This window comes from Myripristis murdjan, chromosome 11 (assembly GCF_902150065.1).
Source record: "Myripristis murdjan chromosome 11, fMyrMur1.1, whole genome shotgun sequence".
NCBI classification, from domain to species: Eukaryota; Metazoa; Chordata; class Actinopteri; order Holocentriformes; family Holocentridae; genus Myripristis; species Myripristis murdjan.
Genome location: NC_043990.1, coordinates 19,429,177 through 19,497,198, shown reverse-complemented (window position 1 = coordinate 19,497,198; position 68,022 = coordinate 19,429,177). Strand labels below are relative to the sequence as shown.

Sequence of the window (68,022 nt, the reverse complement as noted above, 5' to 3'; positions counted from 1 at the left end):
ACAGCAGTTTCCCCACCTGGCTTTGCTTTGACCATACCCACTGTGCAACTGGTAGAAGTCAGATTTTGGCTCTCCATTTGCTACAAACCTGAATTCCACAAGCTGTTCCCGCAACTAAACCCCATCTTGGATCTAAATCACGCAAGTGTGTTCCAGTTGCACTCTAAGTTAAATGATAAATTACCTCCTAAAAGCTATCTAATTGTTGACTGGCCTTCTGCAACCATACACTGTAACTAGACTGCAGTGTATGGGCAACTAGCAAGCTCCTATGCAACCCGCATATCCTGCCTCTCACATGTTTCCTCTGCAACCTCCTAAGGAACTCTGTGAAGATACAAAGCCTCCATTTGGGCTCAGTTTCTTGCCTTGCTCTTGGGCCCATAAAGTTCAAATGGCTATTTAGGTTTCTCCCCTTGTCCTTAATTTTTTTTCCAAGGTGTGTGCATGTTAGTGTTGCTTCTGGGAAAGTTACATTCTGGCATGTGTGTGTGTGTGTGTGTGTGTGTGTGTGTGTGTATGTCTGTAAATATGTGTATGTTGATCTGTGCTCTCATTTACATCTGAGCGTTTGTCTGTGTATAAGCTTGTGTGCGCACACATGGCTTTGTGTGGATATCCATTAATTAAACTAGCATATTGGGTTACTGATGTGAATATTGTATCAAAATCCTATCTTATTAATATGTCTAAGCAGTGGCAAATCTTGTTGATGGAGGCACACGTGAATGGAAACTGAACGAACAACGGCACGGTGCTCCAATGAATGTTTAAAGTCAAATGAAGAGTTACTTTTTCCTATGCAACAATAAATGTCAAAGACTTTTTGTGTGCTTTTATAGCAAATTGCATTACTTTTAAATCCTGGATAAAAGTGTCTATATCTTCAGTGGCAATGTCACGCTGAAGCAGTAGGTGTGAACAAACACCTTTTTTTTGACCTGTGAAAACATCACATTTTTGAACAGTGATGCCACAAACTGCCTTTCTTTCCCTAACTGATCATTTATACTTATAAAGACACTTCTCTGTGTTGAGCCCCACCCCCAACAACCTGTTTGATCAGGGAATTCATCAAATTAAGGAGGCAAGAGGCTCTCCGAGTGCTATTATGTTGTGAGTTTAAGCTTGGATGTGTCTGTGAGTGTCAGTGGTGTGGAAAGGGGAAAGCTAGCGGTGACCCACAATAGTTTGTGTAGTGTGACTGATCGATGGTGCCCTACTTCCGGCTTGCTGTCCCTCTGACCTTCAGATGTCTGTGACAAGCTGATCAATGAATGGCTGGCACATTTAAAAAGTGACAAGCACATGCGAATGCACACAGACAACACGTCAGCTGCATGGTCATACACTGGCAGCAGTGGCTCCCTCACAGATACCGTTAGACACGTGCGCAGACGCACATGCACTGTGATGCAGTCGCTGAATATATGGAGTCTGCTATCAGGATAATACATTAAATGCCTAGAGTTCATTACCCTTAACCGTTCTAAATCATCTGCCTGTTCATGTTTGTCAGGATTAAATGAAGTGAACAGGGTCTGACTTGCTTATTTAATATAAGCTACTCCTACTGGCACAGTGCTGGCATTTCACAGGGTCAGTAAAGTCACTCAGCAGTGGTTATGGATGAGTTTCTGTGCCCAGGATGCGGTAAATGTCAGTGTTAGAGGCTAAAAAGCCCCGGCTGGTGCCTGGTGTGCTGTTCAGAGTTTGAATGTCAGAGGTCCCATTGGTCACTTCCAAAGAATGCTGAGGTTTGATTGGCTGATTATATAAAGGTCTGAGAGAACAGTTTGAATATCAGATGATGACAAATCAGTTTGGGAAAACATTTAGCCTGCATGGACACATGGACAAATGCAATGACACATTCATATGTACATACACACACATATATGCACACACACACATTCACATACACAAACATATGCATGCACATTTAGGTCAATATAGTGGATGTGCAGATCTGTGTGCGTGTGTGTTTTTTATATTATAAAGTATGCCTAATGCCCCCTGCAGGATGAGCCTCAGAAGCAGGAGGACCCAGTGAAGTCCTCGCCTCCTAAGGAGGAGGAGTCTATGAACATTCGCAACTCTCATTCGCCCAAACAGGAGAACAACCGCCCAACCTCTGTTGACCTTGACCATGGCCTCACCCCCAACAACACAGAGGAAAACACCGAGGTAAACTCGCTCCAGAACAACTTGGTGTAATACCACAATCTATCACCATGTGGTGCTAGAGAGTCAGACCAAAATATGTACAATAGAAATATTTAGATAACGTCCTTTTGCACCATGCCAAGTGCATACTAATTTACAAAGTCTAATAAGGCCTAATGTCCAACTAGTGCACTACATGTTAGGGCGTAACTTGAGAAGCACAAGAGTCCATTTTTACACCAGGCTGCCATACTACCACTGACCACACTGTGGCGCCGCTGCTTCCTCTTTTTCTTCTACCCGCCTCTTTATCTTACGCTGGACTAAAATCACCAGCTTGGACCAACTAATGACTGACTTTCCTCGCTACCAATGCCCTGCCTTGGTCTTTGGCCAATGAACTCTTGCCCCCCCCCCCATGTAGTCTTTGCCCCCCAAACCCCTCCCCTAACCTCTGTCTGCCCCGCCTTACTCGCTCTCTCTGCCCGCATGCATTGGTGTTATCAACGAAAACTGTCTGAAAACATAATATTTACAAAAGAAATAAGTGAAGATTAAGTGATGTATTTCTGAAATATTGATGTTTGACATTGCTAATAAGTGGATACCGTATGTCTAGATTTCATGGGGTCAAAGTATTGCTTGGAACTGATATTTGAATATAATATATATATAAATATATATATAACACGCTGTGTCTTGGTTTTCAATGTGATTTATAATATTTTGATGTACTTGAGGTTTTTTTGTACTTTTTTGAGTATACATGCGGGATTATAGTTCAGAGTTGTTGGAATAAACCTTTTTAATTTTATCCAGCTTGTCCCTGTGTGTTGCTATGAGCTGTACTTTCCCCCTCTGCTCTCTCTCGCTCTCTCTCTCTCTCTCTCTCTCTCTCTCTCTCCCTCTCTCTCTCTTCCTCTCTCTCTCTCTCTCTTTCTCTTTCTCTCTCTCTATGCATGTCTGCTTTGAAACTAACGACTGCCCAATTGCTCTGATGCTAATAATAACTGATTGCACGGCCGACACTACTTTTGTGCCACAGAGCATGCTCACAATACACACACACACACACACACACTGACATCAGCATTTGCCCATTCAGCACAATGGACAGCTCTCTTAACAAGAGCAGAACCCACCACAAGTGTTACACATTGTACTATGATGCATATATTATCACTAAAATGTTGAAAGGCAACAGTCCTGTCAACATATTCTGGAGTTTCCTCACCCTGACCATGACTGGACATTATGTTGATGTTGCTGTCATGAACTTTGTTTTCAACCATCTTCATCCCTTTTAAACTCCAGCAACATTTATCACTTTTTTAAAATCTGTCACCCATCACCATTTTCTATTCTTACTTAATTATAACATTATAAATGATAGTATTTTTATCATTGTAAAGTATTTTCTTTCAACATTATGTATTCATTCCTGCATGTCTTGAGCCATTCATTTGTATCTTAATCATTTTTTTTTTTATTCCCATGTATACCTATCCATGATTTTTACCTCTGTGACTGTCTCTATATTATTGCATCCTTCTCTACTTGCCATATTTCTACATCAGGATGGAGTCACTATTGGCCTGGAGCTGCTTCTACCCAAAGAGGCCAAGCTCCATTCAGAGACCAGCCCACCCCTTCAATATGACGTCTTCCTCTACAAGCTCGCCAACAATGGAGACTCCACCTCCCACAGCCAAGCCCCTCACACTCACACCTCCAACTCGTACTCTTCTTCCCATCCCATACCCAAATCACCCAAATCACCCAAGTCACCCAAGTTGCCTAAGTCACCTAAATCGCCTAAGACATCCAAGGTGCCCAAGTCACCTAAATCGCCCAAGATATCCAAAGTGCCCAAATCACCCAAACACGTCCGGGAACACCAACCCAGTAGCCGTAAACCTTTGTCTGGGAGACACTCCTCGCCTTGCCGTGACCCCTCGCCCGTTCATCACCCGCAACCCAGTCGTCATTCTGCGCCTGGTTCCTACTCTTCCTCCAACTGCCACCCTGCTTCCCACCAGTCCGCCTCCCAGTACCAATATCAGCCCACCTTTTCGACCACCACACCACCTCAGCTGCGCAGGCCCAGGGGTCGGTCTCAGGCTCCGGGGGTGGGGAGGGAGTCCCAGGGCGGACATATCCATCCCTCCCCCTCCTCCCCTCACCTCACCCAGCCGCCTCCATCGCCCTCCAGCGTGAAGTGCAGCCCAGTCAGCACCCGATCCCTGCCACCACTCTCCTAATGCAGCACCCAGGCTGCCATCTAGCCCAGTGTCCATACATGCAAACACACATACATCTGTCCAACTATGTATCCATTATGGCTGTAATGCTTTTGTCAGTCATTTATAGATTATCCAGCCAGCCATAAACCTACATCTGTCAGGGTAATTTCCCATCCATCAATTATTTATTACTCATTGATCTGTCATTCACTTATACATTGATTTGTCCACCTATCCATCATCCAACTATACAGCCATCCATTCGTCTATCATTTGTTCCAAACTGCATCCCTACGTCTCTGCCGGAGGATATGCACAACATCTGGTCTTTGCCCACGGAACCACAAAACTGCAACTGTATGGGACAACCACCAAGGACAATCTGCACCACAATCATAATTACACAAACCTGGATGCCGCAAAAATACATGCACAAAATCCCTGTCTAGTCATTAATGCAGCACATGCATTCCTTTGTGTCATTAGTAACTGCTCAAAGCTCAGGTGACTGCTTGCATAAGCACAAAATCAAACACATGGAAACACACTCGCCTAGCTCAGTGCCATTGTCAGTAACTGCTGAGGATGTTATTCATAAAGGTATCATAGACGTTTCATACTATAGGCTTAGATTTATCAATGGTTTATAAGTCTTTTGCTATTCAATATGTGTACTATACAATTAATTCATATTTTCACAGCCTTACTGGTATGTTTTTCATGTTTCTAATCCTCAATAAATAGATAATACAACAAGAAATGTGCAGTATTCTGTTCTCGAGACTGTGAAAAGATAGAGAGAGCTAGAAAGAAACAATGGAAAGAAAGCCTTAAAGACAAAGGCAGGCTAAGAGAGTATAGAGTAAGTATAGAGAGAAACAGATAGATGAGAGAGAGAGAGAGAGACAGAGAGAGAGAGTGAGCATTTGCCACTAATTTTACCAACTGCACCGTGATAAAATGTGAGGGACTCTGCTGCCATCTTGTGGTCAATACAAGTATTGCAGCATGAAAAACAATTACGTAGCAGTTTAAAATTCTTAGCTGAATAATACTCCACTACCAGAGACAAGTGATTTGAGTGGGACTCAATATGACACTAACAGATTATGTAAGCTGCTCATTATTGCTTTTTTTGTGATATTTTTGTATGGTCAAAATGTCTTGGAGAATGGAGGCCTGCTTTTCATAAAACAGTCACCCATTATAGCGTGAAGGCATTCAGGCAATAGAATGTGTAAGTATTTTGTATACCCTCCTGCTTCACTTATACTATTGGAAGCCTATGTCTATATATATCTAGATAATTTTTATTTGAACCAATCAAGTAATATTCCAAATTTAAAACCGCCTCTTTAATGTGTAGGTCTGTGTTAGGTAGACAGCATCTGTGTCTTTGTACATCAGATGCAAATGTTTTCAAAATGCTAATGTAAAAAAAAGTATTCTCTTCAAATTCACAGGAACTGGTGTCAAATCGCACATTGGGTCTGAGAAATTGTACTATAAATTCTGTCATCTCTACCAGCCACTCTGCCACTAACTTGCTTGAATGCATATATATGTGTGTGTGTACGTGTGTGTTTGTTTGTATGTTAGTGTGTGTATGTGAAAGTCATACATTTAGAGAGTGAACGTCTGTGTCTACGTGTGCCCTCCCAGTTTGAATGAAACATTATGTGACATTACAAACCATATGTAGATAAACCCTGCCAGCTACAACACATTCACTAACCTGATATGGAGGGCTGAATTTGTTCAGCTGAGAGGAAATTTAATTTCAGCTCATCTGTGTTCTTCAGCAGTGGACTGCTCCGAGCAGCTTGTTCATAAGACACTGGACTTCCTTCATCTTTTGGTTTACTGACATCTGAAAACCAAATGAGGACATGCAATGACTCATCTCAGCAAACCCAGTATGTGGCCAAGTCTTCCTCAACTGTGGGGGAGGCCAGAACTGGTGTGGTCAAAACAACTGTAGAGTCCATTTGTGGGGCATCGGTGCTGGGTTTACATCCATTTTTAATTTTGAAATACTAAAATTCACATACATCATTAGTTGAGACTTTCTCCTGTACTTTCTCTCATAATACTGCTGTATTATTTATCGTACGTGCCTCTTTGGTGTTCAGCAACTGAATCTCCTGAGCTCTGGCAGCAGGCACATCTGCCTCTCTGAGGGACTCGGCCATCTCACAGATTTGTCCCACCGTGACCTGCTCTGTGGTGGTCAACAGCTGTGACCCGAAGTGGCTCAGCTCATCCATCAGCAGCTCGGAGATGAGCCCGTCTCTCGATGCAAAGCACTTTCTCATCCCAGATGCAGCATGAAAAGCAGGTCTGTACCTCTCAGTGTCACTCACCGCTAACATATGGTGGAAAGCACAACTTTGACACTGTAGAATAAATTTAGCAGCACCCACAAATAAGTTGCTTCTTGTGGTGCATTCAATACCAATATGGTGCATTTGAGTCAAGTGAAATCACAACTCAGATGTTGATGATAACAAGACCAGGCAAGGTGGACCTCCACTACTGCTTTAGTCACTGAAACTGAACAATTTCTACTCTGCTATTTAATGTCCCTAATGTGCATCTTTGTGTGTGGGTACATCAGCACAAAATTTCACTAGATCGAGCATGGTAGATGAAATTGCAACATAGGCCTACGTCTTGTGTGTCCAGTTAGCTAGCATCAGCTAAATTCAGTTGCGACAAGCTGCAGGCCTACTTGGATTTTCGCACATGCACTTTTCAACAGTGGGTGTCACTCATGGACAGATGGACTCAGTTTTGGACTTTTTGTATTTTTGGCTGGCACACTTCGGCAACAAAAGGTGATTGTGTTTGATGTGGCTTATTAGTCATTGGAACAGAATGGCAACAGTTTGGGCGGGCATGAGCTGCCTCAGCGTTTTTGCTTATATCACAGCACTGTATTTAACTGTGTTCAGTGTAATTTTTTGCAGTTAACTACTCAAATCGATTTTTGAGCTTTTAGTTTGACCTTGTACGTCTTTGTTGTGAGCATGACTGTCTACACCCCCTAGCTGCCAAGTATGCTGCCGAACTGAGATTCTTATTGATTGTGTAACTTTCAAGCAACGTTTTATGTGACAACTTCTTATAACTCACATATAAACTCATGGATACATTGCCATATTGACTTCCTTCTTGCAGGTCATGTTTCCCAGTAAATTGCCCCACTGCATCCATAGCTTTTCAGGCAACAACACACCAACCTATAGAAAATGAAAGCATCCTAAAAATTGAGCTTGTGCCTCAAAAGCTTTGACCCAAAGGCTGATATTGCATATTTTCAATGGCAGTACAGTTAATTTAATCCATGAAGCAAAGATTTTTCTCTTCTTGGGCCATCCTGTAGCATTTCTTGGCTAAGTTAACCAGGCGGCAAAGACAACAGGTTTGTTGCAAAGTAAAACTGCAGAAGAAACTATATACCTGGCAGCTGGGAGACAAGACAAAGTCTAATGCCTCAGAGTTTCAAGTTCCTAGTATCTACAGGATTATTGTCTGCTCTGACACCCTCTCTAAATCACATCACGCAGTCAACATTCCCCTAGGCCATGCTGCAGTCTCTACTAATCCAGAAGGACAGTAAAGTATTGGGTTGTCTTTGAAATCCTTAGTCTTACCCTCTTTGAACAGTTTGTCTCCGGAGGCAGATGAAGACATGATTTCTCAATGCAAGAAATATGCCTGCAAGGTGGATGCGGTCGGCACAAAGAAAGATCAGAGCCAAACACACTATTTAGGTTTTACCCTTTTAACAGGTTATTTGTCACAGATCAGAGCCACATGAATGAGAGTTAGAGGAAGGAAAGAAAGAGAGTCTACCTGAACACAGAACACTTTAAAATAATCTCTCAGACCCAGCATGTTAGGATAAAACATTCAAAACATGGGCAGTGCCTGACAACACATATGGTGCAACAGTCCACAAAAATAGTGTAAAGGTAAAACATTTGCATGATGTCACCCCCCAAACAAATGAATACCTGAAGGTTACATAAAAAAGGAGTACAAATCTTTTTTTGTGACATATTAGGCTGAAAGCTTTCCTCACATCATTTCATCTCATTCCTTATTTTTTCACATGGCTGACATCAAACTGACTGATATCAAACATTATGTTTGCATCAACATAACCACCACCATACGAAGGTAAGCGTGTGCTGTGGTAAAACACCACTTGCAATTCCTCTGAGATGTTCCCTTGCACAACCTTTCCTCCAGTCTGCCCCACTTGTGTGTGTAGTTCCACTATTCACCACTGAGGGGCAGTGTTCACCCACAGTCTCGCAGGTGCTGTTACTGTAGATACAGTTTAGACCCGCTGGCACTTTGATACCATTGCTCTGCATCCTCATTAGTATTCCCACCAAATCCACTAAGGCAATGTGTGCTGATTCAATATGATGCTGTGATGAATGATATTAACACCGTGTTGATATTAGATGATCTTTGCAGATTTCACACATATTTAATGCTGTGCTGAGGGGATGAGAGGTGGTAGGGTGTTTAGGTGTGTGTGTGTGTGTGTGTGTGTGTGTGTGTGTGATGGGTGATGGGTCGTGCGATGCTCAGTAGCTGTGCAAAATAATATTTAATATCTTGCTGTGCAACTAAAATGTGTGTATGTGTGCATGTGTTGTGTGGGATTATGTGTTTTGTTTGTGGTGTCTCCTGAGTGTGCGTGTGCGTGTGTGTGTGTGTGTGTGTGTGTGTGTGTGTGCGCAAGAGTGTTGCCTGTTGGCAGCTTTGTTACTGCCTCTTTAAGCAAAGCTGTTAAAGTTTTTTTGCTGACCCATAGCAGATGTGATTCTCTCTCTCTCGCTCTCTCTCTCTCATACACACACACGCACACACACAGACACTCACACACATATCAGCTCTCCTGAGATTTTGTTGGGATGCCTTCATAGCAGATGGAGATTTTTATAATTAGTGGCATACTCACTGGAACTAACAAGACAATGCGCCGACTTGCATTTACACAAGAAATCCTATCAGATTTTTCACACCTACGTTCATCATCATCATATGTATATGTATGTATGTATGTATCATCGCTGTGCAAGGCCGGCCACTGATCACAAGAACCTGTTGTTCACCCTTGATAGATTGACTCTGCTGCTCTGTGTGTCAAGCCCAGATATTTGACTCAAGTGTGCAGTGCTGTGCTTTATATAATAATATACTCTCTGGTCACATTCACATTATTATGAGGACCCCTCTCTCTCCCTCTCTTCACCATCCAGCTGGACCTTGGCTAGAGCTCTTTGTGTTGATGCTTTTGTGTGGGTTCCTCTCTGTGAGTCAGGCTGAATGGCTTTCTATTCAGTAGTGAGAAATGTCATCACTTTGTGCATGTGCGAATGTGTGCAAGTGTGTGTGTGTGTGTGTGTGTGTGTGTGTGTCCGTGAGGAAGACTTGTGCGTTAACAGACAGAAACACAGGATATGTCACAGATTAACCTGCTTCTGTAGTGTCAAAGGTCTCTCTCTCTCTCTCTCTCTCTCTCTCTCTCTCACACACACACACACACACACACACACACACACACACAGTCGTGTTTCCATTACATTGACTTAGATTCATTTCCTGGAGACTTATCCTAACCTTAACCCTAACCATTGCCTGCCAACATTAACCTAATCCAGTAGCTTACCGTTTCACCCTAAAAGTAATGAACATTAGTAATACCTGGTACACACACACACACACATCTTCTCTCTTCTGCTCCCTTCTTGTCTTTCTCCTCCCTTTTCCTTTTTTTTGTTTCTCACCTGCAGTAACTTCTTACTCTCGACCCCCCCCTCTCCCGACTCCATATTGATTTCACTTGGTATCCTGCGGTCGCCTTCTTGTGGCGAGGGTTTCCGGCTGAAAACCACTGACATTTACTTTGCAGTCATGACGCATTGCAAACTGCACAAACTCTTGTACAGCTTCGCATGCTGATGTTTTGAAAGCATGTTACTTTTACACTGTGATCTGGGTGTGCGCCCAGCCGGGGTGTGCGCTCAGCCGTGCCCTAGCTCCAGTTTAATCACTGTTGTAAATAAAGGCCATAAAGTTTCAAGTCAGCAATAATGACATGAGCAAACTGAAACTCCGACAGTGTTCATGCCATATCAAAAATATCGTTTTGATGACCTGAGTGTTCACATCTTCTTTAAAATCACTGGGGGATTCTTAGAGCCAACAATGACACATTAACAGCAAACACTAAAGCTAATGCTAGTCGGTTGCATGAATGAACAGAGTTTGATTTCCGTTTTTGAGATCCGTTCTGTCTGTTTTATTGTTTGTACCCTGCAAACCTCCCATTTGAGGATTGGAAAAGTAAATCAGTCAATCAATCAATCAATCAATCAATCAATCTATGTGCGTATGATAAATTCTGGCAAATCCATGACGTCTGCAATGCTGTGTCCCAGCTTGAATAACATTAACATTGAATAGTATTGAATTACAGCCAGATCAGCTATTCATACAGCTGACCTGTATGACCAGTGAGGGCAGAAGTTTATTTTTTTTTTTTTTTAAATTTTCATTGAATATGGCTCCCTTTTTTAATTGTTGGCAAGTAGCCATGTTATAAGCAGGGTGATCCACTCCAAGGTGTGTAGTAAGGGGATTTAATGTACGACGAAGGCAAAGCACCAGCCCTGCACCATCACTTACTTACCAGATGATGACCTGCATCTCATATTAGACGCAGCCTCATGAACGATCGCCTCTTCGCTCCCAAAGTCTGTGTTTCACCTCTTCCCTATTCTCATACCAATTCGACTTTCCCATTCCTCTATTTTTCCTCATGACTTGATAACCATGGAGATGTTTCAATGGCCTTGGTTGGCTTCATCTAACTGAGGGGGCAGACTGAGTCAAATAAAGACAGGTGAGAGAGAGAGAGAGAGAGAGAGAGAGAGAGAGAGAGAGAAAGAGAGAGTACTTTAAGGTCAAGAATTAAGAGGTAACGTGTAGCTTGGCACAGCTTGGCACAGTACACACGGGAATTTGCACCAGTATGTGCGCGTGCACGCACACACACACACACACACACACACACACACACACACACACACACACCATATCCGGCGGCAGGATGGGAACACCTGTTGAGATCAGGGTGGGGACCAAAAGGCTGCTCCCTGCTCTCACCCAGTGGTGCTGGAAGGAAGGAACCCAAATTTACCAATGTGGGTGGGAGGCATCACACACACACCCCCACACCCACACACACACACACTCACATAAATACACACACACTGAGATGCAGCTGTGCACAGGTGGGATGGGCTCGCCCTGTGGCAGCAGGACCACCGGTAGTGAAGCTGAGAGGGATATGATACTCATATGTGTGTGTGTGTGTGTGTGTGTGTGTGTGTGTGCGCGTCCTAGTTTGTGTGCATTCAGACAAGTGTGTGGCAGTAAGAGAGAGATGTGGAATATTACTAGCTGGGTTGATGACGCAGATCCAACAGTGTGTGCAGCCACACTTACAAATCGCCCCGAGAATGATGCCACTTTGGACAAAATATTCTGCTCCTCTTCCACCATTCAGCCGTGAAAAGGCCTGCTTGTATATACATCGAGGAGTCAGTCATACTGTACAAATCGGGCTGTCAGGTCTTGCATAAATGTATTACATCATTTGAGGATCTGAATCATAGACGTAGCTATTTTATTCCACATGACAAATGTGCCATGACAGAGAATGTTGTGCAACACACCTACCAAAAGGGTTCAACTGGCTCTGTAATGGACTTCAGATGTCACTTCTGTACTCGCGGTTTGCAATTATAGTCGGGCTAATGAAAATAATTTAATGTCCTCTTCCATTGAAATTAATTGAGAGTGAATTATTTCATTTTACTTCTCAAATTAATTGCCTTGAAAGCTTATATAAATGCTTCATAATATCATCGCCGACTGATATAAATTAATATGAAATTCCATTAACATCAGCCAAGCAAGCAATCTCTCATTTCCCTCCTCGCTGCTGTTGAGCCGGTCGCTGCTATCTCTGCAGTCTTATGACTGGTTGACTGGCTGTCTAACTGAGGGAGTAAATGTGTTCAAAAGCCAGCCCTCCTTCAAATAACACACTCAATAATTCATACAGCACCGTGCACACCACACACACACACACCCATGCACACAAACACACATATATATATATATACACATACACGCATGCTCTCAGACAGTGACATGTGGCCTCAGATCTGGGAGTGTGTGTGCGTGTTTCCAGAAGCAGGTCAAATCCACAACTTTCATGTAAACTCAGGAGTAAAACTGCTGCATCGGCCACATACAGGAAGTACCCGTGTGAGCGCCGACCAATCAGGAGCAGCAAATCTTTGCCTGCTGACAAAGCATTGACACAATGTGCTTGTGTTTGTGTGTGAGAGAGAAAGAGAGAGAGAGAGAGAGAGAGAGAGAGAGAGAGAGAGAGGGAGAAACAGTAGGTGTGTGTTGGAGAGAGATAAGGAGTGCGTGAGTGCGCCCGCGTGCGCGTGTGTATGCCCTCTTCGCTAATGGAAATCAGATCTGCCTTGTGTTGAGCCAGCAGAAGAAGAGGAGGAGATCCATCATGTCAGGCTGGGGTCAAAATCGCTACCTGGCCCCTGCTCACACACACCGAGTCATTTCCCAAAAACGCTCAGATTCAGCCGAACCCGGGCCACTTCTTTAATTAACAAATGCAAATGCTGCACATGCATTTAAAATATAGGACTTAGACAGTGAGACTGAGCGGGGCGTCAGGGCGGTGGAGGCAGTGGGAAAAGGAGATGCACACATAGAAGCTGAAGTTTGATTAAAGCCACTAAGACTTTAAGACTGTACAGACTGTATCTTTAAGACACATTTGACATGAAGTGCTGCCTCCTATGCGTGAGCTCGGGCCGGCTGTCTTGTCTTCAGCGCCGTTACTTTCCCCCGCTGGTCTGGGAGTGACATTCATGAGGTCAAGCTGAGTGTATTTTGGTTGCATGATGTTGACACGGGTGTTCGAACGCATCAGAGTAGGGCGAATCAGCGCTTCATGACAGGCTATAAATATCAAAGGTCATGTATTGATCCCCTCTCAATTAGAGGTGTAATGCTTCATACATTGCATCGATTACACTGTCCGTTTATTTATCTGCTAAACAAAGATAGAAGAAATGGCTCTGACTTCAGACTGAATTGATGTGAAATGCTTTGAATTGATTCGCTCACTATTCTTAAAAAAAAAACATCTTGATCTAACAGAATACTATGACTTGAAGCTTTTTTTTTTTTTTTTAATAAATAAGGTTTAAGTAATCCTGTTGTCTGGTGGAAAAAAACGTCTTACATTATTGCACTTTTTTTAAATCAATGACATTGACTTTAATCATTGACTGGAATCATGGTTTATTAACATGAATTGAATTTAAGAATCATTTTTCTGATTTTGATTTTTAATTTTTCAAATTGCCAACGAGTCAGTCTTAAATGGAAGTGAATCTGATTTGCACCCCTACTCTCAGTGCATCATAAGACTATGGATGTTTCAACCCATAACATATGAAGACTTACATATCTCATGTCCAGTTGTATATCTCCGTTTGTATTAGCCCTGTTTTTCCATGCATCAATCACAAAATCATACCAATAAACTAAACATGGGTGAGATTGGCTTTTGCGACAAAATGTTGGATTTTGGACTCAATTTTTTTCAGGAGCGTTCTTCATCTGTTTTTACAAATGATCTCTTAATATTTTTTCTTGAATTAATTCATTACCTGTGGGAGGGATAAGACATTAGAGAAGGGCTCACATTCTTGTCTTCTGTCACAGACACTGCCACACACACACCAACACACTCCAGGGCAAGGTCCACCTGGACCTGCCTGGACCCAGATCAGTCACAGTTATTTGTGTGTGACTACGTCTGGTGGTCAGTGGTGCTATATGGCTCTGTCTGTGCTCCTTTACGCTGTATAAGAGACGGCAGGCAGACAGAAAAGACCACGGCTATGAAAACTGGGCTGGAGTTCATCCTCTTCTCTTTCTGCTCTGCTGCTTTAACAGCAGCGACCTCCTCCCCTTCCCTCTCTGTGCTCCTCTCCTCCTCCCCCACAAGAGGTTGATGATGTGCAGGCTCCACGGAGCAGGACTTTCAAATGATATCATTACCATTTCAAAGCGCCTGCCGCTGTCTTATAGACCTATGAGCTGTGGCATGTTGTCAGGAGTAGGGCATTGTTTGCCACAAACTGCACCATCACCCCTTACATCTGTATCCAAAAGACACACACACACACACACACACACACACACACACACACACACACAAATACTGTGTTGAGAATTTGTGTCTGCAGGTTGCACAGGTTGTAAAGCCGTCATGTTGTTTCAATTAGGGAGTATCATTGTTGCTGTGTGTGTGTGTGTCCATGGTTTGGGGTATCCTGTGAGGCATCATAGCTGCTTGTCTCTTGTCAACGTTTCAAACGAAAGCCTTGTTTTGCTGCCATCAATTACACGGCAGATATAGAGCAACACAGAAAGGGAGTAAATCAAATGCGAGCCTCTGAGGATACATTTACAGTGGATATCAAACAGAGTCAAACACTTTGGATTACACAATTTGCGTTCAATTATTTATTGCCAAAAGGGGAGGGGTGGGGTGTGTATGGCGGGGAGCTGGCACATTTCTCAACCCCCAGCTTGAGGTTTCTGCTTTAAACGCTGCCTAACACACACACACACACACACACACACACACACACGGACTTAATCGCCCAGCGGTTGCTGCTGCAACATTAATGTCCTCATTTATCCTCTTATGCACAAATGTCAACCTTTGTCAGCCTGCATGCCTGCCTTTCTCCCTCTCCCTCCAGCTGCCCTCCACACCTTCACCAGCTCATCTCTCTTCCCGCTGCTCCCGCTCCACTCCTTCACTCTGCGTTCAGTATCACTCTTTTCTTTTTCCAGCTCATTTCTTGCTCCATCACCTGCAGCCTGCATGGATATTACACAGTTCTCCTCTGTATCTTTCTCTCTTGCTTGTTTTGCTTCGCTCTCTTATCTCTGCTTGGGGATCCTCTGGTGACATCATCACTCCTGTGGTTACCATGGTTTCAGGGAAAAAAGGCACCACAATAACGTTTATGATCACAGAGATGCCTCGGTGCTGTTCCAGCGCACACACAAAATAATGAGCAAGACTCAAAACATTTCCGGGAATGACTGTTTATTAAATAAATCCAAGCATAATGTGTGGTTTGTGTGTATGTGTGATCTGCGCATGTGTAATGTGTGTGTGTGTTTGTGTGTGTCAGGCCAGTGTTAATGACGGCTCTGTGTGAACAAACATGTTTTCATCATACAGATCTTCATCCAGCTCAGTTTCCTCCTCATTGAAGTAGGTCGGGAATGGAGGGTTGAGAAGGGTGGAGCTTCTGTTTGGCAAAGTGCTGTCCCTCACCTGCAACACACATACACACACACACACACACACACACACACACACACACACACATACTTCAGTCTTATTCATTGATTTACCATCAACATGTAAGAAACTTTCAGCCTCACCTAACCATGACAGTAACAACACTTAAAAAAAAAACCAAACACCTTCTTCTAAGGTTCGATAAATGGTTCCCACTTAGGAGGGGACATCAGGACGCCACAGGACAGTAAAAACTTCAGGACTGACAGTCGATTTGTGGAGTCAAGCACACACCTCTCAGTCAGCTCAGTCATTTGAGACCTTCATGAATTAATGGAGTGACAAACAGCAATGCGTGGTTTCAGAAAAAGCACAGAGGAACAGACACACTGCCACCTAGAGTGTTCCTATGTTCATTCAGGAGCATCACTGCTGCTGAAAATACACCCCCCAGACCTGGATACTGCTGTTTTTCCTGTTTAAATACACAAGAAATCAAATTATTGTGAGTAACCTGGTTATCGCAGGAAATCAGGTGATGCATTTATATGTGTTACTTTGATTACTAAAAAAAAAAAAACCCTGTATACACAAGCTGTTCAAATAATCCAGTTTCTCCCTCAGCCACTACTTTCCCTTTTCCAGTGTCCTCCTGTCACTTTCCTTATCTAGTGTCTTTTCCTGCCAGGTGCACGTAAAAAGCTGCTCAGAGCTCAGAATAAGGGTTTACGTGGAACAATAATCATGTTTCTCGAGCAGAAATATATCTGCCTTATGCCGCCTTTTCTTAAGCCCCTGCAACCGATTATGGAAACCGGCGTTCTTGTTTACACGGCATTTTAGAAATACACGGTGAATAACCTGATTACTAAAGCGCAGGTAAACGCAGTGAATGAAAGGGACCATGAATTTAAAGCTACATTAAGCAATATTTCATGCATTTTTGACAGTAAGATGACTCCTTGCTATGTGAGTCATCACTGTGGGTCTTCTTTCCACCATATAATTTACAGCCAGCCTGTTGTTGTAGCCTCGTTTGAGCTTTCTAAATTCCTGTATTGGCCAAAATAAGCTCCTTCTCTTCACCCCCTCAGATCCATCACGAGAGTATCTCGATGCGATGACAGAAAATTCAAAACAGCTGTTTGCCTTGTAGCTGAAAGTCGGTTTACCATAAACCAGGAAGCGGGAGCAACTCTGTTTGTCAACACCCTCTACTGGTCAGAACTCACAGCTTTAAGCCTTAGCTGCTTAGTAAATTACTCATTTACATTTTCTAAGGGCTTAATTTAGCCAGACATACCCATGTGCTCAATAATTATTCAAGCCGCATGGTGATTCAAATTGGCCATCAATTATAATCTTTACGCATCTGACTGCATTTGATTAAGATTGTTTAGGACTGGTTTGATTATTGTTAACACACTGAAACGGGTACGAATGGACTTTCTAACTGCAGAAAAGTCAATGAAATGGAACCACAGGGAATACTTGAGTCAGCGAAATTTTAAGTTTGGTACAGCCCTAAAAAAAATAGATGTCACACACGAGCACACACACACACACACACACACACACACACACACACACACAGGCAATTTCCTATTCAACATTGGTGACTTGTGAAAGTGCCCCTTGGAGTAATATGTGAATTTAATTCAATTGTGTGTGTAAGAAAGTAACAGAGCTGAGCAGGGTGAAACATTATGCACATTTGTATTCATTATCGCTTGTCTGCAAAACAAATAACAGGCGTGCACGAACAGGTTCGCGCGCAGACACACACACACACACACACACAGCAAGCACAACATGCTGACTCTGTAGATGGATGCGTGGGATCTGACTAAAATCATTAAGGTGCACACTCACATTTGCTTACATACACGCGCGCATGCACACAAGAGGGGAAGTGTACCTGCTTGGCACAGGACACATGGGAATTTGCACCAGCATGCCCATGCACACGCGCACACGGATACACACACACACACACACACACACACACACACACACACACACACACACACACACACACACACACACACACACACACACACACACACACAGCTGATGCAGCAAAGTATCAATGAAGATAGATCACACTGTCTTGCAGGTGTTCTTGTGTTTTACAGGTGCAAGGTCACTCATCGCTGTGAGAAGCATTTCAAGTCTGAGGTTCACCTTCGATGTTACACTTCACTCTCTTTCTCGGTGTGTGTGTGTGTGTGTGTGTGTGTGTGTGTGTATATGCACTGCTTTTACCTTCACCAAGCAGCTTCTGTGGCCAGGGACAGAGCCATTAACATACAGCACATTATACTTGGTGTTCACTCTCCATATCTGAGGTGGAGAAATAAAAAGGAGGTAAATAAAAGAATATTGAAGTGAAATTGCAATGAAGGGCAAACAAGTTCAACACTTTGTGTGTGTGTGTGTGTGTGTGTTGTTGTTGCAAGCCTAAGTGTGCGTACCTTCAGGCCATACGCTGTGTCAAAGATGTTGCCCATCATGCCGGGCATCTTCTTTCCTTTGAAGACTTTGGCTGGGTCCTAGACACAGACAACACACACACGAACGTACGGGCACACACACACGCGTTTACATTAATGGATTATAAAAATCCGACTGTTCATGTCTGGCACAGGCGATCAAAGCAATCAAAAGGACCCAGTTGTTGCTGCTGCCATTTTTCTACTGGCAGTCCTGAGTGATTTCTGTGTCAAACGGTTTGAGAGAAAAACAAAATCCAAGATCAATGTCCTCTTTCTGTAGTCAGGAAACCGTTTGCCTGATTTTAGCCACCAAGAAAAATCCATATTCCCAAATCTCAAGCTGCCAAGTGTAAACAATGTTGTAATGGCTATTTGTGGTAATTGCTGTATCGCTGCAAAGTCACATCTGAAACAATGAAGTTTGCGTTCAACTATTGCCACTATTTATATCTCAGTCTGTTTTTGACGAGTTGCAAAAAGTTGTGATTGATTTCTACTGATGCCTTTTTCAAAGTACTGAAAATGCTTGACTTAATCACAAATGAAAGCCCATGAAAAACAAAAAAAGGCTGAAATTGAAATAAAAGATTTATATGCAACAGTCATCTTGTACGGCTGCTGTTTGTGTGTGTGTGTGTGTGTGTGTGTGTGTGTGTGTGTCTCACCCCTCCAGGTCCAGACGCCCCCGGTCTGCGATGTGTCTTGGTTTGGCCATGGCTGGCTGGCTGACCTCTGAATCCCCATCGCTTCATGACACCCTGGAAACCTTTACCAATCCTACACACACACACACACACACACACACACACACACACAATTTTTCCCTGTTACATTTGAGTGTGCTGGATCGCTGCCATAAGAGCATCCTCAACCTGCAGCGTCAAACCTTGCTCCGTCTTTGAGAAGTGACGCTGGAGACAAGAGACGACGTGAGAAGAAGAAAAAAAAAAAAAAAAAGAACAGAAGCCGAGATGAAATAAGACAGCAGGCAAGGAGGGCGAGTTGCTGGAACAGATCTTACGTTTTGGCCGTGACGTCGACATACTGGCCTGGACGGAAGTGTGCTGCGTACAGAGGAGTGCCTAGGGGCAGAAAAGACAAGGTTGTACCAAAAAGTTTTGTACTATCCGTTCTTGGACGGTGAAGTTTAAATGCAGCAGCTGGATATTTCTCTACCTGGCTTGATGATGGCGTTGTCGGAAACTTTAAACGTGGTGAGCTTCTGTTTTGGAGGGACTCCTGCTTTCCTAAACATCTCCATCTGCTGCTCAGTCCTCTGTCAGACAGAGACAGAGAGAGAGAGGGAGAGAGAGAGATAGACATATAAATGAGAGAGAAAAACAGAGAGAGGGAGAAATGCATGGATGGAGAAAAAGAAAGACAGGGATGAGGAAAGCAAAACAGGGAAAATAAAGCAGCGAACGGCAGTTAGACTTTGGCATTTCAAAATTAACCGTGGGCCTGCTATGACAGAGGAAGCCAAACACACACACACACACACACACACACACACACATGCTTGGCAGTAAGCGGTTCTGACATTTGCTTTCACTCAGCTCCTTCTCATCTCATCCCCTCCAGTCACTGTAAACTCTCTCTCTCCCCCTCTCCCTCTCTCTCTCTCTCACACTCCCTTCTGTTGACTGAAAATCACCCTGCCAAAGCCTCTCACTCTGACTAACTCCCCGCCTCGCGAGCCTGATGCAATAACAATTTCCCTTTCCACAAGTAAAGTATTGACACGGGCCCATCAAGCATCTATCAGAACTCCCGCAAACGGCAAATAAATTAAACATCAATCTCTTTTGCTGATGTGGCCCACAATCCATCTCTCACATCGTTGGATATCATCAATCTGCAATGTTCAATACCCTCCGGGAGTTATTATGTGATTAAGTGTTGTAATTCACAGTTCATATAACCCTCTTTCCCTCAACCTGCCTCATCCACTTTTACTTCATTTAATGATTTTGTGCATTTCCTTCCTGACACGCCCAGGTGAACTTGTTGCATTGAGCTGCAGGTGGAGAGATAGTGACAGCCTTGGAGAGGTGCAGTCACACGTGAGCAAAATGTACATTTGCCTCCAAGTCACCTCCAGCCTACAATTAACAAAGGCTGAATAAATCATTCACATTTCCCTCTCGACCGGTGTAAAATGTGTTCCTTTGTTTTAGGCAGACTTTGGTCATTTATTTTACATTAGCCTTAGTCAGGTTTTAGTCAGAGGAACTTTAAATAATTTTAGTAAAGGTCGTTTTAGTCAATGTAGTCAAATGACAGGGCACTATTTTAAAATACTGTTCCATTTTTTTGTGTTTTTCTCAAAAGGCGTTCGCTTGTTGTTCTGGCCAGTCCTCTTGCTTCCATTCGGGTGTAGTGTTTGCTCTTTTCTAATGTTTTTTAATAAGTGTGAATCATTTTTTTTAACTTCACACCTGAAACAACACAAAGGATCAACTGTGGCGGAGGAATGTCAACATTAAAGCTCACAAATAATCACGATGACATGCTCTCTCTCTTCTTAACTGATGTGACTGTCGGAGCTTCCGTGCCGTTGAGTTTACACCAAAGATTCAGGACAAGATGAGTTGAAACTTGCAGCTACTCTAAGCGCAAAAGAAAGTCAACACATCTGCTCTGCAACGCTCTGAAAGCTGCGAGTTTAAACCAATGACACCAGATGAGATGGCATATCGTTTCCATAGTGACAGCACTCTTCACTTCAGTGTCTCTGACATCTTTCTGTAGCTGGATCGTTTGTACTGCAGCTCCATGCTACCTTCAAGGGAATGGGGTGTCATCTATAAAATTTCTCCAACATGGAGTTTACAGAGTCAGCTCAGGAAAATGAACGCTTGCTTCCTTGGTATTCCCCACGGAGGAAATGAGGAGTTTCCTCCTCTTGAAAGCAGTAATTTTTCCTGAGGTTACACCATCAACACTGTGTTATCACCACGGCACGAAATTTACGAGGACTATTCCACAGTCAGACTTCCTATGAAAGCAATTTGTCTGTTAAGTTATCTGTCTTGTTGGCAAAAGGGTAATTATTTTTCAGTGGCTGTAAATAAAAAAAAAAAAAATGGTTTTCTCTGATCTTCAGAAGAACCAGCGTCCAGTCCAGAGGACTACAAACCAGCAAACTGATTTCTGCCTGTGTCACATCCCTGACAGCTCACTTTTAGCACAGATACAAATTTCAGCTCATCAGGTGATAAACAGTCGCTCATGTGTGAACATACTGTCATGGTTAATGTCCATTTGCAGGCAAAGTGATGCTTCCCTCATTTGAGCAAGAGCATGCACAGAACATTGTGGGTGGGTGAATGTAGAAGCAGGAGGTGTCGAAAGTAAAGCTCAGGTTTCAAATTTCAGTCACAGTTTAAGTGAAATTCAACCAATTTCACAGCTGTGAGAACATGTTGGGCATAAATCATTATATTACTTACATAGAACGGTGATACGTTTTTCCCTCCGACCACTAGGGCGGCAGTGTGGCCATCATACTCATCTTTGGACAGGCACTTGATTACATGGCAGTCCTGCACCTGGAGACAAAAGACAGGTCGGGTTGACAATAAGGACGACAGAGTGAGGAAGGGTGTGGGTGGGGTCAGGGTGTATGAATTAAATATTTGATCACAGTGTTCACTCTCCCCACTGTTTCTTGCCCAACTACAACACACACAGACAGGCAATTCGGTTCTTGGCCAAATCTAAAAACCAAGATCCTCATGGGTGGGGCCAAATCCAGGGGCCCTCAGCCAAAACACCATCCATATGGGGATCCATGGTGCCTGTAAATTTTGGCTCAGCAGTCACAGGAATGTTCAACTATCTAGTTGGTTTGATCCAGCTTCCTGGAAGGGTAGTCAAATTGTCAAATATTTCATTCTCTTTAAAACAACTCTTGAAAAGTGTTGGAGTTGAGGCAGAGTGCATACCACTTAGTACTGAGCCTAATTTTGCTGCAGCAGCATGACTTTGAATCCGGTTGAGGCCTTTTGCTGCGTGTCATCCTCTATCTCTATCCTGTGTCTGTCTAAAAATACATAATAATGCCCATAAAATAATCATCTTTAAAAAGAAACTGAGGAAAAAAACATTGGGATTTCAGTAACTAATTCTAAAATTCGCCCATTATTAGATATTCTTTCCTCAGCCTAGCAGGTGACTGTTTAAACATGTTGGTCAGTCAGTGAATGAATCAGATCAAACACCGACTCATTCAGGCTGTCGATACCTGCTGAATCACCTGCACAGAATCAAAGAGTCAGCTGAGCAAATGTGCCCCGTGTTCGTCTGAAGGAGGAAGGTTTGATCTTTCTAATGATGATCTGCCTGGCGAGCAGATCCCAAACACGGTTTTGCCTGCAGGCCTTGGGATGTGTGGGCAGTCCACACAATGGGAACACAAAATCTCTTTATTTGAGCCTTTGTGCTTGGTAAATATGAGGGCCCAAATCATCATCACCACAGTTTGCACAGCAGACTTGGGTTTAAATATTCAGCTAATCCCTATTGCAACTGCATCCTGTTACCTTTAAACAATGGAATAACTTCACTGTCTAACAATGCAAGCATCAAACAGAACTGACATCCAATATTCTTGTTTTTTCACATTATTATCAGAGTAGTGGTAATACCGACACCCAGAGAGAGTAAACATTAATGCCATTTTTTCACCTGATGTAGCTCATAAAGGTCGGGCAAGCTCAGAGGACAGTTCTGTTCAATTCAGTTCAACTGAGTGCAATGTGATGTGAATCCAAAGATATTTTTTAAAAGATTAACAAAGAAAAGACAAAAAAACAGACAAAAATAGTTACAATCAGACAGAAGGTAGATGAAATACAATGCAAAGAATTGATAAAAGACAGATAAAAGGTTTAAATCAGACAATGCTTGCATCAACTGAAAGTAGTCGCCAAATACGGCAAAGAGTCTTCGGCAACATTGTTTTAGGATAAATCAGAATCATAAACAAGGTCACTTAAGGAATCCAACTATTTATTACTGCAAACCATAATGCTGATACCTGGGTTAGTTTTGGTTGGACTGGAGCAACATCCTTTTAAATCATAGGTTTGCTGATACTGATTAACTATGAGCAACCCAATGAGCAGAGTGAGCACTTCCTGCATTCAGATTATTCATTAGTCATTAAGAGTCCTGAGCAGAGCACATCTCAGGTCAAGTTCCTCTTGTCGAGGCCCGGCCCTACGAGAGTTAAGGCTCACTTCGGTGCACTTAAGCGTTTCTAAAGCAGGGCTGAATTCCACAGGTGAAGTTCAAAGCCGCTCCATATTTGCACTTCATTTCCTGCCCTCCTCAGAACGATCCGATTTATCTGACAGCCGCTTCGATCTGGCAGTCACTTCATAATGACGGCCGTTCATACGACCACACCTTATCACTCTGTAGGACTGCTTGAAGCTGATGTGATGCAATGCAACACAAGATGGGACCAGTGTGTGAGTGAGTGTGTGTGTGTGTGAGAGAGAGTGTGTGCACACCTGTAACATGGTCACCACATGTCTCTCTCCTGTTTTGGTCCAGGCAGGAACCATCCCCAGCTTCACTGCTATCAAGCCGACTCTTCTACTTCCTGCAGACGGGACAAATGGAAAGACGGTGGGAGTGAGAGCCAACAGAGAGAGAGATGTCTTATGATGCACAAAGCTTTCTCCAGTTCCCTCTCTCTCACACACACACACACATCAGGACACCTACCCTCTGTCCACTCCTGTCTTGGCCAGGGCTCGTCTTTGAGTGGATTGAGCTTGTCGGCCGTCTGTCTCCTGTATTCCTCTGCCATGCTCTTCCTCATGAACTCCTGGTTGTCCTCGGTGAGGTGCTCATCAAACCACGTGGTGGTCTTCACTGTCCGAACGCAGCCTCGTGCCAGGAGAGGGCTGCAAGAGCAACATTTCCTCACATCAGCTACAGTCAGGTACATAGATAGATAGATAATTTTTATTTAAGTGTCCTGCATACAATAATGCCCAGCCCACATGGGCTTATAAGACACTCCCAACAAAAGCAAATAAATACATGCATCAATTCATACAGCTGTCTCCACCGCAGCTGCCACGCTTTCTCCAAGAATTTACCCAAAGCAAATACCTCTTCTTCAAACAGCCAACTTAGCATATTAAATTCGGACAACCAAAACCAATCAGGATTCCTGGTTTGTACTTTTTCAAATAAAACATTTCTTAGGCTGGCATACAATGGACAATGAAAAACAAAATGTAACTCATCCTCTACATTTCCTAGATCACATAAAGTACAACTGTTTCCCATCCAGTCCATCCCTTGTTTGCTGATGACCAGACACAGGCTGCTCGAGACCAGTGCCCTTTTCTGTGGTGTTTTATTTATCGATTATCTGACCACACAAGCCACGCAGGCTTGTAATTTCCCTTGCTGCTTCAGATGTCGTGCCGTTTGGCCTTTTTAGTCTGAGGAGCTGAGAACAGAGAAAGTGCATGAAATATCTGAGTCAGTCGAGCCACTTCAGCGTCCTTGCTGATGAACACTGAGCACCTCGGCATGGTGCACACGGAGGGAGCTTGCTTTTTAGTATCTGAAGGAGCCTAGCCTGATTTAAGAGTCAAAAGACGATGAGAGAAAGTCATGTAATGCGTAGCCCAGGTAAACTGTTTGGTCTTCTTTGTGTGATTTTACCTTTGATATGCCCTAACCAATAGTCATTTTAACGATATCCTCAGCTCGCTGCGTGTGTGTGCCTGAAGTAAGCCCGGGGGCTCCTCTCCTCTACACTGATTTTGATTCTTGTTTGACACGACCGTACTTCTTTAAATCATAGAAATGTTGAATGTTGACGTTTCCGTCTTGTATACCATCCTGTGCCCGTACGTCTGTGTAATGTGCATTAGACTATATCATTTTTAACTGTATCGAGCAGCGGTAACACCCATTCAGCTTATTTCCACACAGCATTTGCATCTTCATTATTCGGCATTCCATGAAAAAATAAGGTGAAGATGAAACAATAAAGGAGCAACATAACCTGTCAACAAGATACTCGATAGAAAGGAAATGCAGCCTTTCATAGGTCAAAAATCATAACACAAAAAATATGAATGGCACTGAAGAAGACACACACTTAATAACCCAACAAAGACACAACTCTCAAATGATGTACGACTCATGATTTTAGGAATAAGCCCTTACGAAGAGCACCTGCAGGTAGAAGATTAAATAAGAGACTATTTAACTGGTAATTAACAGGCCTGTTGGATCTTTCTCGTAGTTACTATTCAAAACTTACAGACTGCATTAATAAACTGAATTACTGAGGGAATAAACATCAGGCAGACTGTCATCATGTGTAGCTGCACAGTGTCCTACAGGAGTGAAGGTTAGCTCCACTCAAAATGCTGCGGAGTGATCAGACCGTTAGCATCTGCTTTAGCACCTTTCAGCCGCTCCGGCTCGGACAGAGATCACTCCGCTGCCCCGCTGGAGGAGAAACCGGCAGCTCCACGCCGCCATGACGGCTCTGTGTCCACACGCTTTTTACTGTGTACAAAAATAAATATTAGCAGACGTCCTTGGTGAACTAAGGCTTCCCCATCATATGCCGACCCACGCCGTCATGTTCGCCCTGTTGTGAAATGTCACCCTTCCTACTGCTACTTCCCGTCCGTGAGCAAAATCGTTCCGCCGCACGCTGGCTTGTGACAAAGGTTCCGCACGCTCATTAAACCTGCTGGAATATATTTACCATCAGATTTATATCAGTTTATTAATTTATGCAAAAACCAACAAATTTTTATTTAGTCTGTTTCTTTTTGAACTGATGAAAAGGAAAAAAACAGATTTTGACCCTGTGTGTTATTTTCACTATTACTAGGATGTTAACTTTGCAGAGGGATTTATGTCAAAAAAAAAAAAAAAAAAAAAAAAAAAAAAAAAAATGCAGGCATTCTCAACAATTTTTCTCAGTGCTGAAAAGCTGTCCAACTTGCAGCTACATATAAAAATTCAAGGGAACAGAAGGCTACTCAGGCCGAGTTTCATTTCCATCCAAAGCTAGACCTGGAAGAGCGGAAATGAACCACACCATCCAAAGACCAGGGTATTAAACCAACACGTGTCAAAGAGAAAACAGCATCTGCATCCAAAATCGAAAGCCAGCTCAATAGAGGCAGCGGGAGCCAAATAATGCCAAAATGTCACTGCTGGAGGCTGGATGAAAGTCGTGTTTACTAATAAATCAAAGCGTGAACTTTATGATTGCAATTAGAAAGTTTATGTGAGGAGAAGGCTGCATGAAAGGTTAGTGCATAAAACCAACAGTGAAATCTTGTGGTGCAAATAGTCCAAAGAGAAGTTGCACTCAGATCTACAGAGGTGTGCACATCCAAACTGGCTTTAAGTTGTGTGGAAGAAGTTTCAGCTTAAGGCCAGAACAGTGACCTTAAAATACTGTTAGACCAGGCCTATTAGAAGTCCATGGACGAGCGGGCAGCACTGACTTGTATGGATTTCCCTTCACAGACACCAAACATCTTTGGGAACATTTCAAAAGGCAGAAAAGACATTGGGTTGTGCTCTTTAAAGTCAGATGCAGTGGCTTCTCAAATTCGGCAGAAACTTGCAGAATGAATGCCAGACAGAGAGGAAGCTGTTAATAAAATAAATGCTGGATATGCATTTAGACAAATATTGGGAAATTCTGACTTTATTTGAATGCTATTACCTTTTTGCCCATATTAGTGGAAAAAGTAAAAAAAGAAAAAGAATGTTTAAGAGATATCATTTGGTTATACATTTGTTTGTTTATGAATGATGAAACAAAACTCAGACTTTTGGACTCCACTGCACATTTATGCACAACATGATGATGATGATAATGATGATAATGAAGGGTTTACATTTGACTTTCCGTTCATTCATTCATTCATTCATTCATTCATTCATTCATTCACCCATTTCCCAAACTACTTACTTACTTACTATTACAATTAAAAATATATTTCTGTTTTTTTTTCTAGCTGCTCTAGTCCTTTGATTGTGGCCACACTGCCTTTATTATTAGAAAAAATATCTTGTATGAAATTGTGCACTCTCATACTTCACTGTGCCATTTCATGACACAAAAATTACACTTCACAGAGTGACATTTGATTTAGATTTCCTTTTGAACTTATTCAAGGACTTATCCAAGCGGTACATCAGTGGGTGGAAATCACAAGGTTGCCCACCTGGACTGAAGGCTGTCAACGCAGCATGCCTGAAGACATTGTGTGAATATTTGCAGCAGTAAAACCACAGTAAAATTAAACTGCTTTGGTTCTGTTTTGTGATGGAGGGAGAAGACACAAATATCCTCTGAATAGAAGAGAACAGAATTGAATAGAAATGAAAAAGGATAAATGGAATAGACTGCAATAGGACAGATTGGAAATAAAAATGAAAAAATCAAATACAATAAATAGAATAGAACAGTATAGAACAGAATGTTAATGGACCAGTAGAATAGAATGAAAAGCATAGAAAGAATAAATAGAACAGAATGCAATAGAATAGAATGGAATAGACTAAAAAGAACCAATCAAACAGAATGAAAAAGAATAAAGGGAATGGAACAGAATAGAACAGAATGAAAATGGATCAATAGAACAGATTAGAATAGAATGGAAACAATACAATAGGATAAATTGAATAGAATGCAATAGAATAGAATGAAAATAAATAAATAAAATGGAACAGAATAGAGTAGAATGACAATGGATCAACAAATTTGAATAGACTGGGAGGAATGAAAAAGGATAAATAGAATGAAGTAGAATACAGTGGAAAAGGATAAAAAGAACAGATCAAATAGAATGAAAAAGAATAAATAGAACAACAGTGGATCGACAGATTTGACTAGAATGGGAGGAATGAAAAAGGATAAATAGAATCGAATGCAATAGAATAGAACGGAAAAGAAAGAAAGAATAAACGGAACGACAATGGATTAGTGGTTCAGATTAGAACAGCATGAAAAGAATGAATAAATAAAAAAAAATGGATGAGCTGAACAGGGCGGAGTAGAACAGAAACAGATTAGAACAGAATAAGATTCATAATTCATGAGCACGTTAATCCCGGGGCTCCCAGGCTGCACCCGGCAGACTTGCCTCCCAGGCTGGCGGTGTGTAAGTTTCGGCTGCGGCAGGCTCTGATGGTGAAACAGACATCAGCGGCCGCCTGTCTGGAATACTGATACGACTGTCAGACAGCGGGGCACGTGCGCCCACTATTCTCAAGACAGACCAACTTTGGTTTGCCCTTGTGATTCTTATGGAGATTAGTCGGATAATTTATTCTGTATTCTGTGTATGGGGGAAATAGATAGATGGTGGTGGTGGGGGTCTATTTGTGGATGAAAGTGTCTGCAGGCCGGCTTTGTTTGTCTGTAGGTGTGTGTGTGTGTGTGTGTGTGTGTGTGTGTGTGGCATTTTGAAGTTAATGTGGCATGTGAGTTCATTTCGCACGACGGGCCAGGCCTGTCCGTGTGAGAACGCAAGTGATGTGCATGATTATTCAGAAGTTTGCTGCCCGGAGTTGAAGTCTGCATATAAATCCATCCAACGACAGATTGCCACCTTGCTCTTTCTTTCTCTGCGCAGACCACCGGGGATGTTAAACAAACAGCGGACGCCACACGCAAGGGAGAAAACCATAGTGTCTTTATTATAATCAGCATGCAGAATACAGAAAAAAACTGGTCTTCAGCACACAGATGAGCGTCTACCACACACGCTTGGCTATCCTCCCGAAACTCTTTACAATGTAAGAAGGTTAAGAAATTATTACAATTATTCATTTTGTTCATTTCCTTTTAGCAAAATCTCAAACAAATCTGTAGAAAAGAACCCAAAGCACCCAAGACAACCCTGAATGTCACTCAAATGACAAAGATACTTTATTTCATAACTAGCAAGCGGCTAGTGGAAATCGGATAGTAGCTGGAGCTGAATAATACATGCATTTTCGCAGTAGACTAGCAGGTACACTATCATTCTCATAGATTTACATTTGCGAGGCTAATTCTAAGCATTCGGGATTATTATGCACTCACATATTAGGGCTTGCCTTGTCACAGATCTTTTGGTCTATGTACTTGCTAGTTATCTAAATAAGGTAGGAGTGTCATTTCTTTGGGTGGGCTATGGTTGGAGTCTGCATGCTTGTTCAAAAGACTGCTCTTATTTCTATAAACATATCTCTGATATAGACAGGGATCATTTCCCAGATGACGCCACTGTGGCCAAACATGCAATAGTCATCAATGGAATAGTTCAAAATCACCAGAACGAGCTAATTCTCTGAGCTAGCCTACTGTATGTATGACAAGTATGGGATGAGTGTATGTGTGTGTGTGTAAGTGTGTGTGTGTATTTGTGCTTTCACATGTGTGTATGTATTATACAGTACATATGTGTGTGTTTGTGTATATGTGTGTGTGCAGTCCATTGTCAGGGGCTGAAGGTCCTTGTGGACTCATAGTCAGACATACACTTGGGTTTGATGCCTTTAGCGTTGTAGTAATCCACAACCTGGTTCGGGACCTCTGCCAAAACACTCTTAGCCAGTGCAGCCGGGGAGGCCTGAAACACATGGAGAGAGAGAGAGAGAGAGAGAGAGAGAGAGAGAGGTCATCACACACACACATACACACCGTGCACATATACAAGCTGTGGCTGGCTCTGGGAAGCGACAGGTTACTGTTGAGAATGAAGTCTGGGCTCGGTCTAGTTCAGCACAACTTATTCCTCTCAGATTGGATTCTGCATAGGTGCTCAAAGTGGCAAATGGAATAGGAAGCACTGACAGCAAAGCTTAAAGGAACAGTTCCCCCAAAATACAGAAAAAAATATTCTGACTTTCCCCTTGTGCAATCTATCCATCTATCCAATATCCCCTCACCCCATGTCATGACGCAGATGCCCAGTGTAATCCACAGCCTTGGGTGGTGGAAATTTTTGTTGGGAACTATTTCCTGCCTAAAAACACAGGTGAATTGTACCTCTCCACCCCGAATCTGTATCCAGCCCTAGTGCCCTGGTGTCTATATTTACATATATATATGTAAATATAGACAGTGAAGTGTCCCTTTAAACCACACAAGTTCAACAAATAATGCAGGCGTTGCAGTTGTGCCTGTTTCTGCTTCCTCTGGAAATACTGCTGCTGTTGTGTAAAAACCTGAACCTCTAATTTGGCAGATTTTCAAGTTTTTTCATCAGTTATCAAATTATATGATCCTGTACGGGATGGCAGAATTCGCCGACCTCCGGTTGCTTATGAATGGCCCTCAAAACCCCATAGCATAGCAACAAAAATGCATAGTTGTCAAGGTGAAATCAGGGCTTGTTCTTAGGTCCTGAAACGCTGACATTTTGGAGATATGTAACTTTTTCACTTAGATTTTCACAAGTTAGAAACTATTACTTTCAGGAGCCAATCATGTTTGATATCATGCATTGATACTTCATTCCTGAATATCCTGAGCAAAAGCAGGAATATTTAATTCAAATTATAGCACAGGAAAGGTGTAACATGCTCTAGGAAGGAAATCTCAGTATTCAAGTAAAGTATACCTCCAAACTTTACTTAAGTGCAACACTAATTGAAACAACAACAAAAACTTAATTCAATTTATGCCTGTACACACACTCACATACACGCATGCCAAGGCAGTTGTGGGCATGCATAGAGGCCAGCCATTTGCCCGCCAGCGCACACACACACACATGCATACACACTCACACACTCCTGCCGCACACACTTCCGAATCCTCAGTCTTCCTCCGTCTCGCATAATTCCCTGAGACAATGCCCCATCAAAGTGCACTCACCCCAGCCTCCTCCTCCTCCTCTCATTTCTATCCTCCCTCCTCCTCTCTCTCCTCCTCGCCTATCTACCTGTTATCCCCCACTCCGCCTGTCACGCAGCAGCTTTGTCCTGCTAATCCCCTCTGAAAAGAAACGACAGAGCAGAAAATCACCTCTCCAATCACCTCTCCACCTCTGTCACACACTCCCTCGCTCCCCTTTGTCTTTAGCTCTCGTCTCCTGTTTTCCTTTTTTTACCCTCTCCCGCCGCGTTATCTCTTGCCCTTCCCTCCACCTGTCCTCTTTCCCTCCTTCCCTCCGAACTTTCTCTTTCACTCATCATCACTGGCCCACTCTCTCTCTCTCTCTCTCTCTCTCTCCCTCTGTACGCTTTGGTATATCCCTTTCTCTTCCCCTCCTCCTTCCCCCCTCTCTATCTGTCTCTCTCTCTCCGTTTAGTTGAGATGTAATTGGTTCATTTCTCAACCTGTCACAGACCAAACACACCATAACAGACCCAGCCAAACAGACCCTGTCAAAGTCAGACACAATTAATGCCTCCAGAGACACATATACACTTACATACACTTTGACACACACACACACACACACACACACACACACACACGAAGTCCCTGAACAGTAAGCAGATAGCTGATGTGCTTTGACTAGCGCACCAAGCATATTACGCCCACATACTCACACTTGTTATCCCCTGACACACACACACACACACAAACACGCACACACATTTGCAACCACCCACACACCACCTACACACACAGATGGAGCCGGAGTTGAAGAGGCACCTTTTAAATGCTGCTGCCGTGCTGTTGCCCCCCCCCCTCCTTCCCCAGGAGGAACTGTTTGTAGATGCAGAGGAGAAACGCTGCCTCTAACCGGTGGCCGAGGTTCCCACTGCATCCCGCATGTGAAACTCCATGACTTTTCCACGACTTTCCATAACTTAATCAGAGTGCTACCGTGACCTATTAAAAGGATCCCTTCCTTGTTTTTTTTTTGTTTTGTTTTGTTTTGTTTTTGTTTTTTTAATGTTGTTTTCTAGCTCCGAGGAATTCTCAAAGTTCTAAAATAAAAAGTCATCCCCTTCAGAGAATTGCCCACAAAATGTAGAAAAACAGCTGAAAAACATCTTAGTTTTAAAAATGTGTAAAACACTTTCTGGTATATTTCCATTACGGCTGGACAAGGTAACAATATTATATCAATATTGTGATATGAGACTAGATATCATCTGGGATTTGGGATATTATAGTATCTTGATATGACAAGAGTGTTGTCTTTTCCTGGTTTTAAAGGCTGCATTACAGTAAAATGTTTAAAGATTACAGGACAATCTCTTGAGAAACTTTATGAATCAGCCTACACTGCAAAAACTCAAAATCTTACCAAGAATATTTGTCTTATTTCTAGTCAAAATATCTCATTACACTTAAAATAAAACATGATCACCTAAGAAATAACTTGTTTTTAGACAATTTTCACTTGTTTCAAGTGTATTTTCACTTTTTCCACTGGCAAATTGAGATGACAAATATTCTTGGTAAGATTTTGAGTTTTTGCAGTGTACCACAACAACATACTGAGGCTGGCAAACTATCCGCAAACATGTTGTGAACAGTGACTCTGTACTGCTGCCATCAAATTAGAGATACAGGGTTCCACGTTTCAACAGGGTCAGACTGAAACACTCTTTTGTGTCCCAGTCCGTCCTAAAGTTAAACAAGGAGCGCAATCCCAGATCGAATGTACACTGAGGCATCCTGATATCTGCACTGAGCTTTGTCCTCAGTGACTGTGATGTTATGTAAATGAGTCAGTCTTTGTCTTATGTCCTAATTTCTTTTTTTGTTATGTGCTGCTACAAATGGTGCTGCTGTTGATGCGTGAAAAATTTCAACCCCAGCTGACAATAAAGTGTAAATCATCATCATCATCATCATAAAATACAATTTTCTGAACTAATTAGACTGTTCTAGCTATTAATACTACTCTTGTCTATTACTAGTGACTGTTTATCTAAAATCTCTTATGTGTTAATATCTTACTAAAGCACCAATAGTCATTGCTACAGTATCATCAAAGTATCGATAGAGATATTATGTTTTATGATTTTGTTCATTTTGACCGGCCCTAATTGTCATGTGGTGAATCATTTGTACAATTCCTTGATATTCCCTGACCTCCCTACAGAGTCGTTAAAATCTCCTGACCGGAAAAGACTCTAAATTTCCAGGCGACTCCATAAATCCTGTGACCAAACACTTAAAGGGGGACACTACACTTCAACCCACGTGCTTGAAGTCCTTGAAAGGGACGAACTGGACAATGTCGCGGAGGACGGGCTCGCCCTTGGGTGAGCGCAGGATCCCGTCGTCCCCGTCCAGCATCTGCATGTCGGTGAAGTCGGCGTTGCCAACCCCAACGATGATGACGGACATGGGCAGGTGAGAGGCGTGCACGATGGCCTCCCGTGTGTCCGCCATGTCGGTGATGACGCCGTCCGTCAGGATCAGCAGGATAAAATATTCCTGAGAGTGGGAAAAAAAGTGGGAAAAGGAAACTGTTAGATGTTTTTTTAATGTTTTAGAAGTGGCTCCTCGTCAAGGGCTAATTTGAATAATAGTCATTCTAATCCACTGGAGAGCAGAGGGAAGAGAGAGAGAGAGGAATGCTTGCTCTAAAATTTATGAGAGGAATTAAATTAATATCAATTGCTTTTCCCTCCATTCAATTTGTCTCTTTTTGCTCTTTCTCCCTTTATTCCCCTCTTTCAACTCCTCTCACCACTCTTTTCACCACTCCTTTCAAGCCCCGCCCCACCCAACACACACACACACTCACCATGGCCTCCTTAGTGTGCATCTCTTCGGAGGCAGAAGAGGCCACTTTCTGGATGATTGGGGCAATGTTGGTGGGCCCGTACAACTGGATTTTAGGGAGACAATTCTGGTAGGCCTCCACCACACCTTGGATTCCTGCACACACACACACACACACACACACACACAGATACACTGTCATTATGTATGTATGATTGCATTCCAAGGTGACTTGCCATTTTTCAAAGACACTAAAAACGTTTCCTCAGACAAAGTAGGCTTAATGCTTATTTCAGAGTTTCAAACTCTGTTGATATTCACACACAGAAACACCAGCACACACACACACGGGCACACACACACACACACACACATATACACACACCCGCGCGCACATGACACACACACCTTCACGGCAGGAATGCAGCTGTGTGAGAAGAAGCGAGGAGAGACCCATTTCACACATACAGATTAGTGTTGTTGTTCTCTCTATTTTGGAGCCAAAAATACTTCCTGCAGCATAGGGACGAAACACCCAGCTGTGTGAGTATGTGTTTTTGCCTATACTGTGTGAATGATAGAGAGCCAGAGGAAAAGAAATAGAGTGTGGGGACACAGATGGAGACAGATATAGAGGAAGAAATATGACACTGACAAAGAGAGAGAGATGGGAGAGTCATGCAGCACTGATAACATATGACTGTTCTTGTTTATGATGCATAAATGAGTGTGTGTGTTTCTGTTTATGTGTGTGTGTACATGTGTATGTGTGCGTGTGTGTGTGTGTGTGTGCGTGTGTGTGTGTGTGTTTGACAGCTCACCGGCACACTCAGGATTGTCCTCATCAAAGTTCACAGCGAAATCGTGTGAAACCTTCAAGCAGGGCAGAGAACACGGGGCCGTTTACTGACACGGCAAAGCAGACTCTCGCACAACATGTTCAGTCCAATTTACAGGCTGACAGATGCATTCTGCTTTCATCTCCGTCAAAAACAAGCAGCTGCACAAAACAGACATATCTGAGCCGGCCAGCAGTCCCCCTGCCACCAAGCGTGTCTTACCTTGAAGTCAGGTGGTATCTGGGCTCCAAAGCCAAACGCTGGAAACATCTTATCACTGGAAAAAGAAAGGAAAGCAGGGGATTCAGTGAGAGGATGGTGATAAATGCAGAGGGGGACGGTGAAGAACAGACAAGACCTTGGAAATTATTATTTTCTAAACTTTTAAGCTTTTTTGATTAGATCTGTCAATATGTATGTCTCCTTTGATAAACACATGCAGCGGTGCCAGCCGCTCCTCAGTCATCAGCAGAGGATGACAGACAGAGAAGGACAGCAACTTTCCCACTGTAACCATGGCAACGCCCCTACACTGTAGCAGACATGTAACCATAGCAACATCTGTCGCCAGCATCCACGGCTACACTGTAACAGAAATGCAACCATAGCAACATCTGTAGCCAGAATCCATGGATTAGACTGTAGCAGAGATGGCATAGAGACGTGGAAGAAAAGAAAAGACAAAAAAATTTTTTTTTACAAGATTCTGCCACTGTGAATAAATTACATAGCCTGTCAGAGCCACACTCTCATTTTGTTTCCACACTCCACTTCCTAATACGAAGTCTGGGTGATTGGGTTCAAAGTAGCAGCAGCAACAGGTGTTTACAACAGGTGTGAAATTTCCCCACCGTGGGACTAATAAAGGAATATCTTATCTTATCTTACAAAACTAAGTTGGCTGATCAATCATCTGCCTATGATGAGCTAACTGTCCAATCAGACGAATGAATCACATTCGTGGCATGAAAGTGACGCGTGGTGAAATTTGCCAAGCATATTGGTGGACATACCGAGCTTTTTCACAGCAGTGATTCTGACATGAAATAGCAGGTAAACTTTGGTGCTAATAATGACATTAATTATGGCTCTGTTGTATTTAAGTGAACCAGAGTCTTTCCAGTGAGCATGAACGACACGAGGACCCCGGCTCTGTCAGACCTGAATGTAGAGAACCTTTCTTCAAGGCACCAGGAGCACCTGTGTTTACTTGCTGTTCATGCCAAAATGGCTGCTGTGAAAAAGGTATGTCACGAGCTTGTCAGCACGTCGGTGCATGTACAGAAAATCTAAATCGGTGTCCCGCTGTTTCTGTTTTCCAGTTCAGTGTGCACTGTAGCTTCTTGCTGTCGCCGCCACCAAAGCCACATCTGTAGCTCCTCCTTCAGTTGGAGCGCGGCCAGATGGTTCCACGAGGCAGAAGAAAAGGATCTTGCAGGATCAGCTGTTTGTGCCACGTTTGAAGTTAAAACTGATCTTGGAAGAATCTCCTAGGTTCTAACTCCAACTAGCTGATTGTTACAGTAATCAAGGAATAATAACTTTTAGGCACAAGATGTAGCTTATTAATTTGATTAGAAATCAGTGTTACGGACCAGACTTCTTAACTCCTGAGTCACATGATTAAATGATTATGATTATGCAGTCTTTTACTCACACATAATGTGGCACATGAACTTAAACATGCAATATAACTGATAAAACCTATATAAAACCATATTTCCCATTGGACACTATAGTAAGTGAATACAGCAAAACATAATGTGACCTTCCACAGGAATTAGTGAGATGTGAGATAAGCTAAACATCGTTTGACACACATTATTAAATGTTAACTATACAGGCTTTTAACATTTTATCATACATGCTATAATGTCATCATATTAACATCATCACATTAACACATGAACGAACATCATGCTTTGGATTTTTGAGATTTTTGACTTGTCATACAGACACTCCAAACTCCCATCATTCATCACCCAGTTCATGCCAGCTCCCATGTGGAACTCACCAGTGTTGTTTTCCATTGCTTAAATTGAGAAATACAGAAATCAAACAGCGCTGTAAGGGCTGTAAGTTAGTCTGATTTGGCTCTAGAGGGAGCTATGCTTTGAAAATACCAGTGTTTATGTATGTGCGTGTGTGTTTGTTTGTGTGTGTTTGTGCGTATGCCAGCATTAGGCGAATGGTGATTGATGGGGTGGTTTTTACCTGTCGTAGTCTTGGCAGATCTCCCCCACCGCCACCAGGGCCTTGAGGTACTCGTTGGGCTGGTAGGGGTGGATGTAGTGGAGCGAGCAGCTGTTCCTGGGGTCCCCATTGGACGCTGTGAAGTCTATTGCCACCTGGGACACACACGCGCCCAGCATGAGCGAGCATGCACACACACTGACTTGCGGCTACATCATGAAAGTGATACATGCATGCACACACTTACTGTGAACTGGATCTGACAGCCTCCCATGATGTAATCCAGGAAGGAATACATTTTTATGATCTGTCAGTAGAAACGACAAAATTTAGGGCCACATCATGACATCAGCTTTCAACTTCTTATGACATGTGATGGGGAGAGGGGATGGATTTAAAAACACTAAGCGATGGTGGAAGTAGCTGCATTGGGTGTGTGGCGATGCATGACAGACGCATCAGAGGGAAGCAGCATGTAAACAGGCAGAGATTGGAGGAAGCAGAGCTCTGGGACTGCGGGAGCGTTTCTTCACCTTACAGTGGTTGAGGATGACAACGCCAGAGTTTCTGTAGTTCTTCTTCTTCATTTGATATTTAGGGTTGATGCACTCCCACTGGATCTGGACACACGATCACACACATTCATGCATGCACAGATTAGCTGCTGACTCTTGAGGTGTGGTGTAGGTTCGGGTGTGTGTGTGTGTGTGTGTGTGTTCACCTGCTTGCCCTCCTGCTCTGCTCTCATCTCTTTGAAGGTGGTCTGAAACTCCCCAATGAAATCATGTTTGCCATTAGAGTCCCAGTCCCATACGGTGCACTGTGAAAGACACACACACACACACACACACACACATGTGCACAATCATATACATTCGATTAGAGTTCCAGACAAAAACACACACAATGACACCTAACCACACGCGCACACACATGCACACACTCACATGTGCGCACAGGCATGCAGGGAAATGCCATGTTGAATGATTGATAAGCAGGTGTTGGTGGGGGGGCAGTGGAGCGGTGAAATATTAATCTGAAGATGCTGAGAGGGACTCAGCTGTAGAGACACCTCGGTGTGGGTGTGGGTGTGTGTGTGTGTCTGTGTGGGTGTGTGTCTGGGGGAGGGGGTCTCGAGTGGGTTGAGGCATAATAGTTTCCTTCTCTAAAAAGAGCTACAACACAAGATAAATGGCTTCCATCACCAGTGAAAAGCAGGGGTCAGCAGGCAGGAGATGAGCGCTGTCAAAGACACTGTATGGAAACAATCGCTCACTTTTAAAAGACGACAAAAGGAGCCAATATCTGGGCTGGAATTCCAAAATCAATGATGTCCAGTCAATTCGATCAATAGACCTAACACTAAGTCTTACAGTCTTACAATTTTGCTTTTCTTAGAACAACTAAAAAAAAAAAAAAAAAAAAAAAAGCCGGTGGGATGAGATAATCCCACTTGTTTCCAACTTGTTTGCAGAATTTTCTTGAATCAAATGTCATTTTCTTGACCCTAGTGGGCTGATCTGCCTTATTCTGCCTTGTTTGAACATTTTTATACTTGTTGCCAGAAAAAACAAAAATCCTGAAACAAGTCAAACGGCACCTGAATCATCCCACTGGTAAATTTGTTCCAGTTAATTAAAAGAAAGTTTTGATTTTAAGACTGAATTTTAGGCTAATTAGCATGCTCACATGGATCTCTTTGCAGTGAATTGAGTACAGAGACACAAACACTCTCAAAAACCCACACACACAGGCGTGGAAATGCGTCTTCCTGACACCCTTCCTGACACAGGTATAATGGCTGTAAATGAGGCATTTCTTTTGTAGAGCCTCGTGACCTTTTTATGTGAGGTCACTGCAATGAGTAGCGGCCAAACCCAACCCACCAGCACTTGATTAAGGACAAAGACCAGAGGTAATCCCCTTGTTTGCCGTCTCCCACTCAGGCTGCTGCCTAACCTCGCCTATGTCTGAAGTGTGTGCTTTTCTGTGTGTACATATGTGCGTCTATGTTTCTGTATTTGACATTAATTTGTGTGAGTGTGTGCTTTCGTGGCCTTGCCTCCACTTTAAGCTGCTGAGAGCTCTGTGCGGCAGAGTAATGAAAAAATGAAAAACCTCCGTTCCATTCAGTGAATACTAACTGATGGATGGAGAGAGAAGAGGGAGAGAGAGGAAACAGGAACAGAAAGGCAGAGAGACAGACAGTCGGAGGGTGGAAAAAAATGGGTGGAGAGGTGGAGAAATGGATAGGGAGAGAAACAAAGGGACAGCCAGACACTGCCGTGGAGGATTATGCATTTATGCATTGGTCAGTTAAGAGCCTGCTGAAAAGCGGGCTCTGGTCTGAATAGAAATCTCTGCCCTGCCATTTCTCACTATAGCTCTGACGCTTCAAACAGGTAGCCCTGCAAACCATAGCCGACGGCGCTCATCTGTATGTGGGTCTGAGTGTGTGTAAGCCCGTGTGCGCATGTGTATACGAGTGTGTGCGTGTGTGTGTGTATGTGTGTGTGTGTAAGCCCTTTCCACTGCTGTCAGGAACCATGCAGAGTTAAGATGCCTCTGAATATTTAATGAACGAGCTCATGTTTATTCATGGAAGAATAACTGTTTGGAGCCAATGTGCGGTCGCCACTTTCATGCCCACACGCGCACATAGATCTATTCTGGTGAGTAAAGGTGAAAGTTCAGGTGGACTGCGGAGCTCTTTCACACCCGTTCGGCTCCTTAAATAACACCGTGACATCCGCAAATGCAACATGTGACCCGGTCTCGACTCCTGACTCTGAGCTTCGACCCGAAGAAGAGGGCTCAGGCTGTTTCGTGATTGGGTTTGGTTACATTTAGTTCAATTTGGCATTCCTGTAAACCTTAGTAGCTCATCCAAACATGAAATTTTGCTAAAATCTACTCACCCGCATGCCACTGCTGCAGGTAGCTACAGTGCAACTCCACAGCAGCTTTCTTCCAAACAACTGAACTCGATGGGTATGGCTTTTAGAAGTTCAAAAAAGGGCAAAACATGACAACAAAATAACTCCATAGAGCTTGTGCTGCATGATTCAAGTCTTCCAAAGCTAAATGATTGCTACCTGTGTAGAAAATACCTATATTTACACTATTATTTACTGCAAATCTTCACTAATAGCCTTGGATAGCAAAACAGTTCACCCTAACCCAAGCCTCCCACATCCATTTCGTGCTTGACAAGAATTTGTGTGAGTATGTCATGGTGATTTCCTGCGAGTTCTCAGCAAGCAGAGCGTGGACACACAAGGCTTGGTTGCACATTAGCATGAATTGTTTTGCTGTTAAAGGTGAAGATTTGTGCTAGGTAATGGGGTAAAAAGGTCATTTAACCCGAGATGGGATCATTCACTTTGGAAGATCGGGATCATACTGTGTGCACTGTATGGACTCATTTTATTGTCATTTTTTGCCCTTATTTGAACTTTCAAAAGCAGGAAAAATAAACTTAAAGGCCTCCTCCAGGCACTGAAAACTCATCTCTGTTCATCAATATTACAGATTTATAATTTTTTTCCATGCAAAAATATAGGCTTCATGCCCTAAAATGACTTAGATTTAACTCCACACTTTATTTAGTATTCGTGGATCCATGAATATGCAAATAGCCCCCACACACACCTGCTGGCATGCTGGCTCACAACTTATATCAAATTTGATAATCTATCCATGTAATGTATCCATTTTGTTCAGTGAATCTCTTACTATTGTTCATGTGAAGCAGCCATTTTGAATTTGTCTTGATTTTTTGAAAACTAAAACACCGCCAGCACCAGGCTGTGAGTTGATGGGATTGTTTCCTCAGCTTTTTGACGCCATGAACCTGGCCTGTCTGAATCCGTCTTTTTGTGTCTGTCCTTAGTACACTGCAGTTTCAAAGTGGAAAAACTCACCTATTATGTTGACAACTTGTTTCGCTGCTGATATGTTTTGTGATGAAAAACGCCACATGGACGTAGTTTTTAACAAATTTGAAAACTAAGTTGCTTTGGAGAAGGCCGCAATGGAGTAGCAGTAGCTTCTTTCCTGAGTGTAATCTGGACAAAGACACTTCACCTGGCTGACTGGAGAACGACAACATTTTCAGATAGGTCATGTTTGGTTGGGTTAGTTTGCCTATTGTTACATTACACTGGAACTGATATTTTTCCATAAAAAAGATTATTATATATCTTTTGTTTGCTTTATTTGGCTGTTTTGTTTGGTTTAAAGCGATTGCACTTTATTTTATTTTATTTTTATGCCAGACAAATGTAGAATTCTTTGCTGCATGGTTTTTGCCCTCCTTCCTGAAGTAGCTCCATGTTTTTGTGTTAGATAAATGTGTAATGTGTCTCATGAGGGAGCTTAAAAATGAAGTGAACTGAGCCTGAGCACAGGGCAAGAAGGAGGCTGACTTTCCAGCGATACAGCTTCCCCTGTTTTAGGATGAAGAGTGAAAGATTTAAAGGCCAGTGACTGTTGTATCTACTGATATTGGCAGTAGATGTGTGGACTTATTGAGATTTTTTTTACCTTTTTGACATTCTGTTGCAGCTGAAATTGTGTTTCCATTATTACATCCTGCTACATTTTATCTTGTGGGTGGATTGGAGGCACAAACTCACCTTTAGCTCCCTGTCATGGTCGCCACTGCAGAGTGTGTTCAAGGAAACTTTGAAGGATTTCCAAACTGGGCTCAGGTTGTTCATGACCGTCTGCCCACACACACACACACACACACACACACACACACACACACACACACACACACAGATCATGTGCATTTAGTTAATCACAGATCTAAAACAGAATATTTCTGTGTGTGTGTGTGTGTGTGTGTGTGTGTGTGTGAAGCTGCTGCACCTCAGTTCTGTGAACGAGTGACCCAGACCCGTCATCGTTTATTCTGAAGATCTCCAGGAAAGGGTCGGACTTGCTGAAGAAATCCTTCAGAGGGAAGACACACACACACACACACACACACACACACACACACACACACACACACGTAAGGCACTGCCTCAGAACTTCCTTTGATCACTGTAAATCATTCACACACTAACAGAATCATTATTTCACTCCTCTTTGCCTCCATTCTCTCTTGTTTTCTTCCACCCATCCATTTCCTGTCCTCTTCAATTCATCTGCACCTCCCCTGCCCTCCTCCATCTTTTCCCTCTGGCACAACTTGTTTGGATTATTCATCCATGTCTGGAGGCGCGTGTGCGTGCGTGCGTGTGGATGCCGAAAATTAATATAGTTATCTGTGTATGTCTGTGTGTGTGTGTGTGTGTGTATGTGTGTGTGGGTGGGTTGGTGAGGTAATGGGGGTGAGTGAAGGGTGGGTGGGGCGCTGATTAGCCCTCCTATCTCAGCTGGCCCCTCTAATGCCAGATTGTGGCTTTGTATGCTGTGTGTGTGTGTGTGTGTGTGTGTGTGTTTACTTATTAAGTTGCTGCATCACCAAATCTTATACCGCTCCACTTTTACACACACACACACACCCATGCACACACACAAACCTTGTCATCTAGCTTACGAGCACTGAAGGAGAGTTCAACATAATCATCGTTACCAGACAACTCCTCTGCTGTTACCTTTAGAGAGAGAGAGGGAGAGAGAAAGATGAAAGGAGAGAGGAGAAGAAGAAAAAAGAGGGAGGGGAAATGAGATGGAAATGAGGAACAAAACACTTTGAACAGCCAGCATCTTCAGCTTAATTATCTTAATTCAGAGTATTTGAGGGTGTGTGTATATATGTGTGTCCGTGTGTGTGTGTGTGTGTGTGTGTGTGTGTGTGTGTGCTGTGGTGTGCATATTTTGGCTTTTTTCTTGTGTGTGTGAGCATGTTATTTTCTACGGCCTACCGTAATGGAAGACTTGCCAGCGGTGTTTCCCTGCTTGAGTAGAGCTTTGGTCAGTTTCCGCTGTGAGACGATCTAAAAAAACACACACACACACACACTCACACATCACAGAATAAGCCTCCATACTGGAAAAAGCAGCAGTCCTGTCTAACACCCTTTATGCATGTTTTAGTAGACGCTCTCTCTGCCGCTCTGTCTCTCTGTCTCCGTCTTTCTCCCCCCCCGTCTGTTTTCACTGAATGGATCTGAATTAACCAGCTGGACTTTCCCATCTCCTATCAGTTACTGAAATCCCACAACATGCCTCTGGTGCTTCAGCTGTGTTAGCCGAGGCAAAGCCCCGGACAGGCTGCAGTGTTCTGAATGCAAAGCGCTGTTGTCCTCACCCAAACAAAATGCTGGCAGCGTCTTATCCCATCTCTGCACAGCTCGCTGGCCCTCCGTCAAGATCTGTATCGCCAAATCCTCCTCTTCCATGCCAATTATCTCAATTCTACCAACTTTTCTAAATCCACCAGCTTTATGTTGCTGATAGCTTCCCTTTGCAACGAGGGGTTGTTCCCATCACTCTCTGCTTCATGAAGGACTGACCCTTTACGACTTGGAAACTCCCCTTTCCCTCAAAGTAGCTCAAGGAAGCTGCTCCCCTGCTAATGAAAGCACGGTAAACCTGCCTTAATGATTTACCCTTTAATTTAAATACGCACTACGTGATTCTGAAGGGAAGCAACAAGTTTGGATGTAAATGTTTCAGAAAGCCACTCATTAATAATCAAATTTTACCTCATGGCAGTATGGAGGCTAGCCACGTCTTCAAGAAATGTGTGTTTCAGCAACTTATTATTTTTTTTTAAATGCTACAGGAATAATAAATAGGATCTAACAGCTAGGTTTGTTGATTATATGTCCTGGTCCATGCTCATGTTAAGCTGGTGACAGTAATACACCATATAGTTGTTTATCCACCACCATAAAACAAGAGAGAAGAAGGAGAAGAGGCCAGCCCAGGAGAAACTTTGGGTTCTACTAAATTAAACCATCTATGGTGTGTTTCGGCACGTTATTTATTTATTTATTTTTATTTTTATCATGCTCTCAGAACGTGGCCTTTTCGGCTTAGTGCCACAACTTGCTTCAGTTGCTGCGCTCACTCGCTTCATGGTTTTGGCCTTTGTGAACGGAGGGGGGGTGCACTTGTTTTAAACAGCAGGGGAGGGAGCAGGAGGCGCTTGAGTCCGGCGGCGATTTTTGTCAACAACCACTGGGGAGGACGAGAAAGGTGCTGAAAACTTTAACATGGCTGGCCTGCGCAGGGAGATATGGATTTATCATGATGGGCTCAAAAAGTCTTCACAAAGAAAACCTCTGTTCCAGGATTGTTGATAGGTGCTGAAAACACAGTGTATTTTTGCCATGCCATGCAAAATCAATGACTGATGGGGTGATTTGAAAAAAAAAATCACAACTAATTTGAGGGCCAAACATGCCCTAAATTTACTAAACACTTTTGACAAAAAGTGGTCATTCTTTTGATTGAAATATTTTCTTAGTAAAAATCATGATTCACACACAAATATGAACTTCACATGAAACATTCCTTCCCAGTTTCTTTCTATAAAACAAAATGATAATATTTAAAACTAAACTAGATTGGAAAATGATATGAAGAGAGGCTAATGTATCCTTTCTTTTCTAATGACAAATAGTTTCATCTCATGGAATAAAAATAACCAGATAACGGGAATCATCTACAGTCGAGTGTTTTTACTCACACACGCTCATCACCGACACACAATTAGAATAAATCTAGTATTTTCTAATTAAACTACATGAGTCATTTGGTCAAAATGTGCCAAAGTATTTCAAGTCAACTCTCAAAATATCGGCAGGTTGACGTGTGATCACGTAAAACAAATGAAAAAAACAAAACAAACGAGCAAAAAACTTGACAATGCATAACATGCATAACATAAAAACTGTCTCATAATCTCTCCTAAGGTTATATTCTTTCATTATAGCCACATCAGCTCCATGTATGAGACAGACAGATTTATTCTTATTAAGCAGACAGGTACTCAACCTCCCACTTGTCTACCACTTTTCCTTTTGACATTGCTTTTGGCTGGCGTGCTAGCTCTTTAATAACTGTCTAGATGGAAGCGATCAGCCGCTAATGAGCTCGTCAGGGGGCGGAGGGGGCGGGGCACGCCGGTGTTTTGAGATGTCGAAAACCCAGGAAGTCGCAGTGTATGTTGGGGTTGGTATATCTGCACTCTGGCAGTGCAGAACTGGGCCAATATTAATAGAAAATCAAAAGTCATGTAGGCCAGACACAATGGTGCCTCAGGCCTGATCTAGTGTGCGATCTGGCCCTTGGCTGGCTGGAAATGCCACTTCCAGCATAATGACACATAAATGCTTTTAAAACAGTGCATTTAAAGCCTCCTCAGCACTTAAAGTGAGGGCTCAAGGGCATATTGACAGCAGTGTGTAAATGCAGATGGTGACATCGGGTGACCTCTGATCACCAGATCACATCAGAAGTCCATACACTGCTAACTGCTGGCCTCAATAACCTTAAAGGTACACTGTCACCCTAATTACAGCACACATTCCCTGGTACATTCTTTTAACATCTGAGCAAGATCAAGGCACTTTACACAAGATTACGCTTCATTAGGTCAAACTGAGGGCACACAAGCTGCCACTCAAACACACAAGCAGGCTCACAAAAGACGCACTGCTAAACATAACACCAGTGTGATACACTCCGCTCATGGAAAATGCACGCTCCAGTTCTAATGTGTTCTTCACACTGTGCTCACCTGTGGAAACATGCATTCATCGGATGCATGGTCGGGTCCTATGCTAAGCTCACTCACTCCACTGTGTGCTATTCATAAACATCTGCTCGTGCACAGCATCTTCAGTTAACCGCACCCTCACATACCACTTTCTACAGTAAGAGACCTAACATGCATTTTTCATGTTTAGTCACGTCTTTTATCTTTATGACATTTGGGATTATTTAGATGGTGTAAAGTGGAGGGAGATAGTGAAAATATGAGGAGGTGTAGCTTCCCAAGACAGGTCATTAATCAGATTTGAATCAATGACCTTAAGGGGCAGGACTGCAAAGAAGTATGACTAATTTCCGCATTCAGCAATCCCATCACTCCTTCACTCCTGTTAACTAACACCCATGCTTTAGCTGGGCTCCCAATTTGGCCATGCACTGACCCACTGTCCTGTCCAAGGTGCACTGACCTGTCCCAAGGTGCACTCCATGGCTCCCAGGAAGTCGGCATCGCGGAGGCCATTGTGGGCAGAGCTGATGTCATGGAGTTCAAAGCGGAGCCGCTGGACCTCCTCAAAGTAGAAGTCCACCAGGAAGATCTTGGAGAAGACCGGGTTGATGCTGCTGCGGATCACCTCTGTCCGGTCCACCTGCAGACACACATGTACACACTCGTCTCCTGTTTGATGCTTGAAAGTACAAGACCAATGAAGGGAGTAAATATAGTAATAACTACAGTTTCCATGTATAGCAAGTGAGGCACATCTTGAAAGTTGAGAAAATCATCGTCATCACGCAAAACATGCAAGATGACCTTATATTTCAATTTTAGCCTTTTTTTTTACTTTTACATCGGCTTTCATTTGCTCATTAACCCAAGCATTTTAAATACTTTCAAAAAGGCATAAACAGAAATCAATTTATTGCAGCTCCTCAAAATCAGACTGAGATATAAACATTTGTCAAGTGCACAGCATTTGAGGGTGAACTTCAGTGGTTCAGATGTGACTTTGCAGCGATACAGCAATTACCACAAATAGCCACTGCAACATTGTTTACACTTGGCAGCTTGAGATTTGGGAATATGGATTTTTCTTGGTGGCTAAAATCAGGCAAATGGTTTCCTGACTACAGAAAGAGGACATTGATCTTGGATTTTGTTTTTCTCTCAAACTGCTTGACACAGAAATCACTCTCAGGACGGCCAATAGAAAAATGGCAGCAGCAACAACTGGGTCCTTTTGATTGCTGATAACCCATTGACATGCACACATACACACACACACACACACACACACACACACACACACACACATGCTTGGCTGCACACACATACACAAGTAAACAGCACACTAGCTGATTCAGGCGTATGCACACAATCCCACACAGACTTTGGCCATTTTCTGATATACATCTCAAAGGGCTGGAATCTCATCAAAGCAAAAAGGAACATGTACAAATGGACACACACACACACACACACACACACACAAACATACACACACACACACACACACACACACACACACACACACACACACACACACATACTTACACGCATTTACCCTGTTGACACACTCTGGATCTGATGGTAAATGATAACATTTGTCAATTCTCATAAAGGGGTTTACTATAAGACATAAGGCTTTATAAAAGACACAAACACACACCCACTTACATTCTCTCTCTCTCTCTCTCTCTCTCTCTCTCTCTCTCTCTCTCTCTCTCTCTCTCTCTCTCTCTCCTTCCCTCTCTCTCTCTCTCTCTCTCTCTCTCTCTCTCTCTCTCTCTCTTTCTCACCAGCACAGCACACTGTACAAGCAGCTTTTCATGAAGTCTCCAAGGAGAGAATCTGCTGCACTACTTTATGAGTGCTTGGTCGTGAGTCCCTCTGGAGACTGGAATATGTGTGTGTAATCTTTGCGCCTGTGACAATGTGTGTACATGGGCGTGTGCGTGCATGCCTGTATGCATGTCTGTTTGTGTGAAACCGCCGAGTGTGTGAGGATGTCCATGCATGCGTGGGTGTGTGAGTACCTACATATTTAAAAGGAAGACAATGCAGTCAAGCATATGCCTCTCTGTCTCTGAGATAAAGAGAAGTGGATAAAGCTCGGTTTCTCCCCTAAAACTCCTCCGGACTTATCTCTCCGCTCACACTATGTTCTTACAAAGTGCAGGTGGTAGGCGGGCTACTGCCACTAATGAGGCCCCAATGGGAATAAGATGTTTGTTGAAATAGAGGATTCCATTTAAAGTCCTTAAAAGAGCAAGGTGGATCTGGGAGCCTTGGAGGAGAAAGACAGGAGCAGACTGTAACGGCAATTTTCCAATTTTTTTCTTCAGCGAGTTTCATTATGAAACCTGTGTGATGCAATTTGATAAGGCGATGCTCTAAACCTCAGTGTGTTTGTTCAATTTAATAAGTCTATTCCAGGATGTTGCTGCCTCCATCCATCGGGGGCCTTTCATCGCACGCTATGAGCTCTAAATCATTGTGCAGTGGTTCATTTCGTGAAATTTTTGCCTTGCGCTCTTATTATTTTTGATGTCAAAAGGACTGGGGCAGGCAGCTCGCTTTGGAGGGTGTGTGGATGTGTTTTGGATGAGCAGGAGAAATAGGCCAGAACATTCTGTACATGGTTCCCCATTTTGAGGTGACAGAAATATTTCTCAAAAGATTAAATGGTAATGCCAGTGTTTCTTTTTTCTTCTACCATTATGAAGACACCAAACCCTCCGATGCCACAGTTACAAGCTGCGACTGATTGTTCTATCGCTTGTTTGCCTTATCTTCTGGAAGTCATAACCTCCAATTGTCTTTAAAAACCCATTGAAAACAGCTTGCAGAGACTTACAGCTGCATCATGTAACATAATCCATCATTTCAAATGTAATCTTTAAGGTTGTGTTTTACCTCTTCACTGCTGCCAGAGGAAAGTAACAATGTGCAGCAATGGAATAAGTGAGAAAATACCATTAAATGTGGCATTTACCTGTGTGGTAATTGATTATTCAGTCGAGAGAAAAATAATTCATTGTATTTTGATTATCAGTGAATTGTTTTAGTCATTTAGCAAATAGTAATCCCAGACATTTACTGATTGCAGCTTCGCTATAATTACTTAAAAGGAGAGATTTTCTTACTTTTCTCTGTGCGAATCATCATGTAATTGACACCTTGGGTTATTTTGGGTGCTGGGAGGAAGCAATTTGAAGTCATCAGTTTGGGCTCCGGTCACTTCCGAGGAGCATTTGCCTTGTCAGTGCAGTCTCTGCAAGTTAGTTTTAATGGATTTATTTACTTATGGGAGGTACAGGCAATAGTAGATTCCAATAATACATTGGTATGTTTAGACATTGATGGAAACAGAGAGCTTTAAAAAAATAATGATATCATCATTAAATATTAACTGCACACCTATCTACACCTATCTATTTTTTATAATAATGTTCATGATTAGGATCCATAATGGAGCCTATGTGCTATAACCCATATAACCCAACACTGTGTGAGAAGGTTAGCAACACAATCAGAACTCTGTGTGATAGCTTAAACCCTTGCTTACTTACAGTGATTTAGTCAACCATGTATTCAATATTATGCCTGAGTAATTTAGTGTAATGTGCTGTGTATAGAAGAAGTCCTGTGAGGAAACACTGAAATGGAAAATGATTGTGGCATTATCTGTAACAGGCCCTGAAAATATATTTGATCCTCTTATACTCGAGGATGCACTAGCAGGGTGGAGAGAAAAATACTTTATCTTTTTATATCCATGCAATCCTCAAAATGTCCTGTCAGCTTTTGTTCTTTTAAATTGTATATTTATCTTCAGTATATTTTCAGAATATTATTTTTATATGTCAGTACCCCAAGTCTCCGTGAGCAAGGTCAAACTTACTTAATTTCAAGGTAAAACACTAGATCACTAGATAAATCACTAGATAACAGGCTTGTTTCTTTAGTGTATCATATGCACACATTGTCTCATGGCAAATTGCATGAATTTGTTTTGTATGTTTCGAATTTTGAATTTCCAACAGGGAGACAGTTAAAAACTGATTTAATTAAATCACTGACTTCTATTGTCTCTGAATACACTGATTCCTGCAGTATGGGAAACATATGCTTAGGTTGTGTGTGTGTGTCTACTTTTTTTTAAGACTGCAACAGTTCAAGGCATCTCTCCACAAAACTATATTTACATATAGTTTTGTGGACATATATAGTGACTTTTTAAGACTTATAAAATATTGCCTGGGTATTTTTCTGAGATTGTGACGTTCCTTTCATCCTGAAATGCATGTTGCATCCTCACACAGCCAGCTAAAACATCCTTCAAGGCTGTATCCAGGTCATTGCTTTAATCACTGTTATCATCACGTCACATATAGAAAAAAAAAAAAACAGTTCAGTGTACATGTGTAGGGCCTATAGCATGTGCACCATATATAGCCTATCATAAATGCTATATGTGGTGCACAAAAACAAGGGGACTAAGTGGTTTGTTTCTAAGGGTTAGACAGAACCAACTGAAGTGCCCGATAAGTGTGATTATTATATTTCTATGAGGTGAAATGCACACTTTATGTCAATATGTTGACTTTTCAGTGTGGTTTATTTTGACAGTGCTCTTGGAAAACTGCACGTCAGTGAAGTCATGCATTCTAGGATTAAACCCCTTAAATCCTAACTATGGGATGTCCACATTTTCGTGGATTCTATACACTCAAACAACTCGCGCACGTACAGGCTGAAGAATAAAACTCTCTAACATAGGACCTTATTTTAACACTATGATAGACATTACTTTCAGACTGAAACTCATGAGGCAGGATGAGACAGGTTGTACCCACAGATGATGTTAGCAACTGGTGAGAAGTGCTGTCTAAGCTGAGGCTGTGATGTGAGGGGAAGTGTGAGCAAAGATGGTGCGATTTCAGCAGAATCTCACTGTCAGACCAGAATCCAACACAATTTCGATGATAGTTATGATACTACGGTGTTTTGCCTGCTTCCTTGCTCTGATGTTTACATTTTTGCCTAACATCTTTATCTAGTTTTGCCTGCTTTCTGAATGCACACAGGTATTAACTCTCATGAAGCTCTGATATGTTATTATTGATTTAAAGAGAACTTAAATTTTAGCTCTTTTTGATGCTATTTTCCTCCAATTTCCTTAGAGGATAATTCTGGCCCGAGTGAATGTTAAGCCTGCTTTCCAGCATGCCCTCTCTCCCTTCTAAAAATGGCTGTGGATTTTATTTATGCTTAGCTATTATCAGAGAAACAGTTCAGACAGACAGCTCACAATTGAAATGTTTTATTACACCAGCAGAATACGGTTAGAGTTTGACATCTACGCTCCAAGTTCATCACTCCCCGCTGATATGTTTACATACACAGCAGATATTGAGGAGTGATGAGTAAATATCTCTCCTCCCCTAGCCGGAGCTTACAGGTGGATGCTGGGGTGGCGGAAAGGCTGAAAGAGCAGTGCAGGGCAGCAGCAGCATTGACATGCCAGAGGGAGAGATGGGGAATATTTTGCAGCTAAAATAGACGACGGGAGGGTTCGTTTGGTAGATGATGTGTGCAAAGAGAGGCATGTCATGTGTGTATGTAATTGCGCAGCTCGAGTTGACAGCCTGAACTAGCTCACTCCATTTATCATGTCCTTACCTCTTCAGTCGACTCCAAAAGAAACGATAACCAAATTTCTGTGATGTTAACAAGGTATGTGCATTTACAAGCATTTGCAAGGTCTAACCTCATAAAGCATTATAAAATGTTTATTTTTAATACATTTTCTAATTAATTGTCTTAATCTTCATCTGTGGAACCAGATGTTCTTCAAAATCTCTCGGTAGACAGTCAGACTGCATGCACGTGAATACACATGCATACACACACACAAATACACACACACACACACACACGGGCACGCACATACTCACACACACCACTGCCATTCTTGCTCAGAATGTCTTACAGTGGGTAAAAACCATGAGTCACTGTCACTCACAAGGACACTTCAGAAGAATGGACATGTTCACTGATGTGGCCATCTAAAGCTGACCCCCTGGTTACAGGACAGCCTCGATAACCCTCAAGACACCCTGCTGCCTCCTACCCTCCCACTCGCCCCTTCGCACACCAACCCCACATCGTTACCTCAAACCACTGCCCGTGCGACTGCATCTTCAGCACCACGCAGGGGTCGGGCTTGGAGAGGGCGTCGCGGTCCGAGATGCCCCGGCAGGCCACTCTCAGCTCCACCTTGGTGAGGCATGGAGAGCTGATGAAGCCGAGCGTGGCCTCTGCAGACTCATAGATGTTACTCATGCTGAACACACACTCACACACTGCAAGGAGAGAGAGAGACAGAGAGAGAGAGAGAGAGAGAGGATGAAAGTGTGGTTAATTTAGGAGATAGATAGATAGATAGATAGATAGATAGATAGATAGATAGATAGATAGATAGATAGAGTATTTTGGATGGCAGAATGAAATTGCAAACACTGCAGTTCATTTGAACTCTGTTTGTTTGACTTGAGCAGATGCAGTGGCCCTGACTAAGCAGACAGGTACCAAACTGTTCAAGGTCGAGACTCTGAAGAAACTGATCATCAGACAAAGTCCCCAAACACACACATACACACACACACACACACACACACACACACACACACACACACACACACACACACACACACACACACAGACACACACACACACACACACACACATGGAGTGAGTCCTGCTGAGTAACCAGAACAAACTGTTGGGTGTCTCCTCTCCTACAAAAGGCAGTGTGAGGACGGATGCTAACTGAGGAGGCTTACTCACTCAAAATGATCAACCATATGTCACTCTTGGAAATCACACCCAAACACAAATATTTGATGTACCCTCAAGGAATCTCTCAAAAGCTCTTTGTTTAAATTTGCTACACAGAAGATTCTCACATTAATTCATGTTTTTTTTTTTTTTTTTTTTTTTTAAATCATATAAACTTGTGATGACAGTGTAATGTTCCAATGAAAGGGAAAGGCAGATCTGTCCCCATAACAAACAGAGGCTCCACATAGAAACCACTGATGGTGTTCCTCAAGGCTCGATCCTTGGTCTTACTTTATTTTCTGTTAATATGTTGCCTTTATAACATATGATCTGTCAGCACAATGTATAATTTCACTGCTGTGCTCATGATATTCAGCCGTATTTGTCTATCAACCCTAACAATCCCAGCAAGCCTTCTGTCGTGCTTGATTGCTTTGCAAATGTTCAAAACTGGATATCGTGCATCTGTCTCCAGCTGAACTCAGATAAAGATGAACTCCTTGCTGTTGGCACGAAGCTTGCCACTGAGCTAATCCGAGCAAGTCTAAGTGCAAATTGCTTCCAACATCAAATCTCATTCTAGAAACCTGTGTAATTTTTGATGGTAATTTTCATTTTGTGCAGCATGCTAAAGGTCACTTAGAGTTGTTAAACCATCTTAGAAACACTGCCAAAACAGGATCTTCCTTGTTTTTTGTAAACACTGAGAAAATTGCCTTGACAAACTCATGTCTAGACTACTGTAATGTCTTGTTCACCTGTCTGACTCACCAAATTGTAGCTCAGATGCAATTGGTGCAAAACTTGGCAGCGAGGTTGCAAACAAGGACAAATTTAAGGTCCCATATCACGCCTATTCTTGCTTCTCTCCATTGGCTGGAGTTTTAGACTGGATTTTAAAATTGTATTGATTACCTTCAAGGCATTTCATGGCTTGGCTCCAGAGTATAGGAATGACCCTTTAACATCTCTCCGTCCTCTAGGGCATCTCACATCTTGAGGCGGAGCTTTGGCGGCTTTTCCAGCATATAGGTTGATAAGACCTTGTCTGTGCATGCCCTTAAGCTCTGAAACAGCAGACCTCTCAGAGTTAGAATTGCTGCCTTGTTTTAAGTGTCTGTTCTTATTTTCTTGTCTTGTTCTTTTATGTTGTTTTAATCTTTTATTTGAACCTTATCAGCCTTTGATTTTATTGTTTGCATTCATTGGATTGACTTGTTGTGTAAAACAAAATATAATTCCGCTTTTACATTAGAAACACTGCATCACATGTATAATTAAGCTCAAAATGCATGAGTCTGTTTTCTCAGTCAGTGGTGTAGAGTGCTGAGCTGAAGGTAGTCTCAAGTCCAGTTAGTCCCAATCGAGGGATTACCGCTGGTCTGATAGGCTGGATGGTAGAAACTGAATATTAATGCAGCGGTCTAGTAGTATCATCCTTGGGGAGCTAAGCTCTTGGAACTGGGTCTGACTCTGACCTGGATGTCTCTCTCCCCCACTCGCTCTCTCTTCCCCATCTTCCACTCTCTGTTGCGCTCTATCTCTCTCTCTCTCTCCCTCTGTCTTCCATAATTCATGTTCCATGTGTGTGTTGGGTGGTGATTATTTTTAGCTAAGCAGGACTGAATGGCTGTGTACAGACAAGAGGAAGCGGACGGAGCCACAGGGCAGGTGTCTGACACACAACAGACCTGCATGTAGGTGGTGTGTGTTTGTGTTTCCATATGCGCACATGTGCACGTCACAGGATTTGTCTGCGTGTGTGTGTGTGAGTGTCTGTGTGTGTGAGTGCGCATGCATGTGTGTGGGCAGCAGCAGATGTCTGTCTGTTCCGGTTGACAGCAGATGACACTGATATTGACAGAGGATGTGGAAGATTTCTGGTCAAGAGGACAGAGAACAGCCTGAGCTACGGAGCCCTTGGTAGAATCAGCCATTACATTACAGTAAAGGATCAGCTGGCCTTTACTTTACAATACCACTTTGATGACACTGAGTTGCCGTATTTTACTTTGACACAGGAGACTGCAGTAATGTCTTGGGGAAAAAACAAAAACAATCCTGCACAATAGCTTTGGCAAACTGCAATGGAATATTTTGTATATCTTCATTAGTCATTAGTCATAATGCCACAGTAACGAATGTGGTACTATGGGGCCTAATTTCACTCAATTCAACTGTTTGTGTGGGGTTTTGAAGGAGCTCTTTCATGTTTATTCCCCTTTGTATGAGACCAAATCAACAGTCGGAAATACAAGACACATTCCAAAGATTTGATAAGGACGTGTTATTGTAATAAATTGCAGCATATTGCACTATATTGCACTGTAGTGTTACCGAAAGCGATCACCACACAGGCAGACGTGTAAAAATTGGAAAAGAGGAGGCTAGTTGCTCTGAAAAAAAAAAAAAAAAAAAAAAAAGAATTGCAGTGGGATTGTATGCTCTGAAATTGGTGAGTAAATCAAGATAACACACAAATTACCAGTGCAACTTTGATTGACTGCCAGGCTATCTAAGATGCCTTAAAATGATTCCAAGGCTCCTCGCTGTTCGCTCTTACTCTCCACACAGTGAGAATAAATCACTGCCAAGCCCTTGACAGTGTGTGTGTGTCCATGTGTGCTTCTATCTTCGCGTGTGCATGTGTATAGCATGACTGTGACATACGTGACATTAATGATTCAGCGAGCAGGCAGGTCCATGACACATAGGTGCACTGTGTAATTGCTCTGTCAACCACTGACTATCAGACAAAGAGGTAACACTGTGACGTGCAGCCACATCTTACAGCATAATCTACAGAGGCATGTGCTACGTTATGCAACCTGATACAGAACATTATTCATGGCAGGTGACAGCAAAACACCGAACTGAGACACTGGCTACAGAAGCAGGCATGGGACTGGGAAAAGGCAGCGAGGAGTATCAGAAGTGAAGCAGTCTGGTGAACTCAAAAGTGTTATTAGATCTGACAGAGGGGAAGAACCAGAGAGGAGGAAGCAAAGGGCGAGAGAGAGGTTGAGATAGGGAAGGATTAGATATAGGAAGGTGACAGATAGTGAATGAAGCAGAAAGGGAGAGAGCGAGAGAGAGATGAGGTGGAGATAGAGACACAATCTAGCTATCCTCTCATCTTGTCTGATCGGGCTCCACAAAATCATGTTTGTTTTGAATATCCTTGCTATTTCTTGTGATTGCCTGTCTCCTCAACTGAATACACTCATACACGTTTTTGTCAAATCTTAAGAGTTAACAGGTAACACATCAAAAGCTTTCAAGGAATGGTAAGGTGTTTTCCTCTAAGAGGGAAAAAAAATACACCTGACATCAAAGAGACACTATTTTGGTAGGACCACTTGATGATAAAAATCATGATCATCTGAGCTGTGTTATTCTGTAGAAGAAAAACACATCCTTCAAGTGGCACATGCTGTATAAATAAAGATTCCTATCCAGATTTGAGGCCATAGAGTGATTTTTTTTTTTTGTCACAATTCAGTCGCAAGCTATAACAATTTAAAGCCAACATAAAGCAATGCCCATCAATCAAAATCATACAGTGTCTGTGATGAGAAGAAGAATAATGTGCAGGGCAATAGACGGGATAGGCTATCTGCGTGCCTCATGCACCAGGTAGGCATGCACCATCCGGGCTGCTCCGCTCTCCTGCAGTGAGAAACTCACCTCAACGACCTGGAGAAAAGATCCGAGCGGAGCCGAAGAACTTCGCCGCCGTTCACTTGACAATCACGGATATCTCACCGTCTCCGGACCCATCTCCCTACTCTCTCTGCCTATATCTTTCTCTACCACTCTTACTGCAGAGCTCGGCCGGCTTGGCGCTGACAGGCAAACAGAACTGAATCCTAATTCCCAAACGGCGGGCACAGTGAGGATGCGCTCCGTGCGCCTGGGTTTCCTCCGGGTGAAAGATGGGGAGGAGGAGGACGGTGCGCCACTTAACTGGAGTTTGTAATCCGCTGACTCCATCGGGGGCCGCAGAGAGCGCACCGTGCCTAGGGACCGGCGACTGCGAAGCCTAGTGTAACAGCGCCATCTCGTGGTGGCTCCGGGGAACTGCTACTTGTAAAATGGACAGCTCCAATCCGCAGCTCTGATTGGCTGAGACGTGCTCAAAGCCATTAAGGCCCGCTCGATGACCGCACACCTGAGACCGCCTGACAGTCCGTTTACCATCGACACGGTGTCTGCAGCCTCCATCAGCCTGGCTTTATCGTTAATGCCAGATGCAATGAAATGCATGAGCAGTTTTGCCATTGAAATAACTCTGAAAATTAAAACACCAATTACATCTTAGCGGTTCTGCGTGACTGGACTGATTTCTCTGAGTATTTTTAAGACTTCAAAATGAAAGGTCAAACCTAAAATTAGGTATTCGTCTTATAGCCTGTTGACGATGTTTTCAAGCCTTGACTTCAGCTGAGTTCTGAGCGAGTTCGAGACATTTTTTTGACGTACAGAAAATTCAGTACACCTGCCCTGCCCCGTACCTGTGAAAATGGCAATAAAGTCTCTTGAATCTTGAGTCTTAAGTCTTGTTTTGGACCTGCAGACAGAAAATCACTGCTTGCCTGCATGTCGCTTGCACCACAATAGTCTTACTGTTCTGACTACTACTACTACTACTACTACTACTATTTCTAAAGCCCTCTGGCCATAACTGGGTGGAAAATGGCATTAAATTGATTAAAATGTCAAACAGCACTGAACAATGTGGCCTTTTCTTTTGGTCGTGTCAAACAACGCCTGTTCTAGCTGCCCCAAACCACTGGAAGCCTAAATCCACGGCCTCCGTCTAGTTAATTGCTTATCTGAAGGATGTCCAATTTCGAGATTTCACGTTTATTATTGATGGGCTTGGTTCCATACAGTCAAAATCAAGGCATTGATTTGGAAGGCGTGCGGTGTATTTAAGAGGATATTCCCATTGAAACGGATTTGCTTGGCTCATTGAAAGCCGTTTTTATCTGAGTATTATGATCACACCATATCATTCGTATCACTATATTTTATCCACTAAAAGGATAAAAGTCTTTCCAGTACATATTTATTTTGCAACCACGATGTCTGTGAATTACGTAATTCCCAATTTTAGACTCCGTTGTTGAATGCCTGTAAATTGCTCAGTCGGTGTGGATAGTTCAGATTTGGGACTGGGCTGATGAGATCATTGTTTGTGTGGGGCAGCGACCCCCGCATTGTGCAGGCGGACCACGCCCCGGCATGCTGTCCGTGCACCAGGCTAGGCTAGCAGCGCTGCTACATCCGGGCGCTCCGCTCGGTTTACAAGCCCTGCGAAGATGGCGACTTCAGGGAGGAGTGCATTATCCTCCTCCACCTCAACTGGATCTAAGAGCACACTGGAGAACCCCAACCCAGAGGACGATGATGGGCAGGACTTATGGTGGGATAAAATAGGGCAGATGTCGGGTTTATATGAGCGGGGGTTCGGGGCGCTGGGTTTGTTTTGTTTTGCTGGCATGAGGATGGTTTGACAGCTAGCAGGCTAACGAGGCTAGCATCAGCACCACACTGACTGGGCACTGATAGCCGCTGTGTGGTGACAAAGCAGCACTAGCTCACTCAGCCTCTGTCAGACGCCCCTTGTTTGATAATGAATGAGCAAGCCTAAGTCAGCCTGCCAGGGTGGTAAAGGCTTTGTTGTGTTCGCAGGTCGACCATCCTGAGTGAAGTGTCGACCCATTCAAGATCAAAGCTACCGTCTGGGAAAAATGTCCTGGTCATGGGTGGGTATCTGTGTGTGTCTGCAGTGTCCTGGCTAGCCAGCGCTCCAGCCAACGCTAGCTTTCATAGCCAGATAGCCGATAGGAGCTGATGATCATTCAGCCCCTTTGACTTGTGTTGCACGATAGCTAAGCTACCTTGCTGTCGGTCAGTCGCCTGCCTCCCCGTCATCCTGCTCTTGTTTTCAAGCCTAGTTTCTGTCAGCCGGCCTCGTAACAGGCTGTCAGTGAGCGGCAGGTGCATTTTACAAGCGCCTCCACACACCCTGCCACGTCTTATATAAAGAGAAGCGGCCCGCTCCTAAACACTGCAAGTCATTCTAGCCTTGGTGATGCTAGCAGCAGCTAGAGATGATGATGCTGAGAGGACAGGATGGACCGAGGAGTGTGTGAACGGGCAGCGACGCTAAATGTGCGGCTGCTGGAGGCGGCTTGTGCGGCTCGATCGGTTCTCTGTGTCTCCCACATCCGCTTAGTCAAGATATACACTAGATCAGGGGTCTTCAACGTTTTTCAAGCCAAGGACCCCCAAACTGATCGAGTGATGGAGCCTTGTTATTGTGCATTCAATACTAAGCTATTCAAATAATACACTATTTACTATTAAAATAATTAAGAGATTCAACTTAGGGATTCAACCGGGGAACATGACACGCAGCGGCCTCGTGATCTCAAGCTGGGCACCCTGTACCAATCACGGGGACGCCGCGTGTCAGGTTCCCCTTGATTGATACAGCAGCATTGAATGTGTGGGTTGCTGACTGGAAGATAACGTATTTTGTCTCCATTTATCCATTTGCTATAATATGTTGGATTCATGTTAATGTGTATTTAAAGACATTTAAATTTGTGGGGAAAAACGGGTTAAAAAAAAATCTAAAAAATTATCTAATAAGCCAAAAATTTCACGACCCCCCTGCAGTACCTCCCCCCGTTGAAGACCTCTGCACTAGATAATCCTCTGCCCGCTACCCAGCCCGGCTAATCAGCGAGTTGGTTAGCGATCTGAAATGGGACTGTCAGTCCATTTCAACCTGTCTGTAACACTATCCATCAAAACATCAGCAGGCGTGCCGTTACTAATGCATTGACTCCCGCCCTGTCAGCATAATTTTGCCATGGTGCAAGAGACAGCAGAGGATGTAGACTCGGCCTAATAATGCATACAATTGCAGCTGCAGTGCTGCACAACGTTTGCTTTAATAGTAACCTAAATGTCAAGGCAAATCCAGATAAGCTGTTTGATGCGGGGTATTCTGACAGGTCATCATGAGATAAGGAGTCCAAAAATGTGTCAGCTGCCTGGCGTTTCTCCAGAGGATTGGATTGTGTCCATGCAGACAGTCATGTGTACAGTCATAATGCTGGATGTTTTGCGGAGTACATGTGTGTGCACCACACACAGCACAGCGATCAGCCCTCCAGTGTGTAACTAGTGCAGCTGTCCTGGATGCGTGGGTCGCGTGCACACCACCATGGTGCAGCTGCTGGCTCTGGCAGAGGTGTGATACTGTTGGCTCTTGGCTCGTCCACCTCTCCACATGCTGGTCTGTTTGTGGAATTTAAATTCTTAGTCATCTCCAACACCTGCTCAGCATCCCATTTCCTGATGAAATTCCAAACCAGCTTTTATCTGAATGTCCACAAGATCAAAACTGAAACCTTTTTAAATTATTATTGCAATATTTTAAGAAAGGGTGGCAGGGTGACAAAGAAACATTTTGGTCTACAGGACATCATGCTTGGTAAATACACAAGTTGAGCCCTCTTGAGACAGTTGGCTGGCACAATTTAATGAATTTAAAGAAAACACATTTAGTGATGTACATTTGGAGCCCATAGACTGTAAATTCACTGTAAATTGACAGAATAGTCTTAACTGTGTTGTTGTCTTGAATTATCAGGCTAACTCATTGCAATGTTTACTGACTGTGTGTGTGTGTCTGTAGGTGAGGTTGGCTCGGGGAAGACCACCCTGGTTGCTAAGCTACAGGGGGTTGAAGAGTACATGAAAGGGCGTGGCTTGGAATACCTTTACTTCAGTGTCCATGACGACGACATTGACGGTAACAAGCGACTGCTCACAGTTCATAGACCCATAAAAGTCTTTCTGAGCCCATGCACTCTGCTGTTTCTCACGAATCAGAGGGTGCAGTTGTATACCATTATCGTTCTGAGGGAGTAGCTATAATAACTCTGTATATTTTTATATGAGTGTTTGGTTCTCCGGGTATATTTCTTGTGTGTATTTGTGTTTTCAGACCATACCAGGTGTAATGCCTGGGTGTTAGACGGAGACCTTTACCACAAAGGTCTGCAGGGAGTGGCAGTACCAGTGGACGCAATAGGCAACTCTTTACTGCTGATAACGGTTGACATGTCACGGCCATGGAATGCCCTGGACTCGTTGCAGAAGTGGGCCGCTGTCGCTAGGGAACACATCGACAAACTCCGGGTCGCTCCGGAAACGCTGCGGGAGCTGGAGCACAGACGTGAGTCACACTTAAGAACAGACTGACAGGCAGAAAATAGCAAAGTATACATATCTGTCTATATCTGTAGAAAATGTTGTTGGAGGTAAGAAAAGGTATCTGATGCAGTATTCAGACAGTTAGACAATGCTATGTATTTGAAAGGTAAAGCATTATTTCCTTTGTTCAAGAGCAGCATTAAGTTAAGTGATGCATTAGCACAGTGATGCTTAAGCTTGGAGTTTGCACTTCAACAATAAAAAGGTGATATCTGTATTTTGTGGCTCCAGATATCATTTTAGAAGTTTTAGTCAGTGAGAAACACAACAAAGTACCCAACATTTTTAACATTAAGTCCCCACATTTTTTTTAGTTAAGAATGGGACACCACCTCTTATTACAAGCTTCATTCTAGTCATCATTCTGATGATGTGACAATGAAAAAAAAGAGTAAAATTCAAATGTAGTTACATATAAATATGTCTTATGTAAGCAAGTGTTTATAAAAACGTATGCTGTGAACAGATAGAGCTAAGAGAGTGGTCATACCATTTTTTTGTTTGTGTGTGTAGTTGTAAAACAATTCCAGGAGTACACAGAGCCGGGCAGCGGAGAGGATGGCACCCCACAGAGGAGGGGTGATGATGAGGAGAGCGTCCTGCTACCGCTGGGAGACAACACACTCACACACAACCTGGGTATACCCATGGTGGTTGTCTGCACCAAGGTACACACCCCTTTGCTGCAGGATTTTGAATGCAGTCTTTGCTCTATGTGCTGAGAGCGTTCAAGGCTTTATGTGTGCTTGGCATGTTTTATTTCTACGGGACCTCTAACCATAAAAGCCGTTCTGTGAATTGAAAAGAGCAGCATCCTATAGAAAAGCTTTCGAGACAATCTTGTAGCAGAGCCGTGTTTAAATTATGAGTTTGCATTTTTTAGACACACTCTTTAAGTTCTGCATACCTGTCCTCAGTGCGATGCCATCAGTACATTGGAAAAGGAACACGACTACAGAGATGAACACCTGGACTTCATCCAGCTCCACATCAGACGGTTCTGTCTGCAGTGTATCCTTCATTAAAACAGCCTCGTCTCCTAGATGCTGGGTTTGCTGATGTTGATTCTTGATGATGGGATGGCTGAGTGAAACCACTGACTCAGTCATTACTGGACAGGTGCTGAGTTTTCTGGCTTTCAAAGCGGACTTTCTGGCTCATACTCTCTTTTGGACCAAAAACGGCCAGCCCATCCAACTGTTCAGTGATGGACTGTGCTGCAATTAGAGCAATTGGTTCCCAAACTAAAAAGCAGAAGTTTTATTATTGCATTTTTTTTTTTTGCCTCCTCACTGGATATTTCTGTTGGTTCTCTGCTCGAATTCTTTATTTTATTTGTCTCTATCATGAAAGTGTGACATTATCATTTAACTTGTCAAAGTGGCTGTTTCTTGGTTGCCATTAAGAGTTGATAAAAATATTGATTACTTTTTTTTTTTTTTAATTGTGTTGATTTTCTTCTGGCTCCGTTGTAAGGAAGGGAACTAACACGATTAATTTTTCAATTTATTGTCTCAAGGCATGAACTTGAGGAAGGATGGCAGATTTCCAGGCATTGCATTACAGTGTTTTTAGTCACGGTGCCAGGACGGCGGCCTGACTGTACCTGGTTCGCTGTAGCGCTCATGTACAGCCATTTGGTTTGAGTTGACGTGGTGTTTTTTTTTTTAGTGCCAGTGTGATTTGTGTTCCTCTGTAAACAAGTGGTGATGTTGAAAACATCCTTGACAGCCCGGTCAGATGGGGCGTCACTGCTCTACACGTCTGTGAAGGAGATGAAGAACCTGGACGTGCTGTACAAATACCTTGTCCACAGACTGTATGGCTTCCCCTTCCACTGCCCTGCACAGGTGGTGGAAAGAGACGCCGTCTTCATGTAAGGCTGCGTGAATGTCTGCGTGTGCATGTTGGGATAGGAGCATAGAACCACCCTTGTTTGCTTTTGTATTTACATGTAATCCTCCCTCTCCTCTACCAGTCCATCAGGGTGGGACAATGAAAAGAAGATAGCCATCCTTCACGAGAACTTCCAAACTCTTAAAGCAGACGACAACTTTGAGGATGTTATAGTTAAACCGCCCGTCAGAAAGGTATGGCTTCCCACCAAATCCGCATTAGATAAGGTCCTCTCAAGCATATCAAGCATTAAATGCAGAAAATTGATTAAGGCTGTAAATGTTTCATTACCTTACTGCTTACTTTATTAATGCATTTCACGGCCAATGCACTAAGCTTTACCCAATTTCCCTACAGGGATCATAAGCGTTTGATCTAATCTAATTTACTAGGTGCAGTTTTTATTATTAATGATCTGGAAAGGACAGAGAGAAAATGATATCTTGTTTCCTTGCCTCTCACCACCAGTTTGTACATGAGAAAGAGATTCAGGCAGAAGATGATCAAGTGTTTCTGGTCAAACTGCAGGTGAGAAAACATCGCTATTGTGTTCATGGTTGAGAAATATATTAATATTATATCTGTTGTGATGTGAGACTATATATAATCTGGAATTTTGGATATTGTAATATGGTGATGTGGCATACGTATTGCGTTTTCCTGGATTTAAAGGCTACATTGCAGTAAAGGGCTACAGTTTTCTGAACTCATTAGGTTTCTCTTGGTGTTCTGTTATTTGACTCTTCCTGCTTGTTCATCATATCCACATTATGAAGGACAGTTTTTCAAAAATCTCTTCTGTGCAAATATCTAACAACAGCACCAGTAGGCATCCCTACCATATTGTCACAATCGTAATATTTGTGTATTGAGTTAAAGATATTGTGATATATGATTTTGTCCATGTCGCCCAGCCCTACAGTATACTGATAAATATTTAAGATGAACTGTGGATCTCGGAGCTCATGTAATAGACTAATCAGTGGATGTGTGCTTGTGCTCTCATTTGCAGTCATTGCTCGCCAAACAGCCCGCTGTGACAGCAGGGCGACCAGTGGTGAGTGTTCCCTCTCCTTTCCCACAGCTCATAAACACCAAGGGTAAAATTCTCAAGGTGTTGTTAGTGACTGAATGTTTTTTTCACAATGTTTAAAAGAAGCTGTTGTTGTTGACAGGACACCACTAGCAGAGCGCCCAGCAGTTCTCCCAGGACGAGTAATCGGTCAGCAGCAGCAAACGTCGCCAACGCCATGCCACAGTCAGGTACTAACTGCATACAGCTGCATATGGCCATCCCTCTGTCCATGCATGAGACTAGACTGTGTGTGTGTGTGTGTGTGTGTGTGTGTGTGTGTGTGTGTGTGTGTGTGTGTGTGTGTGTGTGTGTGTGTGTGTGTGTGTGTGTGTGTGTGTGTGTGTGTTTTAACTCCTGTGCATGTATGCTGCAGGTCAGACCAGTGAAGGGGTGCTGGCCAACTTCTTCAACAGTCTACTGACCAAGAAGGCGGGGACAGGCGGGCCTGGGACGCCAGGCGGGGGTAACAATACTCCAGGCACCGTACGCAAGTCAGGTGAGGATGCACACGCTGCTGGCCAGAGGCTGTTACCGTACTTTTGTTTGTTTAGTTTCGTGTGTGTGATAGGACATAAAGTTATCAGCCACCACTCAAATTCATTTGTGCCTGAAAGGATCATAAATTCTGCTAACCTCTCAGTCACTCTCTTCATCTCTGGGTTTCTTTTTTTTGTTTGTTTCATGGTTTCTAAACTCCCTCCTTCTGCCACTCCACACCCCTCTCCTCTGCACATGGTAAAGAGACTCATGACAGGGGGTTGAGCGCATGTGCCAAACACACACACACACACACACACACCCATCATGAGATCTCGATTCCTGTTTGTAGTTACATGTGAGAATGTCCATTTTAACCAAGGTCACAATCTTTGTTGTGTAATCTCATTGTTAACATCATTCATACTATGTGTATGTGTGCGTGCTAGTCAGAGGATGCTGGCCACGTTAAGGTGTGTGTGCGAAACGTTCTCATCGTTGCTCGTGTTTCTCGTCGTTCATTCGCAGAACTGCCCCTGGTCTCCTTTGACCCCTTCCCCTTATCCTTCCTCTCCCTCCCCCGGCATCCCAGGAGAATAATGGCCTGGATCCAGCCTCCTATACCAGCCATTTTCATCTTGTACCCCCACTCTGATTGGATTTAAATCCTGGGCTGGACTGTGTGCAACCAGTGATGCTGATGTGTTTAAATGCACTCCACCCCGTTGCAGATTATGCCAGGGGTCGCTAAAGTTGCTACAGCCAGTGGTTGCTACAGTCAGAAGCTGTCCTGGCTGAGAATTAAAGTAGTAGTTCACAAGATTATCCCATCACTGATAGATTCATTAAACATAACATGCCAAACATGACATCAGTAAAGTATAGGAACTCTAATTGGGCCTGACATGAAACAATGTGAAAATGAGTGTTTCAGGGGTCTGTATCCACGTGAAGAGGAAGGTTTAGGAGCCAGTAATGTCATGGGAGTCTGATATTGAGATATAGCACATTTACAATGAGATTTTTCGAGTGGCATCGGCCTGTATTTGTCGGAATACGTGTACTGATCTCATTACTGTATTATTATGATTGCTCATTTTTCCATGCACATCTTGAGTGGGGAAAAAGTGCCAATTTATTGTCATACTCAATATCAGAGTCCTTTTAATGACAATTGCAAGTCTAATTTTTCCCCTCTTTGACACTCATGCTATTCCCCAACTTTTGAACCCTCCAGCATTTTATCACCCCTCCCTACTCCTGACTGCAGCCTTTGTCCATCACCAGATTACCCAGTTTTGTTTGCATGTTTCATTACATCACTCATAACATCTGTCCCGCACAGTGCACATGATTTTAACCATGCATCACTGGCTTCATGCTCAAGGCAAGGTGTCTCCACCAGTCTGTGCTGTGATAATGTATTATTATTGCATTGGTGGAAATGGTGTGTATGCATGCATGCTCGACTATATGATTATATTCTCTGTGATAAGGCGCTGATTATGTGTGTGTGTGTGTGTGTGTGTGTGTGTGTGTGTGTGTGTGTGTGTGTGTGTGTGTCCGCATACCTACACTGAATTCAGGTTCTAAGCTGGGCCTGAGCGACGTGCAGGCAGAACTGGACCGCATATCCAGCCGGGAGACTGACACAGACCCGCCCAACGCCAACGACACCCCAGCCGCTGACGGCCAGGACACATGAAGACCAACACACTTCACCTCCCTCTCCCCTCTCTCCCCCTGTCCTCAGCCCCCCTACACCTCCCCTCTCCCCTCCTCCCTCCCTTCATGCATTGCCCTCCATCGCAGAGATGTGGCGAGAAAAGCGAGAGGGAAGTAGGGAAAGGGCCGGGTGGGGACACGCCACTTCCCTCCCTTCATCATCTTTGCTCTCACCCCTGAGGGGGAGAATTTACTCCCCCCCGCTCTAACTCACCCACTGCACCCCCACCCCCCACCCCACGTCTGCTGCACCCTGCTCTCCCCTCTCTTCCTGTGTTTTTGGTTGTTATGCCGAGGCACAGCATTTGTCACTGTTACGTACAGGACTGTCTTTCGTGTGAGGGGAAAAAAGGGTTAATGAAGGATTGATGATGGAGGGAGGGGAGATGGAGAGATTGGGATGAGAGAGCCTATGAAGGAGGGGAAGTATGGATTGAAAAAGATGGATTGGGAGAGTGAAAGTGGGGGAGGTGTAAATGGATTAGATGAGAGGCAGAGAAGGAGAAGTGTTTTATCCATCCATTTATTGTGATGGTACGGTTAGTCTTTTTACTGTAGGGACTGATGAAGGGTGTGTGTGTGTGTGTGGATGTAGGTGTACTTACGTACGGTAGCAATGAATTCCGTGTGCATGTGTGTGTGTGTGAGGCAGAGAGGAAACATTAGGGAAGTTATTTCAATCCAGAGCTGTATGACGAGAGAGATTTGCCTGTTGGCATTTTCAACCAAAAAAGACAAAAACAAAAAAAAAAACAAACAAAAACAGCACTATGCTCTTACACTACAAGCTCTTAAAACAGCGCATACACTCTTACAACATCCATGTCCACTACTGCTGGACAGCACTCAACTACACTACCAGACTTGACAAAAAAACACACTTCACTTCACAAGCAAGCACTATGGCCCATCACAGCACGCAGTTCTGCAGATGGCCAAGCTCCCCCCCATGGTACATACTGCTCAGACTTGTAGATATCAGGCAGCGCACTGAAAAGGGAGGCTGGTAGAGGGCAGGAGGGTAGCTAAGCTTTACTTGTACAGATAGGAGCACTAGTGATTCAAACTCCATAGTTACTGCGGGTGGATGGGGTGATGGGTGGGAGGGAAGGAGGGAGGGGTGGGGTCAGGATATGGGGAGGGTCACATCCAGAATGTACAGCCATTGTCTCGCTGATTGTTCCTGTTATTTCAGAGTTCCGTGTTGGCGTTTGTATAATCAGATCTGTTAACCAGTCAATTAAAAGGTGTATTTGTTCGGATTCAACCACCTGCGTCCTCTTCTTACCTCTTCTTTTATTAAAAATATGGCATGCGTTATAACAAGGGGAGGGTGTCATAATGGACAAAAGAATTGTTATTATCTATCAGAGGTGTACGCCTCAAAGCAGGATTACTAAGTTAGCCAGATAACTTTAAAAAGTGTCACAAAATAACCTGAAATTTTATTATCAATTTTATTAGCATTTATCAATAGAAAATAGATTCAAATCACTATCACCGATCTGTCTCACAGTTATCCGTCTAACTTTCTAAAACCGCCTCAGTGATTCAGGTTCAAACCTGTGTTGGCTGGCATCCACTCTGCTGTATGCCATCCAAACTCCACAGGTGCTGCTGTCTAGCTGACCCTGACCTTTGTGAAAATTCACCTACAAGGATCAAAGAGTCACATCATTCAATGGGAAATCACAGGCAAAAGCCTTTTTAAATGAGAAATCCTCATTTGCCATAATAAGGCATGCAAATCATACAGTCTCTGCACCAAGAAAGATCTGAGCTGACTGCCTCAGATTTAAAGCTCACAAAGAATATCAATTACCTATCTCCCCAGGGTGTCTTGTATGAAAACAGTTTCTCGTTTTATATATTTTAATCTTTTCATATCAAATCAAGTACTGTGTACAGACAAGCTGATTGAAAGCATC

The 68,022-nt window shown here is 43.2% G+C and overlaps 4 protein-coding genes across 7 annotated transcripts in view; 2 read left to right on the top strand and 2 right to left on the bottom strand.

The window, feature by feature from the left end:
• LOC115367213 (chondroitin sulfate proteoglycan 5-like) overlaps nt 1–5,132 on the top strand; it is a 14,418-nt gene extending 9,286 nt beyond the window's left edge. For all 3 annotated transcript variants that reach the window (XM_030062866.1, XM_030062865.1, XM_030062864.1), the window contains 2 exons: nt 2,023–2,187; nt 3,744–5,132. In XM_030062866.1, coding sequence (XP_029918726.1) covers nt 2,023–2,187; nt 3,744–4,427 — 849 coding nt within the window. In that variant the 3' untranslated portion in view covers nt 4,428–5,132. The remainder of the gene's footprint in view (nt 1–2,022; nt 2,188–3,743) is intronic.
• A 10,525-nt stretch (nt 5,133–15,657) lies between these two features.
• mrpl3 (mitochondrial ribosomal protein L3) lies at nt 15,658–26,071 on the bottom strand. Its single transcript, XM_030063571.1, has 10 exons — nt 25,813–26,071; nt 24,102–24,283; nt 23,885–23,976; nt 21,818–21,916; nt 19,542–19,641; nt 19,387–19,447; nt 19,031–19,142; nt 18,345–18,422; nt 18,136–18,213; nt 15,658–15,903 (listed from the first exon to the last, which is right to left on the bottom strand). The coding sequence occupies exons 1-10, from the start codon at nt 25,887–25,889 to the stop codon at nt 15,754–15,756; spliced, it is 1,029 nt and encodes a 342-aa protein (XP_029919431.1). The 5' UTR covers nt 25,890–26,071; the 3' UTR covers nt 15,658–15,753.
• A 2,984-nt stretch (nt 26,072–29,055) lies between these two features.
• cpne4b (copine IVb) lies at nt 29,056–56,534 on the bottom strand. Of its 2 annotated transcripts, XM_030063568.1 has the most exons (17): nt 56,311–56,534; nt 51,955–52,145; nt 46,247–46,426; nt 42,980–43,051; nt 42,635–42,709; nt 41,976–42,059; nt 41,738–41,827; nt 37,822–37,920; nt 37,634–37,720; nt 37,348–37,407; nt 37,122–37,255; nt 35,130–35,184; nt 34,890–34,941; nt 34,477–34,581; nt 34,091–34,224; nt 33,541–33,777; nt 29,056–29,998 (listed from the first exon to the last, which is right to left on the bottom strand). In XM_030063568.1, exons 2-17 carry the CDS (start codon nt 52,123–52,125, stop codon nt 29,867–29,869), a joined length of 1,767 nt encoding a protein of 588 aa, XP_029919428.1. In that variant the 5' UTR covers nt 52,126–52,145; nt 56,311–56,534; the 3' UTR covers nt 29,056–29,866. The 2 variants fall into 2 exon arrangements, with proteins under 2 accessions (XP_029919428.1, XP_029919430.1); XM_030063570.1 differs by lacking the exon at nt 34,477–34,581.
• A 1,360-nt stretch (nt 56,535–57,894) lies between these two features.
• On the top strand, nt 57,895–67,361 carry dync1li1 (dynein, cytoplasmic 1, light intermediate chain 1). The gene is made up of 13 exons (XM_030063975.1): nt 57,895–58,051; nt 58,321–58,394; nt 60,341–60,457; nt 60,653–60,883; nt 61,435–61,589; nt 61,839–61,932; nt 62,662–62,797; nt 62,900–63,011; nt 63,286–63,345; nt 63,830–63,874; nt 63,993–64,080; nt 64,266–64,388; nt 65,956–67,361. The coding sequence occupies exons 1-13, from the start codon at nt 57,948–57,950 to the stop codon at nt 66,072–66,074; spliced, it is 1,458 nt and encodes a 485-aa protein (XP_029919835.1). The 5' UTR covers nt 57,895–57,947; the 3' UTR covers nt 66,075–67,361.
• Nucleotides 67,362–68,022: the final 661 nt, after the last annotated feature.

Excerpts from the sequence above, each read along its gene's own strand:
- mrpl3 (XM_030063571.1), bottom strand. The coding sequence starts at position 25,889 with ATGGCGGCGTGGAGCTGCCGGTTTCTCCTCCAGCGGGGCAGCGGAGTG. Across the intron at positions 19,642-21,817 it reads AAAACGTATCACCGTTCTAT|AGGACTGAGCAGCAGATGGA; the intron begins GTAAGTAATATA and ends TCTGTCTGACAG. Across the intron at positions 18,214-18,344 it reads ACACAGCGTATGGCCTGAAG|ATATGGAGAGTGAACACCAA; the intron begins GTACGCACACTT and ends TCTCCACCTCAG.
- cpne4b (XM_030063568.1), bottom strand. The coding sequence starts at position 52,125 with ATGAGTAACATCTATGAGTCTGCAGAGGCCACGCTCGGCTTCATCAGC. Across the intron at positions 42,710-42,979 it reads CTGGCAAGTCTTCCATTACG|GTAACAGCAGAGGAGTTGTC; the intron begins GTAGGCCGTAGA and ends CTCTCTCTAAAG. Across the intron at positions 29,999-33,540 it reads CTTTCAAGGACTTCAAGCAC|GCCTCCCCGGCTGCACTGGC; the intron begins GTGGGTTGAAGT and ends CATGTGTTTCAG.
- dync1li1 (XM_030063975.1), top strand. The coding sequence starts at position 57,948 with ATGGCGACTTCAGGGAGGAGTGCATTATCCTCCTCCACCTCAACTGGA. Across the intron at positions 60,458-60,652 it reads CCATGACGACGACATTGACG|ACCATACCAGGTGTAATGCC; the intron begins GTAACAAGCGAC and ends TTGTGTTTTCAG. Across the intron at positions 60,884-61,434 it reads GCGGGAGCTGGAGCACAGAC|TTGTAAAACAATTCCAGGAG; the intron begins GTGAGTCACACT and ends TTGTGTGTGTAG.